The 70,682-nt window shown below is 38.5% G+C and overlaps 1 protein-coding gene and 1 long non-coding RNA gene across 2 annotated transcripts; both read left to right on the forward strand.

Annotated features, from left to right (window-relative positions):
• The first annotated feature begins 8,917 nt into the window (after positions 1–8,917).
• On the forward strand, positions 8,918–59,927 carry LOC148873267 (protein FAR1-RELATED SEQUENCE 8-like). Its single transcript, XM_088966856.1, has 4 exons — positions 8,918–9,172; positions 9,351–9,496; positions 36,190–36,751; positions 58,846–59,927. Exons 3-4 carry the CDS (start codon positions 36,194–36,196, stop codon positions 59,056–59,058), a joined length of 771 nt encoding a protein of 256 aa, XP_088822982.1. The 5' UTR covers positions 8,918–9,172; positions 9,351–9,496; positions 36,190–36,193; the 3' UTR covers positions 59,059–59,927.
• LOC148873268 (uncharacterized) lies at positions 51,138–51,455 on the forward strand. Its single transcript, XR_016105922.1, has 2 exons — positions 51,138–51,217; positions 51,305–51,455. It is a non-coding gene; the product is annotated as an uncharacterized LOC148873268 (long non-coding RNA).
• Positions 59,928–70,682: the final 10,755 nt, after the last annotated feature.

The following is a 70,682-nucleotide window of genomic DNA, read 5'->3' on the forward strand; positions in this document are numbered from 1 at the left end:
ACGCCGTCAGTCAGGAGACATGATGGTGTCTGACGGGTATGGTCTCATCAGATAAGAAGCTTCCTGGGAACACCGCGTCGCTTAACAGTGAGCTGCCCTGTAGCGAGCTCCTGGATGTGTCCCGAGGTGATTCCGCCTGAGGTTGCCTTTGGGGCAATCTTCTTGCCTAAGTATTGGAGCGAGCTGGTTCTCTTAGCTCGCAAGCTGGGATAGGCTTGTTTTGGAGTATTCCTTTTCCACATACCGTGGTCCATGAGCTCGCGTTGTAGCAAACTCATTCCGTGGCGAGTTGTAATGTAGTGAGCTATCTTGCGAGGACCTTAACGAGCTCACTACTCAGTTGTAGCCAAGCTGTCATGCTGAGTTGTTGCTTATGCTGAGTCACGTCCATGTGTCGCCTTCTTAGGAGGTCGGGTCAAATCACCCTCCATCAATAATTTTTTTATAAGTTTGATAGAAAGATTTTAACATGCATTAATTTTATATATTCTTCATATTAAACAAAAATATATTTGAAAAATAAGAATTATTGTTAGTAAGGATAGAAATGGCTAAAATACAAAGAAAAAAAATGAATTAATGTCTTAATTGTAGTCCACTTTCCTGGTTAAATAGGTTAATGGTTGAACCAGTAAGGTCATTTGGTTGCTAACTATTATCATCATCATTGTTTGATATTGCCACGTGCAGTGCACGTATACTTTTACTAGAATCCTTAAAGTTCCAAGTGACAGTACCCGAGTCAGCCAACCATCCTACTACCACCTTGGAGTTTCCTTCCATTATTAAGTTCTGCACTCCAAGTTGATAAGCAATTTGTACCCCCTATGCCGCAGCTAGGAATTTAGCCTTCACAGAGTCTCCTATTCTCACCGGTCCCGAAAAAAAGGCAATGATGTTGTTGTTCTCATCTCTCAATATACCACCAATCCCAGATCGTCTTGGATTACCCTGACTACTTCCGTCAAAGTTCAGCTTAACAAAACCCTTCATCGACGGAATCCAAGTTACTTGAACACTAGGCTTCCTAGAGGAAGTGAGGGCAATTGTAGAATTCTTCATTAAATCCTCAAAAGAATAATCTTCAAAGAGCTTTAAGGATTTCAACCACAAAATAGACCTTGTAACAATATACACTTTGACCTCAAGAATGCTTCTTTCCTTCTCTTGAAAAATTCTAGAAATTCTCTCTTCCCAAATAGTCCAAAGGAGAGTTGTTCTTATACACTTCAACATGATTCTCCTTCTTCTTGTGGTCCACACAAAGGTAGATGGGGAAAACAACAATTTTACCTCAGCTGGCAAGTTCCACCTACACTCAAACAAATCAAATACCCAATTCCAAATGACTGTAGCAAAAGGACAAGAAATCAAGTTTTGCACAAAATACACCAATTAGGGGATAAAAACAATAAATGTCTTTTCTTCTACAAGTTATTCATCGTAATGATTTTACCATAGTAACTTCCCAACAAAACACAATTATTTTTGGGGGAATAGGCCTAGACCAAATTTTCTTAACTAGGAAAGCCCGAGGAGAGGAACTAGAGCAAAGGGAATTAAAGAAAGATGCACAATAAAATGACCCTTTCGAAGTCAAAGTCCAAATCCTCCTATCAGAAATGAGTGGGTCCAAGCAAACAGAACCGAGTAACAATAAGAGTTCATAAGCTGATAAGGATTCCTCATCCCTCAACCCTCTACGGAAGCCACGCTCCCAATTTGTCGACAAAGGGGTATACAGAGACAAAGAAAGGAAGACACTGGTTCTTTTTTATAAAGGTAAATAGAGAAGAGAGAAGGGAATAGATCCTTAAGGGGCAAATTTCCCACCCAAGTGTCTTCCCATAAAAGAACACAAAGCATAGGAACTGTGGGAGGATGCCATGAATAGCCTTCCAAGGTGTTACAAGAATTGTCCGTCTGGATATCCCTGCATCCCAACCATTTTTGAAATAGCCATGGATACTTGCCACCACTTCTTCAAAGTAATATTCTTTAATCGTAATCCTCCTTCCTCCTTTCTTCGATTAACTATCTCCCACCTAATCAAATGATCATTCTTCACTTGCCCCTGCTCCCACAAGAAGCCCCTCATCATCTTTTTTATCCTCTTAGCTTCCCTAGTAGGAATGTTAAAGATAGACAAAAAGTAAATCGACAAATTAGTAAGTGTGGATTTGATCAAAGTCACTTTACCCCCACAGAGATATAATTCTTTTTCCATCTTGACAACTTCTTTCCAAACTTTTCCATAACAGGGATCCAAAAGTGGCTTTCCTTTGGATTAGCTCCTAGAGGAAGACTTAGACAAGTTAAGGGCCACGATGAGGTGGAGCACTCTAAGCAACCTACAATAGCCTCTATTTCTTGAACATCCATATTGACTCCTACCACACAACTTTTTTCAAAGTTGATTTTTAGATTTGAGGCCTTTTGAAAAGAATTAATTAAGTTCTTAAGGTTCTTAACCTTCCTCAAATCGCTTCCTTCACAAAAGATTATAGTATCATCTACAAACTGAAAGTGAGTCATAGGCACACTATTTCTTCCTATTCTCCATCCACTCACTACCTCCCAGTCTACTTTTGAAATCAATCTACTTTACACATCAGCAACAAGAATGAATAAAAAGGGGGAGAGTGGATCACTTTGTCTTAGGCCCCTACATGCTGGGAAAAAGTCCTTAACTACTCCATTGGCAATGATAGAATAATGGCAAGAAGTGAGACAACCCTTAATCCACTTGCACCATCTTTCCCCAAACCCAAACTTAGCACCTCTAAGAGGAAACTCTAGTCCACCAAATTGTAGGCCTTTTCTAGATCTAATTTTTAGACAACCTTTTTTACCTGATCTCTTCATATCCTCCACACATTCATTAGCTATCAAAATCTTATTTACTATTTGTCAGCCTTGTACAAAAGCACCTTGAGCTTGACTAATTAGAGAGGGAAGCACTATTTCAGTCATCGATGATAAGACCTTCGGCAAAATTTTGTAAACACTAGTCACCAAGCTAATTGGTCTAAAGTCCTTAGGATGCTTAGTGATTACCTTCTTGGGAACAAGAGATACAAAAGTAGCATTAACTCCAAGGCTAACAACATAATTATCCTCAAACTCCCAGAAAACCTCAAATAAACCATTTAACTATGCCCTAACAATCTTGATAAAAAGGCCATCATAAATCCATCTGGCATCGGAGCCTTAGATCTATCCATTAAGAAAACTGCTTATCTGATCTCTTCCTTCTCAAAGTTTCTTTCCAACCATCCTCTCTCCCTCTCAGAGATACTTAGTTAGCCTAGACCATCCACTTCCACCCTACAATCAAGAGGTCTTCTCAGAATTGACTTAAAATGATCTACAAAGCATCCAGCTATCTCTTCTTGAGAGGAGATTTCAACTCCATCTATATCAAGTTGTGCTACAAAATTTTACTCCTCCCATTGGCCATTGTATGAAAAAATTTTGTGTTCCCATATCATTTTTTGATCCATTTAAACCTTGATTTATGCCTCCATAAAATATCTTCTCACAATAGAACATCTTCTAATTCATTCTTTAATCTCCATCTCAACTCTCATTCCTGTGCATTCAGTCCTTTGGGATTCCTTCTTGTCTAATTCTTCAATCTGAGCCAACAAGGAAGATTTTAAATCCTCTATCCTCCCAAAATGGTTCCTGTTCCAAGCTTTCAATTTTGTCCTCAAATTTCTTAGTTTTTTTATGAAATCTAACTCCTTTCCACTTCACCCCCTTAGATCTTCACTCCACCAACTCTCAACATTTTTTTTACAAAGTCTGGGTGAGACAACCACATATTTTTAAATCTAAAGGGTCTAGGTCCAAAGTCTAAGGGTTCCTCTCCTAACTGAATAAAGCAGTGATCCAAAGTAACTCTAGGTAACCCTTTAACCATCAATCCCCTCTATTGATTCTCCCAGGCTTCATTAAACAAGAATCTATCTAATTTCGAATTGGTTAGGTTTTCCTAAAACTTGTACCAAGTAAAATTGGCTTTCAAAAGCGGAATCTCCTTCAGCTCACAAGAGTTGATAAAATCATTGAATTTCCTCTTACTAGTCATGATAGATTGATGAGGGTTATTTAACTCAGTTGTGAACCGAATTACATTAAAATCTCCACCTAAGCACCAAGGACCTTTCCATAACCCTTGAATGCTATACAACTCCTTCCACAATTTATTACTCTCTCTGTAATTATTAGGCCCATACACATTGGTTAGAAGTCAAGTAAAATCACCTCCACCATTTTGAATTTCAGAGACACAGAAAAGTTACCTACTAATTTCATTTCCTTTGTTGAACTACAAAATACGATATGGTCGAGGGTGTTGAATAATCTTGAGCTGTAACTTATCCACTATCTCTTGAGAAACAAGATTTTCACTACTCCCACTATCAATAATCAGGTTACACAACTTCCCACCAGTTGTACAACATGTTTCAAGAGCTTCTTGAGGTGCAATCATAGAGTGTCGTATCACTAGAGCCTCACCCTCAATATCCCCATCAAAGTTTCTTCCTCTAAAGCATTAGCTCTAGTAGTTTCAACCAGATGTGTTTGCCCTTCAGTCATTCTCTTAGGACATTCATGTTTGTTGCATTTGAAGTCCCTTGGACTATAGGGTGTGTTTGGTTGATCACACGACCCTTACCAGCTCCAAAACTTCGACCTATTAATGAAGATGTACCTTGGATAGCACTTAGCCTCCACCCTAAGCTCCGACTTAATTGAGCTTCAACCTTTAGAGCTAGCTGATATGCATCATTTATCTTATACAGGCAATGTAGGCTGACTTGATCTTGTATTGGCAACCTCAAACCATTGATATATCTACTAACTTTTTGCTTTTCAGTTTTTGACATACTACTCTGAAGAGTTCATCTATTAAACTCTTTTGTGTACTCCTTCAAACTCTTTTTCTCGTTGCCTTAAATTCTACACCCTTTGGTAAGGAGTTTATTCATAGTCTAATGGTAAGAATTGGGATTTCAGCTTCTCTTTCATTCTTCCCCAAGAACCAACCTTTCTTTTCCCCTTCCTTTCTTTGTCCCTTTGGTAAAGTTTTCCACCAATCTAAGGCTATTCCACGCATCTTGGTTGTTACAAGCTTCACTATTCTTTTTCATTCGTTTCTTTCCAATCAAAATAATTTTCAATACTACCCAACCAGTCTAGAAGCTCTTCAGGTTCCAACTCACCATCAAATTCGAAAATATGAAGTTGAACACCATGACCTTGATTGGATTGTAAAACTTGCACTATAAGGTCTTCCCACCACTGGTTGTTATTCCTTCCATGTTGATCACATTCAAGTTGCTCAATGCCTTCACCTGATTCTTCAATAATAATGTCAGTGAGTTGATCATCAACTTTAGGAGTTTATCTTCTTCTTCCTAGCCCCAAATCATTTGCTACATCACCATCCCTAGTAGCATTTTGAGCTGCAAGTTGAGCAAGATGTTCAATCTGTTCTTGCAGTCCTCTTATAGCCTCTTGGAAAACATCTATAGTAACGTGTTGTGGTCTTCTACCACCCCTACCACGTCCACCCCTTGTAGCCATGATAATATAGAAAACACAAGAAGGAGATGAACTTTGAAGCAAACCCAAGGAAAGAACTTGCTCTGATACCACTTGATGTGGACAAAAAGACAAATTACATGCAGTACCTCAAGTATACAACAATAAGCACAAAAAATATCAAGCTGAAAATAACAAAATAAGTTGGATTTTTTAGGGATTTCAAACATCAACTTGAAGTAAAACTCCTCCTGAAATAGATATGCTATAGTAACAATAGCAGCAAGCTGGCCTCCCATGCGGAAACACAGTGATTAAAGGATTGGAAGGTGCTAAAATGGGTCGACTCCTCAAAACCCAAGCTCCCAATGCTTGAAAACCCTATCTGGGGCTAAGCTACATCTCAAACAAATAGATATGCTATAGTAACAATAGCAGCAACCTGGCCTCCCATGTGGAAACGCAGTGATTAAAGGATTGGAAGGTGCCAAAATGGGTCGACTCCTCAAAACCCAAGCTCCCAATACTTAAAAACCCTATCTGGGGCTAAGCTACATCTCAAACAAGATTGAAATAACCAAAAAGACCCCTACAAAAACAACCCCCTTATCTTTTATAAGACTCACCGGTTTGCTGGACAAGCTAGCTAAAATATTTACACAGAAGCCCCTAGAATGTTTCCCTCTCACAACAACTCCTTAGGAACAAAACTAACTTCAAATGAACACCTAAAAGATAACTTTTGTTACAAAAGACCCAAGAGAACAAAACCCAACAGAAATGCACCCAACTGCCCCTGACAAAAAATCTAACTTATAAAATGATGAAAATACCCCTGGTCCCAAACTGTCAACAAAGATACCCCAAAATAATTATTTGGGATCCCACTACAAAAAACCTTCAAAACATAATACATTCACACATTTTTTTTCTTTTTTTCTTGCCTCATCAAAACTGGAACCTCAAATAGAAAAGTAAAAAAATAGAGTTAAATGGATCCTCCTACACTCAACTCTCTAAACAAAATATAGAGTGAAGCACCAACCTTTCAGCTTGACTATCTCTTACTGTGGAAAAAAAACTATCTCATAGTTTGGAACAAAGCAGAGTACGATTCTCTACACTCAAATCAATGTACTTGGCAAGCCAAATGGATCTTGACAAAAATGATTTAATCAAAGCCAAAATATTTGCAATAACACAATCAAATATTTCCAAAACCCGTTATTTAGCAATCTCAATCATTTTCTAATAAATCCCAATCATCCTATGGATAAAATATTAAAAAGAATATATGCATACTTAAAATCATAGAATAGGGAAAAAAGAGAAATGAGAAGAAGAAGAAGAAGAAGAAGAAGAAGAAGAAGAAGAAGAAGAAGAAGAAGAAATGCAGGGAAACAAGCTAAGTGTGAAGGTTTCTAAAAGAGTTCCATATGAAATAGACTCCTGGTTTTTTTGACACTTTCCTAATAAAAAAGAGAGGGTGGCAAAGTTCTTTAATAAGCACAATTTGGTGAAGAGTTATATTAAGATCCAAATTCTTGAGAAAAGAGATGATGTGGCCTAATGGTAGAGGCTAAAAGCATTCGTGACTTGGCTTAATAGAGGGCTGAGAAGGGAGAAGGAGAGATTTAAGGATAAAGCAATATGGGTGGTTTGGTGCATGGAGAGGCATGGTGATGTGGACCGTCTTGCTACAAACAAATAAATATTTGGTTCATAAATTCTGTAGAGTGCAAGCCCGTAAACTTGGTCAGGGTTAGAGCCCATAGATGTGTTGTTCAAAGCATAGTCATTGGTAGTATTGATATTGCAAAATGAATAGAGAAACTATGCTTTGTAGGGAGTACAAAGTATGATAGTGTTTTTTGAAAATTTGAAAAAAAAAATGAAGGACAAAAGAGTCACAAAATGCTTATTAGAGAAAGAACCACCAAACGCCCAATATGAAACAAATACTTATTTTTTAAAATAAGCACTTAAAAAAGCTCGGTGCCAAATGCAAATAAATATTTATTCGAATAAACACTTGTTTTTAAACACTTATTCAACATGCACTTATTTTTAACATTAAACACTCTTTAAACAATGTTTTGAAAACTAGACCAAACCGACTGGTTGAACCGAGCCCCATCCCTGGCCAGTCTGGATTCACCCCCCAAACTAGTATGTTTAAAAATGTAAATAACTGTTTGCCCAACTGGTTCAACCAAAGAACCGGTCCCTGTTTTTTACATTTTCACTTTCAGTACAAAAACACAAGAAAACTAAAATTGGGCCAGACAAGCCATAAGGTTCAATTGAATCCCAATCCCAGCCAATGCAAAACCCCTCTTCTATTGTTCTTTCTAGTATTCTATGCTCCTTCAAACCTAACCTAAGTCTAGCCACCACCACCAACACCTCCAGCTCCATCGCCGACGCCATTAATAGCCATAACAGATAGTCTCTCCCCTCCTCTTTCTTCTTTTTCTTCTTCTTGCTGGTGAATAATGTTGATTGTGTTCCTCTCCCTAAAACTCCATCGGCTGGTTTCCTCTCCTCCTCCTCCCCCTTCTTCTTCTCGTTGGCAGAGGCAACAATGCTCTCTATTCAATGTCCTCTCCTATCTTTCTTCCCTATTTCATTCTCCTCCTCCCATTGATTTCTCTCTCTCTCTCTCTCTCTATCTAATTTTGAATATGATTTTTGCAACATTTATTCATTGCTGATTACTCTTTCTTTGTAATTTAGTACTTTAGTTTACACAAATTTTTAATATTTATTTTTTAATTATTGAACTTGAAATTAATTAATTACTCAGTTTTGTAAAATTTGATTATAACTTTACTCAAATTGAAATTCTAATTTGATTTTTGCTCCAGGCTTGGAATTTAATCTCTCCTTTAGGCTTTCAGTCCACCAAATTCGGCCAAGATACAAGACAATCCACCTAGTTGTTCAGTCTTGAAGGTTAGCCTAACTGCCTAAGCCCTCTTGAAATCTTGAAATAAAAACTTAAACTTAAACTTAAATAAATTGATTTCATATTTTGAATTTAAGTGATATTGATACTGAAATAGCTGCAAATTGAAATCAATTTTAGTTTATCATGTATATGTATGCATTATAATTTTTGAATTTTATTTTTTATATATATGCTTATTTATTATATTAATATGGTTCGACCTCCGGTTCAACCTCGGTCAGACCTCTGACCCGCGAACCTCAGGCTTTACCGGATCGAAGCCTGGTCCGGTTTTCAGAATACTAAACATGGCCTTTGTAAATATGTGAAAAGGGGGTGTCTTAATAAATAAAAAAAGTACCGTACCGAATGAAATTGTAGGAAAAAAGTGCAGGAAATCTGAACGGTATGGATAGTTTAGTGTTACGTAACACCACCTTCTTTAGTTTTTCCTTGTCTGTGTTAGGTGGGACCCGCCACGGAGATCTTTCAGGGCCCTCAGTCTTCTCTGCCTTGATTTTTCTTGTCGCTCTTCTGGTTTGCTTCTTCTCTCACCTCTCCGTTCTGCCCCAGGCCCAAATATACTTTCAAATTTCAGAAAGAGTGTGAAATCGAAAGCCGAGAGATCTGGGGTTTCGACATTCAGCTTGTGGAGGCAGATTTCTTAAGGTTGGGATTTGATTGATGTTTAGTTTCATTTGTTTTTCTATTGCATCCGTCGTTGTTGTCAGAAATTAGAAACAGAGGTTTAGGGTTTAAAATGGTAGATTTTGTTTTGAGTTTTTAAAATATTGCTCTTGAAAGTTTTGACCTTTTCCTTTAAGTTTTTAAAATTCGATCTTTACAGGCTCGAGTTGCTTGGTTTCCTGCTTTTGTGATCGGGCAACGTCTGGTTCGATAAGTTGCAGTTTATTGGTTTCTGTTATCTTCGAAAGTTTAAGTCAGATTCATTCCAGCAAAAGATAAATCCTTAGACCGTGAAGCTCAACTCTGGTAAAACGCATTTATCTGTTTTTTTTTTCCCTTTCTTGTTTCCTTGTTGTTTCTCTGTATTTAGCGTTTGATTTTGTGCAGGTTGAATTTAAAGATTGCAGCTTGCAATTTGAAATTTCATGCATAATGAAGTACCATATAGTTGTTAGTTTGGGTATTTTGATCAGACACTGTTTTGTGAACTTCAAATGGTTCTTTTTTTTTTTTTATCAATAACTTTGAAAAGATTTCATTAATTAGAAAACTTTAGGATACAACAAGAAGTTGTGAAAGAAATTAGCTTTAGTAAGCTGATCCGGGACAGAATTACAAATGTGCCCAAAACATATTTTTGTTCTTTGAACCCCTTGCTTTGTTAAACTATCTGCCAAACTGTTGGCAGATCTCCTAACCCATCCCACCTGGATTGACATGTTCATTGACATCCATTTAAATCTTAGGAAATCATTCTTCAACTGTCATGTCACCCTTCTCCTTTCTGCAACCATTTTATCACAGTTTTTGAGTCTCCCTTGATGATCAGTCATTCAGTCTATTAATACCCAACTCTTTAGTCTTTTCAACCCCATATGCTGTAGGTAGAAACTCTGTCCTTGCCACATCACCCTCCTCCACAGGACTGGATTACAGGGCAATAATGAGTCCATTTTCATCTCTAATGGCTCCCCAATGCCTGAAGGGCCTGGGTTACCCACACAACTCCCATCAAAGTTCAGCTTCTTCCAACCATTTGTTGGAGGAGACCATGCCTCAAAGAACTGTTGTCTCGTAGATGAGGAGGCAGCAATAAGTCCCCAAACCCTGAAAAAGTCTTTGACCTTAAAAGATGAAAACAACTTCAAGCTTTTTACCCAATGTGCCACCCTCACTGTTATTGTTTCGACTAAATCTTCCTCACATTTTTCTTTTCCTTCAAATATTCTATCATTTTTTTCCTCCTAAATGGTCCAAAGCATTGCTGCTCTACTACATTCCATAGAATCCTATCCCTCATTTTCATTCCACTAATACCATTAGGGCTGAATAAACCTTCCACCTTGTTAGGAGAAGACCACCTGCACCCAAAAAGGGAAGTAAACCAATTCAAAATAAAACTAACAAAAGGGCAAGATATTAGAAGGTGGAAAGCAGTCTCACCACTCAACTTACACAGGACACACCAGTTGGGGGACAAGCACCAATTTGGTCTTTTCCTTTGAAGTACATCAAAGGTATTAATACAACCATGAAATACTTTCCAACAAAAAACACTGATTTTAGGGGGAGTAGAGGGCACCAAATTTCTTTGATTGGGAAAGGAAGAGAATATTGTGTGGCAACCAACGATTGTAGAAGGGATTTACAAGAAAACGACCCGTCAGAATTAGGACCCCAAATCCTAGAATCTGACCCACCTTGTCCCAAGAATACTGAATTCAGCAATCCTCACAGCTTGGACACTACAAGAAGTTTAGACTCTCTAAGGTTCCTATTAAAGCCAAAGTTCCAATTCAACCTTGGAAGGTGAGATGGTTGATTTAGGAAATCTGAAATAGGCTTACCCTTGAGCCTGGACAGATCACAAAGAGAAGGAAATTTCTCACCCAAAGGAGTATCTTCAATCCACACATCCTCCCAAAATATGATTTTACTACCAGAAGACAAGTCGTACCTGATATGATTTAGGAAGGTAGGGAGAACATCATGGATGGCCTTCCAGGGAGCAGCCAAGGTAGCCCTACGAAGACATCTAGCATCCCATCCGTTGCTCGACATGCCATGAATGCTTGCAACCACTTTGTGACATAATTTCTCATTTTCATTTGGAAACCTCCAAAGCCATTTGCAAAGAAAAGCCTGATTCTTTTGATAAAAAAAAAGCAAAGCCTGATTCTTCAGCCTAACATTACCTATTTCCAAACCTCTTTCCACCTTCAACTTCCTCACCTTTTCCCATCTAACCAAATGATCCTTCTTTTTTTCCCCTGGCTCCCAAAGAAAATCCCTCAATTTTCCTCACTATCCCTTGTGGCATCCTAAACACTGACATGTAGTACATTGGAAGATTTGCTAAAGTAGACTTAATTAGAGTTATTCTCCCCCAAGGAGATATAGTTCCTTTTCCACGCTGCCAAGTGTTTATCGATCCTTTCCACCACTAGAGACCAAAAACTAGTAGATCTAGGGTTGTCTCCTAGGGGTAAACCTAAGTATTTCATTGGCCACTCACCTTTCTCACAGCTTAGGGAATCTACCGAAAACCTCATTTCATCCTCTTCAATGTTGGTTTCAACCAATAAGCTCTTTGACCAATTAATCCTCAAATTAGACATCCTCTCATCAAAGAGTTTCACAACCATCTTCAGAATTTTCCATTCCCTCCCTACTTTCTCCATCACAAAAAATAAGAATATCATCTGCAAACTGTAAATGACCAAAACATTATCCTTCCCAACTGACCAACCTTTGAATAGTTGCACACAATTTGGTCTTGAAATCAATTTACTTAGGGCTTCAACAATCAAAGTAAATAGAAAGAGAGAAAGGGGGTCACCCTGCCTGAGCCCACGGAATCCTTCAAAGAAATCGTACTTTGTCCCATTAACTATTACCGAATAGTGACTAGTTTCTAAGCATCCTTTAATCCATTTACACCACAAATTTCCAAAGCCACACCTCCTCATAATATCAATCAAGAAGTTCCAATCCACTAAATCATAGGGTTTTTCCAAATCCAGTTTGATAACCACTCCTTGCCTCTTTAATCTCTTTTGAGCTTCCAAACATTCATTGATAGTTAAAATTTGATCAATAATCAATCTATCATGCACAAAGGCTCCTTGAGCTTGAGAAACAAGTGGGGGGATCACCTTCTTAATCTTTAGACACAACACCTTTGCTATCACCTTGTAAATACTGGTGAGTAGACTTATTGGTCGGAAATCCCCTGGCTGGTTGGCATTGTTCCTCTTTGGGATCAATGCTAAAAAAGTAGAGTTCATTCTTGGACTTATCACCCCTCTTCTATAGAATTCATTGAACACTCTGTTAAGATCTCCTTTAATTATGTCCCAATAGTCTTGATAGAATGCCCTTGTGAAACCATTGGGTCCTAGTGCTTTTGATCTATTCATAGAAAAGATCGCTTCCTTAATCTCTCCCTCTTCAAACATTTTTTCCAGAACTTGGACTTTAGTTCCCCCCAATGTCTCCCAATCAATGCCTTCAATCCTCTATCTCTCAATTAGGGGTCTTTTATTAATTGACCTAAAGTGCTCTGAGAATGCTTTAGGAATCTCACCTTGGTCCGTGATCTCACTTTCCTCCCAATAAAGAAGTAATCATGCACTTCCTTCTCCTTCCATGTGCAATGGCATGGAAAAATTTTGTATTTTCATCACCTTTTTGAAGGGAGATGAGAGATCTACCATATGGATGGCTGAACCCTGCAGGAAGGTTGGGCGAAATTTCAAAATTTCTCTCTCTCTCTCTCTCTTTCCCATTTGGGAATTACATTGCCTATTTTAGAAAACTGCATTTTCAAGGATCAATCTTGAACCAAACCGGACCATATCTGAAACCAAAAGGGAGGAGAAGGATATACCTGATACGGAGTAACAGTAACTTCCAATGAAGGTGTTCACGCCCAAGGAGAAAACAAAAAACTGTTTCCACTGAAGATGACACAGTGTGAGGTGAAGCAGGATCAACAGGACGACTCTTCAGCAAGAACCGAATTCTTCAGCAAGAATGGAGTAGAGGGCTGGTGAGCACGACTTCAAATTGCTTCTTCTACGAAGAAGCAATATCAAGAACAATTCTTGATCACTCCCACAAGTGGAGATCGTACTGGGTAGGGGCGACAAGAACAAGGAAGAACTCTTTAAGTGATAAGGTTAACCCCTTATCTTATTTGTAGTTTAAGATCAGCTTAATCCTAATCAAATTAGGAGTTTCCTGATCCAAATCTTTATTTGGATCTGAACTCTTTAAGTGGATAAGGCTTATCCTCTTATCCTTATCTACTGATCCAAACCCAAATTTGCCCCTATTTAATTAATCTAATTAACCCAGTTCGAATTGGGCTTTAGGCCCATTAAGTTTATGTGCTCACTTAACCTCTTAACCTGTTGCCCAGTTGGCTCTTCTTGTATGGCGTGGGACCCAAACATTGATCTACACATAAGCCACATGGGTTCAACTCAGCCTTTGTTACAAGGCTCGGTCGAATTCACTGTTAGAGACAGTGAACCCTTGAGTCCATCACCATGGGCTTTTAATGGGCCCAACATTTACACTAAATGGTCATTGGGTCCAGCCACCTTATGAAAACCCAAGGACTGTGGGCAGATGCAAGATTAGCCCATCAGGTATTACCCTCAATGGTCTTATACTTGACCTCTCAGTCCATAATGATCAAACACTGCCCGACAAGAGATGACTTCTCCCTCGACTGCAAGGAACAATGTTGCACTCTCTACTCGCGCGGATCCTAGGAATTAAAACCTTTTGCAAACATTTTGAAACTATAATATATATATATATATATATATATATATATATATATATATATATGTTGGCAAACGTGGGGTTATTGGTTCAGATCTGAAAATAGAATTGTATATATTCCTAGGATTGTGGAAGGATTGATTTAGAAAGTTTTTTCTTTCTATTTCTTTCTTTCTACTTTTGTACTTTCTATTTTCTCTTTTTATTTTTTTTATTTTTTCTTCTTTCTATTTTCCTTTCTTTCTATTTTTCTTTCTTTCTATTTATTGCAGCAACTTACTGTATAAATATGCCAATTGGCAATAGAATGAAACATATCAGTATTCTACCATTCCAAAACATGGTATCAGAGCTCTAGGTTTGTCACTTCCTTGGAACAGGACCAAGGTTGGGCGAGCCAAATTTTGATGCTCGGGACGAAAAGGACTCCATGATTATGTCATGGTTGTGGAGTTCAATGACACCCGAGATCAGTGATACTTGTATGTTTCTTCCCTTTGCAAAGGCTATTTGGGATGTTGTCTGACAAACCTATTCCAAAGCCCATGACGCTGCTCGTGTCTATGAGGTCAAAGTGAAGAATGTGGCGGCCAAACAAGGGAGCAGGAGTGTTACAGAGTATGCAAATCTGCTGCAAAATTTATGGCATGAGCTTGATCATTATCGGGTTCTTGAGACAAAGTGCGCAGATGATGCTGTGATCTTGAAGAATTTTATTGAAAGAGATAGGGTGTATGATTTTTTGGTCGGACTGAATGCTGAATTTGATCAGGTCCGAATACAAATTCTTGGCAAAGAAGAAATGCCTCCATTGAATGAAGTCATATAGCCCTTGTCAGAGCTGAGGAAAGCCGCCGTGGAATCATGCTTGAGCCTAAAGATCCCGAAGGCTCAACCATGGTGGCAAGGGGAGGAAGTTACAGTGGTTCAAAGGGTGAGAACAATCACAACTTGGCTCGTGACACAACCACCCGTGACTCTAACGATAACCTCTGGTGCACCTATTGCAAGAAGCCCAGACACACGAAAGATTGGTGCTGGAAACTTCATGGGAAACCTCCCACATTCAGCAAGGAATGGAGAAATCGAGGAGTTCCAAAAGGAGTTCAACAGGCTCATAATGTCTCCACAACCCCGCAGCAAGAACACTCAAGTCAGGGACCATTTAATGATGAAGAAATTGAAAGGCTAAGGTGCTTCCTGAAATCCTTGAAACCAGGAAGTGGTTCTACCTCTCTTGCTCTCTCAGGTGATTCTTTATCTCTAGGATTACATGCCTCGGCTAGTGTTTTTCCATGAATCTTGATTCTGGAGCTACTGATCACATGACACCCTCTTCACTACATTTTCTCACCTATACACCTTGTCCTAGTAATAGAAAAATTTCTGTTGCTGATGGTTCTTTCACCACAGTGGCAGAGATTGGGAATATTCAAATTACTCCATCCCTATTACTTAAAAATGTGCTTCATGTTCCTAAGTTATCCACTAGCCTTTTCTCTATACATAAACTCACCCAGGATGTGAACTGCAATGTTATGTTCTTCCCTTCTTACTGTGTATTTCAGGACTAGGTTTCGGGGAAGAAGATTGGACTTGCTAAGGAAAGAGATGGACTCTACTACCTTGAAGCAACCAGCAAATCATCTCACACTGTTATGCATGTCACACACGAGTCATTCTTATCTACCTCCAATAAAGATTTAATTTGGCGTCATCATTTCCGTTTTGGTCATCCTTCATTTCCTTTTTTAAAAACAATGCTTCCTTCCTGGTTTAAAGGAATTGATGTTGAAACCTTTCATTGTGATGTTTGTGAACTTGCTAAGCACAAAAGGGTTTCTTTCCCAATCAACAATAAAAGATCTTCAACTCCTTTTTATTTGATTCATTCGGATATATGGGGCCCTTCTCAAATTCCCAACATTACTGGTTCCAGATGGTTCGTCACCTTTATTGATGATTGCACTAGGGTCACATGGATTTTTCTTCTTAAGTTTAAATCTAATGTGGGTATGATTCTTCCCAACTTTCATAACATGGTCCAAACTCAGTTTGGTGTGAGAATTAAAATGTTTCGATCTGATAATGCTATAGATTATTTTAATCAGAATTTGTCCTCATTTTTTCAGAAAGAAGGCATTGTGCATGAATCCTCCCGTGTTAACACTCCCCAACAGAATGGGGTAGCTGAGAGAAAAAATGGCCATCTTTTGCAAACCACCCGAGCCTTTCTCTTTCAAAATCAGGTGCCAAAACAATATTGGGGGGAAGCTATCCTTATTGCTGCTTACACCATAAATAGACTACCATCTAAAGTTCTTGACAACTGAAGCCCAATACAAGTCCTTTCTCAATTTTACCCTGATATTCGAGCCTTAAATAATTTCGCACCAAGAATTTTTGGCTGCACTGCCTTTGTTCATGTCCATAATAAGGGAAAATTAGACCCACGAGCAATCAGGTGTGTCTTCTTGGGATATTCCCCAACTTAGAAAGGTTATAAATGTTATCATCCAGCCACCAGAAAATTCTACACCTCCATCGATGTCACATTTGAGGAAGGAAAATCTTTTTTCACTCAACCTTATCTTCAGGGGGAGCCCTCGTTAATGGAAGATAAGGCATCGGATCTATTCTCCCTAGATGTTTTACCCTCCTCACAAACATTCAATCGTCAAGAATCACATCCCTCTGAGTCACATTCCTCTGAGCCCTACATTCCCGAGTCTCAACAAGAGTCAAACAACCCGACCATTGAACCAAATTCGGACACTGTTAACCCCACGAATGATGTGCATGATAATGTGAGATATATGTAGGTTTACTCTAGGAGGAAAAATCCAGATCCTCAACCTGTGCAAGTCCAAGATTCAACTCCTAATCCTAGAACTGAGGGATGCTTAGATCCTGAACCTACACCTTCACAGTCTGAGTATGAGTATGACCTACCTATTGCACTGAGGAAAGGAACCAGAGAATGTACCAAACGCCCATTGTACCCTTTATCCAAATATGTATCATTTCAAAGATTCTCTAAATCCCATAAAAGTTTTCTAGCCAGCCTTAACACCATTCCAATTCCTAATACTCTAGCCAAGGCACTTTCTAATAAGGAGTGGAGAAAAGCCATGAGAGTGGAAATGGAGGCATTAGAAAAAAAAAACAACACATGGGAAGTTGTGGATCTACCAAGAAACAAGAAGACGGTAGGATGTAAATGGGTGTTCACAATTAAATACAAATCTGATGGGTCATTAGAAAGGTACAAAGCATGCCTGGTAGCCAAGGGATATACACAGACTTATGGGGTAGATTATCAGGAGACTTTTGCCCCAGTAGCTAAAACGAATACAGTAAGGGTGTTACTGTCGTTGGCTGCTAACTATAATTGGGATTTGCAACAGTTTGATGTAAAAAATGCGTTTCTCCATGGTGATCTAGAAGAGGAGATATACATGGACATTCCACCAGGTTTTGGAGAAGGCATTAAAGGGAACAACGTTTGTCGGTTGAAGAAAGCACTATATGGTCTCAAACAATCTTCAAGAGCATGGTTTGGAAGGTTTACGAAGGTAATGCTGAGTACAGGTTACAAGCAAAGTCAAGGTGACCACACATTGTTTATCAAACACAGCCTCAGGGGGAGTTACTGCACTATTAGTCTATGTGGATGATATAATCGTTACTGGGAATGATAAAAAGGAGAAGGAAGCATTGAAAAACTGCCTTGCCAGAGAATTTGAGATAAAAGACTTGGGGAGACTAAAGTATTTTCTCGGAATTGAAGTTGCACATTCTAAACAAGGCATCTTTATCTCTCAACAAAAATATGTTGTTGATGTTTTGAGAGAAACAGGAAATATGGCATGTAAACCAGCTTCCACGCCTATAGATCCCAATCATAAACTTGGAGGAGCCCACAAGAATGCAAGTGTAGACAAGGAGATGTTCCAAAGACTAGTTGGAAAACTCATTTATCTTGCACATACACGACCGGATATTGCATATGCTGTAAGTGTAATAAGTCAGTTTATGCATAATCCTAAAGAAGTTCATCTGCAGGTTGCTCATCGAATTTTGCACTATTTGAAAGCCAATCCAGGAAAAGGAATTTTATTCAGAAGAAATGGAGGACTGACTCTTGAAGCATATACAGATGCCGATTATGCTTGATCTCCAGTAGATAGACGGTCCACTTCTGGTTACTGTACCTTCTTAGGAGGAAACTTAGTCACTTGGAGCAGTAAGAAGCAAAATGTAGTGGCTCGGTCAAGTGCAGAGGCAGAATTCAGGGCTATGGCACAAGGAGTGTGTGGATTACTTTGGTTGAGGATAATTTTAGAAGACCTGAAGATTCCACGAGAAGAGCCTATGAAACTATATTGTGACAACAAGTCAGCCATCAATATTGCTCACAATCCTGTTCAACATGACAGGACGAAGCACATCGAAATTGACCAACACTTTATAAAAGAGAAACTGGACAACATGTTGATTTGCACTCCCTATGTGTCTACAAAAGGACAACTGGCCGATGTACTTACTAAAGGGCTCAATAGTACAGACTTTCGGAGAAATATAGCCAAGCTGGGAATGGAGGATCTCTATTCACCAGCTTGAGGGGGAGTGTTGGAAAATGTGGGGTTATTGGTTCAGATCTGAAAATAGAATTGTATATATTTCTAAGATTGTGGAAGGATTGATTTAGAAAGTTTTTTTTTTCTTTCTATTTCTTTCTTTCTATTTTTGTACTTTCTATTTTCTCTCCTTTCTATTTTTTCTTCTTTCTATTTTTCTTTCTTTCTATTTATTGCAGCAACTTACTATATAAATATGCCCATTGGCAATAGAATGAAACATATCAGTATTCTACCATTCCAAAACAATATATGTATGTATATATTTATATAAATATATTTTGCAAAAACAAATTTCAACGGTTGAAATCAACTGCCGGTAGTTTTAGGTTTCCATCAGAGAGAGTGCATCCCTGATCATTCACTTTGTTCGACAAAGGGGCTGATCCTATCACTATGATCACTCACTCAGATGAATTCTTGGACTGTCCCAACATACCCAGGTTTTGACCCCCTCTCTAAGGATCTCACTGATTGGCATATCAAAGACAACCCAATCCGACACCTGGTGTAGTACCATAATCGAGTCTAAGGGTCAGGTGTAACATTCCGGTTTTGCCCACCTATCTCCAAGGTTCAGGGCAATACTAGAGTTTCTGTTCGGTTTAGGGTTTCAAGAAAACTCACACTGCATGTACTTTAGGTCTCGCCTTGGCAGCTGAGACAAGCCGCTCCAACCAACTTGGTGGTACATCAGTGTCAGCCTTGGCAGGATAAATCTCCCTAGATCTATCCAACGGCTGTGAAGATTCTAAACTAACACGAGTCTCATATGTGTCCAGTTTAAGGGTATTACGCAGAAACACACCACAGTAACATGAATCAAATATGTACTTTATTCATTTACAATAAATCTCATAATGTACATCATGCTGATTGGAGCTAAGGGCATACACTGTCTAACACTTCTTTGATTCATCTCTCTCTTGACTTTTGCTTCCAACATATTTCCTCTCTCAACAATGTCTCCCTTAGCTCTTTCTTCAAATACCATCTTAATTCCTTTTCACCTTCACCTAAAGTTCCTTCCTACCTCTTTGCTATCTATTGCCTCAATTTGAGAAATCAAATCTGCTTTCTTCTCCTCCAATCTTCCAAACTTCTCCCTATTCTACTCCTTGATTTCCTTTTTCAACAATTAGAGCTTCTTTAGGAACTTTTGGCCTTCCCACATTAGGGGCATGACCAAGCTATTCCACCAAACTTTAATTTTCTCTTTAAAATCTGAGTGAGTGAGCCACATATTTTCAAATCTGAATGGAGTTGGGTCACCATCACTGATTCTCTCAAACAAATAGATGGGCCAATGGTTTGAGGTGATTCTAGGTAGATTTCTTCCAACTAACCCTGGCTAATGCTCTTCCCAATTGGGTGAAACTAAAAACCTATCAAGCTTGGATAGAATAGGGGTTGTTTGAAGGTTTGACCAAGTATAGCAAGATTGCCCTAGAAGAATATCTCTTAGCTCAAAAGCTTCAATAAAGGAATTGAACTTTCTCATGCTCGGTGTGGTTCTTTGCCTACCCGGTTGTCTCACTCAAAAATCTTACTACATTGAAATCTCCCCCTATACACCAAGGTCCTTCCTAGAGTCCCCTAATATCCCCAAGCTCCTACCACAATTTTTTCCTTTCTCTATATGAGTTTGGCTCATAGACATTTGTCAGAACCCATTCAAATCCGTCCTGCACACCCTTCAACTTAATAGAAACTGAGAATTTGCCCACCAGTTCTTCCAAACATTGCACTGTTTCTTCTCTCCACATTGTTATAATGCCCCCCGATGCACCCCAAGAGGGAGCAAAGCTCCAATTAATATTCCTCTCTCCCCACATGCTCCTTATCCACTGAATTTTGGATTCTTGAATTAGAACAAAATCTGGTCTCCCCTTCCTCAATACCTCTTTGATTACTCCTCTTTTTGTGGCACTTCCTAATCCCTTTACATTCCAACTAATAATCTTCATGATCACATCAAGTACTGACCCCAACCCTCATTTAGCCTATAGGCCCCCTCTCCTTCTCCCTCCCCTGGCATTGAACTCCTTGTCCCCTTCCACATCACCAATGAGTTTTTCAACTTCATTTAGCTTCCTTCTCTCTTGCCCCCTTTTCTTTACTTACTTTGTTTTGAAGTTTATTTTCTTTGATTTTTTTCACTTTCAATCACATTTTATCAGCCAAGTCCACCATTGGGTCCCTTGCACTCTGATCTTCTTCGCTTCTTTTACTCTCTCCCGCCTCCTTTTCTTTCTCCCCCTTAACTAAAACCCTTCCAGCCTCCTCATCACTTGATCCTTCTTGGGATTGAATCCTTTTGGTGATTTCTTTTTCCCCATCTGTACCCAATCCCCTATCAGTCACTACTCCTTTCTTAGTCTTCTACATCCTTTCACCCCTAGCCTCAGACACACCCTCCCCCTCTTTCTCACCAATTGTCTCTCTCTCATCAACTTCACCTTCTAATCCCATACTCGTCTCTCCTTCTGCTGGCTGATTCGTGGGCAAATCATATCCAAGGATGAGAGCTGAAGAGTCTGTAGGACCAATAAAACATATATTAGCATAAAAAACTAAACCAACAGAGTTGTTGAGGATACCAGAAGGCTGAGAAGTAGATACAACAGGAGTTTTAGTAACAAAAGCTTCGGTACCCTTTTCCTTTTGGTGCCTCTCCAAGCCCCCAACTTCAGTTTTAATTAGATGGGAAGGCTTCGAAGGAGTATTTGACTTGGCCATCTCAGTACTTGTACCCCCACCAGAATATCCTCTGTAACCTCCTGGTTCCCCTGTTGAAACACCAACTTGTCATCTTGCTCTTGTCTCTCGCCTGGAATGAGTTCCTTACCCCCTTGGATACCTCTATTCCCCTCCTGACAATTTGAAAGATCCTTCAAGCCACTAATCGGTGTCAGCTGCAAATCACCATCTCTGTTCTTAGTTGAATGAGATATGTCTCCACCTTGTGATCTCCTCTTGTTAGCTACAGCCTCCTTTCCATCAAAAAGGGAGACAATGTGAAAGTCATCGTCACTCTCCACGCTGACCTGAACTGTGTCTCCAAAACTTCTAATGCTAGAATCGTCTTCAGAAGAGAAGCCATTGTCTGAGTCTTCACAGTCGACCCACTGATCATCTTCATCGTCATCCTTTCAATCCACCTTAGTCATATCATAGCGAGGATTAGGCCTGTTACGAATCACCCACTGCATCTGTGAAGGTTTTGTGCCTGTTTGACTGTCTTGGGTCGATGGGAACGACAATAGAGCGTGATTACCATCCCCCATCGCCTTACTAAAGCCCTTGCACGTGCCATTTAAGTCATCATGTGGGTGGGAATTAGATTCTGGTTTGACTCGCCAATTCGGCCCAGGTTCAGCCTGTGGCCCATCCCTTTTGGCCCTGTTTTTTAACACTTCCACAAAAGATGGTTTAGTCTTCAGGCCGACTGACCGGTGAAATTCAAAAACATTTGGATAACCCTTTTTTAATGGCAATTGGAGCCAAGTGGCTTAATGTTTGACGGTCCACCTTCTAAAACATGGCTGACAGAGAGCAACTGGTCTTCCATAGCTTCATGTCCACTTGGCAGCCTTCTGGACACGTCACCATTGTCTCCTTCCTCCTTACCTTTCTCCCACAACAGCATTTCAACTTCCAACACCAACCAGACTCTTTTCCACCACCTGTTGGAGAAGGTCTTGACCGATCTTGGGACCCGCTGTGGATTAGAACCCTTCACTTTGATTTTTACTGCTTGAAGAGAAGACAAATTCACTGCTACAAGCGACCCTCCACAAAGTACTGCCATTTGGGAGAAAATCTCCTGCTTCCATAGATTGAACAGAAGCCCAACCATCTTTATTTGAATAGACTCCACTTCCTCCCTCTCAAACTCGTTGCAGGAAGGGTTCCAGTTCTGCAACAAGGCCCAACCCTCTCGTGTCTGTGACCAAAATCCAAGATGGCTGCCTTCTTCTCAAACAGGAACAAGAAGGAAGGGTTCCAGTTCTGCAACAAGGCCCAACCCTCTCGTGTCTGTGACCAAAATCCAAGATGGCTGCCTTCTTCTCAAACAGGAACAAGAATGCTTGTTCTATCACCAGAAGTGTCTTCATGACATCAACTAAGGCCCCGTTTGGCGCGTCTTTTCACGCGGGCTGTCGGCTTTTTAGAAGCCCGGCAGCCTGCATTTTGGTCTTTTCCCGTTTAGTTGGGAAAAGATCTAGCCGCCGAAAGCCACAGTCCCGAAAAGACGCGGTAAGCCTATTTCAGGCTATTTTCGGGAAGCTCCAAATGGAGTTTTTTGCCTTTTTTTCAACTCATCTTCGTGCGGAAAGACGCACGGACAGATGTGCCTTAACCAAACGGTCTTCAAGCTGTTAAGATGTTGATGCAAAAGCTCACATCGTCTTTTGACTGTCAGAGCTTCTAGAAGATCTTTCAAAAAAGACTTGCCAAATGGCCCCTAAAACTCCTTTCCAGTCTACCACTTCCTCTTCGAATCTTATCACCTTTCTTTTTTCCCAGTCTTCCAAAGTTCCATCTAATACCAATTTTGGACACAACGGCTCCACTTACACCTTTGATCTTTTCTTTCTCCTCCTCTCCAGTCTGTGAGATTGCTAGGCTCTTATCTGCTGTGATTTCTTGTGCTGACGTTTCCGGTACTTGGGTAGGGATGCTTGTTGTTCTTTCCAATCCCCACCTCCTTCGCTCAAAATCATCTAGAGCTCCTGCAACTATAATCCAACCTTGCTTCTTTTTCACTTCTGGTATACAAATCACTTGCTTCTTTCCATTTCCAAATGCCTCAGTTAGCTGAATGAAGGTACCCCTGTTATTACTTTTCTTCTCAACCAAGAATCTTTTCTTACCACAAGCCAACTCTCCTTTCCATCCAGGCTTTGTGATCGCAAGGATTGTACCATCAAGGAAACCTTTGAACCAGCAAATCACCTCCCTCCCCAAAACTACTAAAGCTCTCTTATCTTCTCTGGTTTTCATCGCTGAACCTTCACTGATTTCTTCCAGAAGAAATCTTTTCTTTTCCACAACCATTATCTTCCTCCACTTTGTCGCCGGCAGGAACCTTTCCTTCTTCGTCATGGTCCCAAGTCTCTCAACCATCCAGATTCCAGAAGAAACCAATAGTGTATCAAAATAAACAAACTACTCTAGAACCTTTAAACATACATCTGCTATGTGTGCATGGCGTATCTCAAGCCAGATAGGGTCATGATCCTCCAAAAGAACCTCCTTTTTCTCTGGGGGACCACCTATTTTGCTTGGAACCTATATTATGTGTGTATTACATGTTAATAACATAACAAAAGCTGTGGAAAGACAAAACCTATATTATGTGTGTATTACATGTTAATATGTCAACTTTTCTTAAAAGGAACAGTTTAAATTTTCTTGAAATAGGTGGGTAAGGATGATAGATACAAGAGTATAAGATGCATCAATATTGCATCCTAGTCGGTGAATAACCACAAAATTATAGAAATCCTTAAACCTTTATAATGATGATTAAGGAAAAAGCTATCTTTGCATCTTGTTCCACAGTGTTCCACAGTTGCTGGTAGGAGGAGAGGCTTGCTCTCCACTGCTAACTACTTTACAGTTCCCTTCTTTCCACGCATTTCTGAGTGAAGGGAAGTGGGTATAACATCTAAGCATCTAACCATGCTTACATGGGCTGTTGCCATTCTAACCATGAAGAAGGTCCATTAAACTATTATGTAGGGGTGAGGGTCCCGTTGGGTTCATTTGTAAGGTGTGGTTTTGGCTAGGTTGGGTTGTTTATAGTCATTAGGTCTGCAGTATTTGGTGGTAATGAGGAGGTTGTATGCTAATGTTTTGTGGTGTCTGTGATACTTGTCTTTTATGTTTTGGCCCCTTCTGTTGTAAGATATGGCCTTCCTCTTGTTGCTGGCCTAGTTGGAAATTGGAATGGCCTTACTCTTCTAAGATGTGGCCTTCCTCAGGTGCTTTTGTTATTTTTTCAGTAAGCTCTCTGGCTCCCATGAAAAAGTTAGTTTCCCTGGGTATCACTTACCCCTAGGTGGGTAAGTAGGAAAGTTTATAAAACATAATGGGACAAGTTTGTCCATTCTAACATTAACTTTTTATGGGTAAAAAAGTCATTATATAACTTACCAAGGAACCAAAAGAACACGGGTAAGTGAATTTACCTAGATAAATGTTTCCTGTCTAGGTAAGTGCACTTAGCCAGGTAAGTGGCCTTTTGGAAAATGAATGGGGCCTAAGTGTTTGGAATTTATTTTGTGTAAAAGAAAGAAATTGGAATTCTTATTATTTTTTACTTTAAGTCAATATGGGATTTCGGTCTTACATTCTAATTTTATTTCTGGAGTTTGCAGTCCTAGAGCTATGGTAGTCACTCTATTTCCTTTTTTTTTACGAGTAATAATGAAATTTTATTAATTCAGAAACTGATTTAGATTTATAATCTCGTATAACCCTGGAGGCCTGGCGCCCCCCAAGTGGAGGGTGGACGAAGCTGAATTTTGATGGAAGTAGCTTTGGCAATCCTGGTCCTTCCGGAATTGGTGGAGCGCTTAGAGATGAGAATGTGAATATATGTGGTTTGTATTCAGGACCTATTGATCAAGGTGACTCAGTGAGAGCTGAATTTATGGCTGCTGTTGTTGGAGTGCAAAAAGCAAAGGATATGGGAATTGCAAGGCTGATTGTTGAAGTGGACTAAAAAATAATCATTGGCTGGTTGAAAAAAAGGAGAAGGGGTTCTATGCAATTCAGAAATGATTTCAGAAGATTCAAGATGATATCAAGAAATATGCAAATCCATGTAAGATGGGTTAGGAGGTCTGCTAATGGGTTGGCGGATGGATTAGCTAAGCAAGGAATTCATAGGCAACATTTGTTTTGGGCTCAATGTTAATTGTGTGTGGGGACTTTTGATGTATAGGGTCTTTGCCCTAACAACTTCTTGTTGTACCCTTTTACTCTTTAATCTTAATAAAAAATTCTTGAGTTGCTGATCAAGAAAAAAAATCTTGTACAACAACCCTTGGAATGGCTCAAGCTGCAGCCTCTCCTAACAGATTGCCAAGAAACTAGGAAAAGAGTACAGAAATCACAGCTGAGCCCCAAACAATTCCTCCCTATTTGCCCCTTGTTTGGCTAATACATCAACCAAAGCATTTGCTGATTTCCCCACCCATTGAATAGAAACTGACATATTCCTTGTCAGCCATTTAATCTTCTTAATTTCGTTCTTATAGCACCAAACAACATCCTCAGGGTTCTTCAACCAGCCCATCACCACCTTGGAGCCCTCTTTAATAATTAGTTGTTCTACCCCCAATTGGTTTGCAAATTGCACCCCTTGTACAACAGCTAGTAATTATGCAGAATCTCTGAATCCCAAAGGACCCAACTACAGATGAACAACCTATCCAAGCTCATTTCTCAGGAACCCCCATTTTAGATGGCCCTGGATTGCCCAAACTGCTCCCATTGAAATTCAGCTTCAATGAGCCTTCAGGCAGGGGAAACCACCTTTTACTATCCTATTCTTGATGGAAGAGCACCTCGCTACTACTGACCAATTTCTCCAAAAGTCATTAAATGAGAACTGATGGAAAATTTCCAATGTCTTCAACCAGTGTATTGCCCTATTCAACACACAGTCCTTCAATTCCTAGCTGCTCATTTCCTTCTCTTGAAAGATTCTAGCATTCCTTTCTTCCCATGACATCCAAATCAAGGCTGCTCGAGCACATCTAGACATTAATCTTCTTCTTTTTATAGTTCAACTGAAAGTAGAATGGTCAAAGATCAAGCACACTTTTTCTGGCAAGCTCCAACTACACCCAAACAAAGAGAGTAGCCAAGTATCCAAGCTGCAAGGTGCCAACCAGCTGGTTGGTAAGGTCTCTTGTTGGTCGTAGTGGAGACTTGGGATCGAATCCCACCTGCACAAATCAAAAGAGAGTAGCCAAGCTCATAAGTTTGCAGTGAACGGACAAGATTGGAGTAAATGGTAACAATCCTCCCCATGATCTCTACAGAGGGTACACCAGTTGGGAGAAATGTGAAGAAAGGGTCTTCTCTTCTGTAAGTTATCTAAAGTGTTTACTTTCCCATAGTACACTTCCCAACAAAAAAGCCATAATCTTTGGGGGTACCAGCCTGCACCAAATTTCCTTTGAGGAAAAAAGTTGTAGAATAGAAGACTGAGACATGGACTTAAAGAAAGAGACGCAAGTAAAGGTCCCTTTGGGCCTAGGATCTCACACCCTTTTGTTTGGATTGGAAGGATGCAATCAAAGCTGATTAAGGAGGCAAAGAAAATTAGATAGAGAGTCAATTTCAGCATCCCTTAACCACCCCTTAAGAAACCCAAAATCCCAATTTGGAGCCAAGAGTGTTCTTGAGGGTGAGACAAAATTTGAGACCACCTCTTTTTTATACAATAAAATGGAGAACAACAAGGGGAAAAAGTCCTTTAAAGGGGTATTTTTCTACCCAAATATCCTTTCAAAACCAGATAGAGTTACCTGAACAAACTTCGTACCTGACAAACTTGAGAAACTAAGGAAGAGTTTTGTAGATGGCCTTCCAAGGTGTCACTAGATTAGCCTGCCTTGAAACCTGCGTCCCACCCATTCTTTGAGATGCCATGAATGCTGCCCACCACTTCATGCCAAAACTTCTCGCTCTCCAACGGCCAATGCCATAGCCATTTCCCCAACAATGCTAGATTTTTTTTGAACCACCCTCCCTATCCTCAAACCCCCTACTCTTTGTTTCTACACACAATTTCCCACTTAATCAAATGATCATTTTCCCTTGTCCCGGTTTCCAAGGGAAGTCTCTCATTAACTTCTCTAGCTTACTAGCTTCCCTAGGTGGTATCCTAAAGATAGATAGAAAGTAAGTGGGTAAGTTTGCCAATGTAGCTCTTATTAATGTGATCCTACCACCCAAAGAAATGCACTTCTTTTTCCACGAAGCTATTCTCTTCTCAAACTTTTCTAAATTGGAGTCCAGAACCTACTCTCCCTAGGATTTGCCCCTAACAGAAGCCTTAAATAAGACAAAGGCCAAGATGAGAAGGAACACTCAAGACACTTAGCAATAGCCTCAACCTCCCTATCCTCCAAATTTATTTTCAGACTAGAGATTCTTTCAAAACCTTTGATTAACTCTTCCAAATTTGCTACCTTCTCACTAATATCCCCTTCACAAAATATCATCAAATCATTTGCAAACTGAAGATGGGTGACTGGGATCTGGTTCCTCTCTACTCCCAACCCTGGTGATATTTTCCCCATCGGCCTTAGCCATAAAGTTCTGCTCAAATAATGCCCAAGAATATTTTGAGTAGAATATTGCATCCTATTTTTTGGAGTAGAAGATAATTCACCATTCATCTTGTGCTTATACCATTGAGTAGAATGAAAGGTGTAGTTGAATGAAGGGGTGTCCTCTTTTTCTTTTAATAAATTTTTGATTTACCTTAAAAAAAAAAAGCCTTTGAGCAGAATGGTATTGCTAAGAGGAAGAATGGACACATTCTTGAAGTGGTTAGGAATATGATGCTTAATAGTTCTTGTTCATGTCTTGGGTGATAAAGTTCTTATTTCTATCTATCTTATTAATCACATGCATTCCCGTATTCTTGGTTTTAGGACCCCTTTTCATCTTTTATATCCTTATCTTGATGGTGAGATTTTTCAGTTCTTCTAAGGTCTCTTAATTGCTCTTGTTATGTATATATTCTTGGCTCCCATAGATCTAAACTTAATCTTAAAGAAGTTAAATGTGTATTCTTGCATTTTGCATCTACTCAAAAAGGATATTGCCAATATGATCCTATTACTGGCTAAAATTTGTTTCCATAGGTGTGTCCTTTGCTGAATTCTTTATTTTTCTCATGCTTTTGGTGAGGGAGAGAAGCGGAGAAGGATAGCGTATTTGATCCTTCATTTGTTCCACTTCTCCAATTCCTTGTTTTTCCCAGGATATGCCAGTCCCTTGTAATCCGTTTTTGTCAAGTCTGAGTCTCCATAAGCAGTTCTAGCTCTATCAATGGTGAACAGAGGTTGTTGCACCCTCAAACATACCCTTAATTAGGTCTAGATACGTATTTGGTACTTATTTTTTTTTCCAAAACCCACCATATTATTTTTTAGGAGCTCTATCGTATGCTTCTTCAGATCAATGAATACCATGTGAAGGTCATAGTTATTGTAACTCTGGATATTGCCTTTGCTTTAATTATAGGCACCATGATGCCCTTTCTCAATTCTTTTTTTAATAAGGATTTATTAATGATTAGTAAAGAAAGTTTTTTTTTATTTTTTATTTTTATTTATTTTTTATTTTTATCAATATGATCAATAGAGAAAGTTTCACAGTAGAGACTTCCCAAACAGAGGCATGAGATGTAGCCTCAATTGCAAAAACAGAATTCATTTGAGCCCAAAATAAATGATTCTTATGCACTCCTTGCTTAGCTAAAAAATCTGCTATCCCATTAGTTGATCTCCTTTCCCATTGAACTCTAATTGTCATATTTATAGTCAGCCATTTAAATCTTTTCATAGCTTCCCTATAGGACTAAATTACAGTCTTTGGTTCCTTAAACTACCCAATTATCAAATTTGGATCACCTTCCATTAGCAATCTCTCAGAGTTCAGCTCTCTTGCAATCTGTACCCTGTGTAATGTTGCTCGAAATTCCACATTTACAGAATCCTCCACACCGTCTGCTATCCCATTAGTTAATCTCCTTTCCCATTGAACTCTAATTGTCATATTTATAGTCAGCCATTTAAATCTTTTCATAGCTTCCCTATAGGACCAAATTACAGTCTTTGGTTCCTTAAACTACCCAATTATCAATTTTGGATCACCTTCTATTAGCAATCTCTCAGAGTTCAGCTCTCTAGCAATCTGTACCCTGTGTAATATTGCTCGAAATTCCACATTTACAGAATCCTCCACACCGATAGGACCAGAGAATAAATCAAGAATATGACCTTTTGTGTTCCTAAAGACTCCCCCAATTCCAGATGACCCAGGATTACCTAGCTCATTTCCATCAAATTTTAATTTGATAAAACTTTCTTCAAGGGGCCTGCAAACTGCAATAGGCTTGTCCTTAAAATAATAGAGCTTTTTGCTACCAGTTCCCGATTCCTCCAAATTTCGTCAAAGGAAAAGTGTGAAAATAAGTCCAAATCTTTAGCCCAATGTATAGCTTGTTAACTATGCATTCCCAAACAACAATGTCATTCCTTTCTCTCCTCCCAAATTGTCTAAGCCAATGTAGTCCTGGCACATCACAACAAGACTTTACCTTTCTCTTAGGCCGACTAAAAGGTTGTAGGTCAAATAGACTATCAATCAGCAGAGGCACAGTTCACCTGCATCAAAATAGACCAAAAAGCTTTTTTCAAAAGCCTACCTTAAAAAGGTAGGAGATTAGTAAGTGGTAGCAACTTTCTCCGTTAGCTTTGTAGAGGATGAATCAGTCTGGAGAAATACTAGGTGTAGTTCTTCTATTTCTTCTATTTTCCAAATTATCCTAAGTATTTAGTTTCCCAAGAAAGACTTCCCAGCAAAGCTCCCACCTTGGGAGGGATGGGTTTGGACCAAATTTCATTGCTATGGAAAGACTGAGGGGTAGCTGGGTAGGGACAGAGCACAAAGTAGAGAAAAAAGAAGCATAGGAGAACAAACCCTGAGGGTGAGGAGTCCAAACTTGATTGTCTAGTTTAGAAGGATTTCCAAAAAAAAAAAAAAAAAAAAAAAAAAAAAAAAAAAAGAAAGGAACAAACCTTTGGATGATGTTTATTTTTTTAACACATAGAGGGTGTACATGGAAGGAAAAAAGTCCTTAAAGGCGGGGTTACCAATCCAAATATCTTCCCAAGAAAGAACCTTATCTCTAGTACACACATCATACTTGATAAGGTTTAGAACTTCAAGAAGAATTCCATTTATAACCTTTCAAGGAGAATTCAAAGTAGCCTGCCAGGATACACTAGCATCCCAACCATTACTTGCTCGTCCATGAATACTTCCTACAACCTCATGCTAGAGCCTCTCCCTCTCCAATGGTCATCTCCATGACCATTTACCTAACAAATCTATATTCTTTTCCCCAATATCACCTATGCTCAAAATCCCCTGTTTCTTACTTTGCACACCATTTCCTACCTAACTAGATGATCCTTTCTTCCTTCACTAAGCTCCTGCAAGAAATCCCTAATAATCTTCTCTAACTTCAGCACCTCCTTTTGTGGCCTCCTAAAGATTGAGAGCTAGTAAACTGGCAGATTTGCTGAGGTAGGCTTTATGAAAGTATTTCGACCCCCAAAAGAAACATAGTTTCTCTTCCAAACCGCCAATTTCTTAGCACAATTTTCTGCAACTGGGCTCCAAAACCTTCCTTTCCATGGGTTATTTCCTAGGGGCATACCTAAGTATTTTATTGGCCAACTAGTGGGTAAGACAACCTAAGGAACCCACTACTTTAATCAGCTTCACCTCATCCAAATTTATCCCAGCCACACAACTCTTTTCAAAATTAACCTTAAACTTAGAGAGATGTTCAAACAACTATACCACCCACTTCAGATTCCATGCCTTCTAAGGTCCCCATCCTCACAAAAAATGATTGTATGATCCGCAAACTGCAAATGTGTTACAACAATACCATTTCTATCGATGCTCCAGCCTTGAAAGAGATCCAACCTATTGGCTCTCAAGATAAGTCTATTGAATATATCAGCTACCAAGGTAAACAAGAAGGGAGAGAGGAGATCCCCTTGCCTTAACCCTCGGGTAGCTGGAAAGAAATCCCTGACCACTCCATTGATCCAAATCAAGTAATGACAAATTTTCAGACAACCTTCAATCCAGCTACACCGCCTTTCCCCAAATCCACAATTTCATAAGAATTTCTGATATAAAAGACCAATCAACCATGTCATAGGCTTTCTTCAAGTTCAGCTTACATATAAAGCCTTTCTTTCTCCTTCTCTTGAAATCCTCCACACTCTCATTTGCTATTAAGATTTGAACTTTGAAAGAGCTCGGATATAGAAATAATGGGTGCTTTTGTAACATTTTTCTTTATCTTACTGAAATGTTTAATTATCCATAATGGGTCTACCTCTCCCATTCATTTTTGTATTTCTACTTAAATGCCATTAAGTCGTATTGCCTTCCTTCCATCTTATTTAAAGGCTCTTTTACTTTTGGAAACTCTAATTTTATAAAAGTACTAATTATTTCTAGTTATATCTGATCTCTTTCATGGTTCGCACCCTTTATATGTTCTTCATTTAGTATATATATATATATATATATATATTTATATTTTTTTTAAATAGCCACTTTCTTTTATTGATTTCCTTATCTTTTACCAAGACTCTTTGATCTTCCTCTTTGATGCATCTAACATGATCCATATCTTTATTTTTCGTTCATCTTTTCATGTTTATAAATTCCATTTCCCCTCCCTTTTTTATTGGAAACGGTAACTTCATTAAATGACTTTAAAATAACTTTCCAAATTTAAGTACAGCTGTCAACCCCTAAGTAGGTGTTGAGCCCCAGTTATCTTTCTTACAAAACTGCCCAGAACATACTCTCCCTCACAGTCCCTTGTTTAGCCAACGTGTCAGCTAAACCATTAGCTGATCTCCTTGTCCATTTGAAGCATGCACCGATCTCCCTTGTTGTATTGTGGATTTCCCTTATGGGCTGTCTATAAATCCAGGCTCCCAACTTACCAGATTGCAGCCACTCGATCAACAATTTAGAGTCTCCCTCAATCTTAATTTGGTGTAACCCCAATTGTTTTGCATATCTTACACCTTGAAGCAAGGCCATCACCTCCACTCTCAATGAGTCCCCCATTCCATTTTCTCCCTTTTTGTAACATGTGTAGTGATGCAAAGACATTTTTACCTTTTTTCCTTTAAGTTATGTTGATCCTAATAAAATAATGAGACACTGCCACTCACATCTTTAAGTTATTACCTTTCCATTTCTTCTATGGTTCCAAGACTGTTATCATGGTATCCGAGCTAAGAATCTAATAGATTCATCTTGTTTCCAGTATATTCTCTCTCTTTTATCTCTCGTTTGTGGGTCTGAAAAGGGGAGTCGGATCTGCATCACTTGTGGACTGATCGAAGGTAACAATTCTTTTTTTTGTTTGATAGATCAAAGGTAACAGTTTTCATTTCTTTATTTTTCTTTCGGGTCTGGACGTGAAAATGGTGATGCAGAAGGGCTATTTTTGTAAGGTATCTGCTTTCTCTCATCAGTGGAAGGTGTATACCTAATTTGTTGAGGGTTGGGAGTTGTAGGGGTATCCCTATGTGGTCAATTGTAGGTCAGCTGTGTCTGCATCAATTCTGGGTGATTTATGTGACTAGATCTGTGCACATACTCTAGAAGAACTTGTTTTCTCTTCTCCCACTGGTTGACAAAGTTGAAATTTTGTGCTAGGTGCTAGCTTATGTCTCACGAGATCAGAAAACATTGAAGTGCTCTCAGTTTAAAATCTCATAGACAAACCTGAGATAGTAGTGTAACAAGGCTTGACAGGTCTGTAATATCCTTTCTTAGCCTGATAGCGATTCTTTCAGAGTTATTTGTGCATTTCTAAAGATGTACAGAGATATGGATTCCTGCTTTTTCATTCCCAGAAGATGTTCTACCTCAGTCTTGGGTGTGCTTGTGTGTGGACCAGTGGTTTGTATTGACTGAACTGACCCTTGTAGTGATCATGGTAACTGATGATTCAGCGACTTCTGGTATCATTGGAACACAATTTAATGGTAGTCAGTGCAAATAACATGTTTTTTCCTATCTCTGTCATGCCTGTGGATGGTCTAAACTATCTGGAATGGGCTAAAGGTAAGTTGTTTGTTGGAGGGAGGGAAATGCTTGAGCATCTAATTTGAAGGGTTGTAGAACCCTAGGAAAGTGGTCCTACACATGACAGGTGGGAACAAGAGAACTGTGTGATCATGTGCTGGCTTTTATCCTCAATGCAGCCATCTATTAGGAAGAGCTTTATGTCAGCTGATACCATACCACAAAGTTGATATGGGACGAAGCAAAGGCCACCCATTCAAAACAGAGACACCATACTAGTGGTGTGTATCAGTTACTGGTTAAGTTTTCAGCTTATAAGCAGGGGTACAAAACACTCTCTACCTATTTTTCTGCCCCACTGTCAATTTATTTATTGGGGATGTGAGAATGCAAGGGCCTTGAAGAATCTTGTTTCACAACAGTGGGTTTTTTCTTTCTTTGCAGGCCCCAACTCAATACATGAACCTATTAGAGTTAAAATATTGGGAAGCAAGGAATTACCCAGTCCACAGGAGGTGTATGCATTGGTTCACTTCAGTCTAAGGTGAGTACGAGGAATGTGATGAATCCTCCTGAGGGGGAACCAGTTGCCCTTGTGGCTAGAGGTGTGAGTACGAAGGTAGAGCAGACGGAGAAGACTGAAGAAGATAAAAAGGAAGTTATGGTGTACTTATTGTGTGGGATCGGGACATGCTAAGGAGAGCTATTGGGACTTAGTAGGGAAGCCTATGAAGTACTGAAAGAAGCTGGGGAAGAAGGTTAGCTCAGCCAATGTTGCAGCTATCGCATCTGTTCATGATGATCAACTCACTACTATGTCTACTTAGAGTCAATCAACTGGTTTCATACCTAGGGATGATGTTCTTTGTTCCATGTGTGATCAACTGTAGTAGTATAGTAGGGCTCTTTTTTTTTTTTTTTGATAAATGATTGAAATAGTATAGTACGACTCTTCATCAGTTGGATCATGGATGGAACCAGCAATTCATGGTTTTCGAACAAGCAAACCCCCTTCCCCCTATTTTGAACACACCAATTTTTAATATTTTAGCCTAGGAGATATGGTTTGCTGATGTAAGCATGGAATGGCAATTGTATGGTGTGTCTCACACATCATTAAAGCTCCAATCATTATTTTTTACTCAATAATGTCCATATGATTGGAAGTAATGAAAATACATGTAAACATGAGTCAACAATTTTTTTTTGAAGATAAATAAAAAGAAATTCATTAATCTTAAAAAAAGGAGTACAATGAGGTGATGGGAGATCACCATACAAAAGTAAAAGAAACTTTCAACTCAACAGGTTACAATACAACAAAAATAAAAACATTATCCCCTCCAGTCCAACTCCACGGATGACCAAAAATCTGCCTCAAATATTCTCTAGAAGCCTCTATGAATTCTGGAAGAATCAAAATTCAATCCAGTATTCTTTTGCCAATGAGGGTGGAGGTGGTTCTCTCAGGGCAGAGGTCTTTAGCTGTTTTGGAAGGGGTAAGAAGAGCAAAAGAACTAAATATACAAAATCTAATCAATGAAGGTGACTCCAAGGTAGTTATCGGCTGGCTGGATAAATAAGAGAATAGACTTTGGGAATACACAAATGAAAGAAAAGGAATTCAAGTAGTTGTCAAGGGGTATGGTCATAAGGCTTCAGTGGGTTAAAAGGAGTCTAACTCCTTTGCTGATGCCTTAGCTAAACACGGGGTGGGAAGGGTTCATTCATTGTAGGCATGCCTGTAAATCTTTGACTGTATCTTAACTATCCTTGGGGAGGGCTAAGAGAGTTAATCCTTCTCTTGGATGCCGTATTTTTTATTTTATTTTATTTTAATTAATGAAATTCTGGTTATTGGTAAAAAGAAAAGATTCTTCTATTCCTCTCCTTCCAAATTTCTGAACAAAATTGCAAGAGGCACACAGGGCCACACTATTTTAGCTTTCTTACTTCCAACTAGAACTGGCCAGCAACCAAATATTACTTCTAGGATTCCATCTGTACATTGGACTAGTAGATGTATGACACTTTTCTGATTCCTCTGCAGCTCCACACAAATAGCACCTGATAACTAACTGCACTAACTGTAATCCTCTTCTTTCAAGTGATCTTGAGTTAAAATGCTCACATAGTGTAGTTCAAAAAATGAACCACAAATAGAACAACATCTTTTGTATTGTCTGGCTCAGAAGAATGCATTATCATTTTCTAAAAAAGAAATTGGTACTTGTTTTAGAACTATGAACCTGACACCCTGATAATATATGAGTTGATTTTTTTTTTTTGATGAATAATATCTGAGTTGATTTTTAGTCCAGTTAATCTCTTAGGCATGCCTCATTCAATGGTGGGTTCTCTTGAAACTTGAGGCAGTTGGTATGTTATTGGTGCCCCATATCAGTAAACCGGTCCTCAAGATTTTGCCAATACTAACTCTGTTAATGATTAGAAAATTTTGAAAAATTTAGACTTCTGAATTCTACCCTCCATCGATAAAAAACCCAAGTACTGTAATTCCAGTAACCATTAGCTCCAAGCATCTTTTTTTCTTTCAGAGATAGACCTGTTTAATGTGAATGTTGCTTCTGCAATCTGCATTTAGTTATTTTTCATTGTTTGAATCAATCAAGACGATGTATGAAGAATGGCTTCTGTAATTATATGCAGGAGTATGATGGAGAGCATCTTTGGTCAAGGACTTGATTCAGAAGAAAGCAATAGGGATTTGCAAGTTGAAGCCTTCAACGAACATCAAACAACAGATGGTGACCTCTCAAAAAATGTTGATTTATGTATAGGTGGCAATGACAAGTTTCAAGAACAATCAGTTGAAACAATACCTGCCAATGCAGATGCCTTAGAACCATATGTTGGTATGGAGTTTAAATCAAGAGATGAGGCTAGGGAATTTTATGTTGCCTATGGAAGGCGGACAGGTTTCACTGTTCGCATTCATCATAATCGGCGTTCACGACTAAATAATGCTGTCATTGGTCAAGATTTTGTTTGCTCAAAAGAGGGCTTTCGTGCAAAGAAATATGTATACAGAAAAGATAGAATTCTTCCTCCACCACCTGTAACTAGGGAAGGATGTAATGCAATGTTAAGGCTAGCTCTAAGAGATGGAGTGAAGTGGGTTGTTACCAAATTTGTAAAGGAGCATAGTCACAAGTTAATGAGTCCTAGTAAAGTTCCATGGCGGCGATCAGAAAGGATTTTAATCAGTGAGGTATGTTTAAGGTCAATAATCTTTTAGCGTGTTACATTGCATCAATTATTAGGTACTTGCAACAATAATAGTAATAATGTAATGCTGATGATGATTATATCTTTTATTTCATTATCATTGTTAACATTTATTATTCTCGGGGTTATTCTTATTGTTGTTGTTATCTTGTGCAATAAGTTTCTCTAGGGAGGGATTTTTGTGCCTGCATGAAATTGGGTTGTTACTAGAGAAATAAGAGGAAGAGAAAGGAGAGAGAGACATGATTGAGGGAGAGGTCTCTTCCATGTACAAACTCCAAGAGTTGTAGAAAACTTGAAACTGGTAGTGAATCTCTTTGAGAGGGTCTCCAACTTTAGGATTAATTGGAATAAAAGTGTTTTATTTGAAGTTAATGTGCATGAAGATTTGTTGGGAGATATGGCAAATATTTTAGGCTGAGAGAAAGGCAATTGGTTGATCAAGTACCTAGAGCTTCCACTTGGTGACAACCCCTAAATCTTTGAATTTTTGGAACCCAGTGGTGGAAAGGTTTGGGAAGAGGAAGAAATTAAAAAAAAAAAAAGTTTTGAGAAGAGGCTTTCTGGCTGGAAGTGGATAACTCTGATCAAGTCTACTTTAGTGAACCAACCTGTCTATTTTATGTCAGTTTTTAGGATGCCCCAAGTTATCGTGAGAAAGTTGGAAAAGATCATGAGAGATTTTTTGTGGGAGCCCGGGGAAGTAATGAAAGATCACTTGATTAGGTGGGAAGAAGGTGTCGAAGTTGAAGGTAGGAGGGTTGAGGATTGGGAATATTAGATTGAAAAATTGGGCTTTATTGAGTAAATGGCTTTGGAAGTTCCCGAGGGAGAGTGATGGACTTTGGTACAAAGTGATAGTAAGCATCCATGGGTTGTCAAACAATGGATGGGATGTTGGTTATCTCCATAGAGCTTCCTTGGAAAGCCATCCATGACTGTCTTCCTGCCTTCCTCAATCACATCAGGTATGACTTGGTCTCGGGTCAAAAGCTTAGGTTTTGGGAAGACGTCTGGGTTCGGGAAACCCCCTTATTGGAGGTCTTCCCTTCTCTTATGCAATTTCCAACTTTAAAGGCAGGCCGGTGGCTGCCTTACGTTACTCCTCTCCCTCTCCTTCCCCTTTTTTTCCCAATAAAGGAAATCTGGTGTCCTCCCATTCCCCCTAGAGTGGGTGCCTTATGTTGGGAAGTGTTTTATGGTTGCATTAATACTTGTGATAAGCTTCAAAGAAAAAGGCCAAACTGGTGCTTGTCCCCCAATTTGTGCAGCTTGTGCAAGGTTAATGGTGAGATTGCCTTTCATCTTTTAATCTCCAGTCCATTTGTTGGCTTTATTTGGGAGTGGTTTGCCTCACTTTTTGGTTGCAAGTGGCTCTCTCTTGTTAGCTTGGAAGGGCTGTTTTCCCCTTCTGTTTGCAGGTGTGCTACTAAAAGAGGTAGATTGATGTGGAAATGTACAAGGGCGGCAGTTGTTTGGACAATCTGGAGGAAAGAAACTCTAGATTTTTTGGGGAAAAGGAGATAACTAAGGAAGCATTGATTGAGGCCATAACCCTTCAAGTGGCTCATTGGGTTCAGACCTTGAGCTTGTTCTCAGATTTTCAGATTGATGATTTCTTCAGGGATTGGGGGATTATAATTGTTTCATCTTCTAGAAGAAAAGTTGAAACAGTGGTCTGGTCTCTGCCACCTTGTGCTGGTTGAAATTGAACTTTGATGGGAGCAGTGTGGGCAATCTAGGCCCTGCAAGAATTGGAGGAGCTATTAGGGATGAGGAAGGTAACATCAGTGCCTTGTTCTCGGGTCCAGCTGGGCATAATGATGTGGCATCAATAGAATTCTTAGCTGCTGTATTTGAGCTTGAGAAAGCTAAGGAATTGGGCCTGGAAAGGCTAATTATTGAAGGTGATTCCAAAACAGTAGTGGACTGGTTAAGGAAAGGGGAAGGAGTCTCTTGGCACCTAAGGAATGGGCCGAATCATAGTTGTCAAGGCGACGCCTGGAGGCTTGCTTCGCCCAGTCGCCAAGTAGTTTTGTACACTATGCTATAAAATACTTTTATATTTTTAATTTTTGACATTATAATTATAAAACATGCATTATTAAACTAGAATACTCATTTATACTAATTTCTTTTTATTATTTTCTTATTTGTTAGGGTTTAATCAACACAAACATTGCTAACTGTTGTATTAACCCATGGTTCAAAGTATCGATACACCTTTATGTATTGGCAGAGGTGTATTCGTACTTATAACGATACTCCCCTTATTTTTTTATTTCTTTGGTTTTCAATTTCATTTTTAAATATATATATTATTTTAAAAAATGGGTTCTCGAAAACACCTGTAAACATGTGTATTGGGGCACCAAAGATATAATACAATACACCTGATACGGGGCATATCGTATCGAAGTTTTGATCCTTGATTGAATCCTCAAAGATTTTAGAACCTGAACAATAAGCAAGGGAAGAACTTAAAATTTTGTTTGATCAACACATTTTCTTCTTATAGTTTTTCTTCTTCCACCTTTTCTTTTCTTCTTTTCCTATAACAAAAGTAGAGGTTCAGCCCCTATATTTTATGAATTTTCTTTCCTTTGTTCCTTTTCTTTCATAAAATGTTGGTTTTCTATACTTGAAACATGAAATTTATACTTCTCTTATGAAAATTATGGATAATTATTAAGGAAAGATGGCTATGGAACCTAGGGAACTACCCTAGGATATCGCCTAGCCTCGCCTTGGTGCCTTAAAAACTATGGGCCGAGTAAAAAGGTGTTGAAATAAAGATATGTAAAAGAAAAGAAAATTTCTTGAGGTGTTGAAATAAAGATATGTAAAAGAAAAGAATATTTCTTGAAGAAGAAGAGAAGAAAGGAGAAAAAGGAAGAGAAGAGATTTGAGAGAGAAAAGAGAGCAACAATGCTGGCTGCCCTCTTCACTATTATTTATAGTCTAAAATAATAAAGAGTACAAAGACCAATATGCCCTTATAGGGCGGCTAACACATAAAACGCATAAAACAATTAAAATAACTGCTTAAGAAGGACCCAACAAGAGTGTTGTGGTCCCCACTTCCTATCTAAGTAATAAATAATCAAACAATTTGGGAAGAAAGAAACGCTAGAATTTTCCAAGATAAAGAGAGCTCCTTTACAAAAGTGAAGGAATGTATCTTAACCAGGACTATCCATTGGTTGAAATCCTTGGCTTCTTTAGCTCTTTTTCATTTGATGACATTTGGAGAAATTGGGCCACAGTTGCACACACTTCGGTTAGAAAAACCAGAGCCACTACAGTTTGGGTAACTCCCCCAGAAGGTTTTTTTAAATTGAATTTTAACTGAAGCAGCCAGGGTAACCCAGGACCGTTTGGCATTGGAGGAGTATTGAGGAATGAAAATGGCAACATCATATCTTTATTCTCAGGCCCGATAGCGATAGGGGACTCTACAAGAGCTGAGATATTGGCTGCAGTACAGGGAATTCAGATTGCTAATCAACTAGGAGTGGGGAACCTATTGATTGAAGGGGATTCTAAGGTGATTGTGGGCTGGCTGTCAAATCTAGACTTAGTTGTTTGGAGTTATAGGGATCTTATAAAAAAAGTTAAATGTTTAACAAGGCACATAACATGTAGATATCAGTGGGTGGGTAGGGAGGCAAATGCTTTGGCTGATCATCTTGCTAAATAGGGGTCTATTAGGGACCATTTATTCTGGGCAGCATTATAATTTTATTTCTGCTCTCTTGCAACAGTTAAGGAAGGCTGCATCTTGTGCCTCTCCAAGGGATTCTTGTAAAATCTTATTCCTTTTGTTTAATGAAATCATTTTCAATTATCAAAAAAAAAAAAAAAACTACCACTATAGGCTACACAATTTGTCTAAAACCTCAACACCCCCCTCAAGTTGGGAGTAAATGTCACACATTCCCAACTTGCGTAGATTGTATTCAAGCTTATTCTTTGCAACCCCTTTGGTGAAGACATCAGCCAATTGTAGTTCAGAGGAGACATAAGGCAAGCAAACTTCTCCAGTTGTCACCCTTTCTCTTATGAAGTGCCTATCAACCTCAATGTGTTTAGTCTTGTCATGCTGAATTGGATTGTGGGCAATATTGATTGCAACTTGGTTGTCAAAATATAACATTATGGGGTCCTCAGCTTTTATTCCAATCTCACTCAGTAGAGATCTCACCCAAAGTAGTTTTGAAACACCATGAGCCATAGATCTATATTCAACCTCTACACTTGATCTAGCCACAACTGTTTGTTTTTTATTCTTCCATGAGAACAAATTTTCTCCCACAAAGGTGCACACCGCTGATGTAGATCTCATGTCATCTAAGCAAGCTTTCCAATCTTCATCTGTGTAGGACTCTAACTTTAAAATTTCATGGTTTGAGAAAAGAATCCCTCTGCCAAGATGCTTCTTCAGGTATGCAAGTATCATCTCAATGGCTTCCTAGTGCTGAACTTGAGGAGCATGCATATACTGACTCACAACACTAATAACATAGGAGATGTCTGGATGTGTTATACATAAATATAGTAGTTGGCCTACCATCCTTTGATATCTTCCTGTATCCTTAACCAACTCACCATCCAAAGCATTAATTCTATGATTTGTATCAATAGGAGTATCAGCTGGTTTAGTTCCTAGCTTCCTAGTCTCCTGTAGTAAATCCAACACATACTTCCTCTGAGAGATGAAAATCTCATACTTGGATCTTGCAACCTCAATTATCATTTCCTATAACAACTATATCATCTAATATACAATCAATATTGACAAGAGTGTTTCTCTCTTTTTTACAAAAAGAGTATGGTCGGATTGAGTCTGTGTACCCAAAATGGATAAGTGCTCCTTTGAACCTGTCAAACCATGCCCTAGGTAATTGTTTCAAACCATATAGTGATTTCTTCAGCCTGTGAACTTTTCCCTTACCAACATTCTCATAAAAACTAACTGGAATGTTCATATATACCTCCTCTTGCAGATCACCATTAAGGAAAGCATTTTAACATCAAGCTGGAATAGAGGCCATGAATAGATAGTTGCTAGGGACAAGAGAATCTGAACTGAGCTCATCTTAGCAACTGGTGCAAAAGTCTCAAGGTAATCAATACCATAGATCTGTGTATACCCTTTTGTAACCAACCTTGCTTTGTACCTCTCTATGCTGCCATCAACCCTATACTTCACAATGAACACCTATCTACATCCGATTGTCTCTTTGTCTGTAGGAATATCAACTATTTACCATGTTCGGTTTTTAACTAAGGTTCCCATTTCTTCTTGCATAGCTAGTTTCCACTTAGGTTTGGAGAGAGCCTCATTGACATTCCTGGGTATAGACACAGGATCCAAGGAAGAAAGGAAAGCATGGTAGGAGGGTGATAAGGCACTGTAGGAGAGATGGTGTGAAATGCAATGGGCTGTACACTTTCTCTTCTCTTTGCGGAGTGCAATGGGAAGGTCAAGATTAGAGCGATCAATTGCCACAACAGTGTTAGGTATAGCAACATCATTACCAGGGGAAATAACAGGCTTAGGCTCAAGGCAAATACTTGGAACTGTATCAGCTGAAGCTGGGATCTCAAGTGGACTGATGGAGAGTGGTGCAAGTTCTTCTATCTGAGCACGTTTGGAGTCAACCCTCTTTTGGTGACGCCGATAGACTTGTGAAGCTGGTCGTAGTGGATCAGGCAGTGGGACTGTAGTTGCTGATGGTGGAATAAGTGGGTCAGACCAAGGAACAAATGACACCAGGAGAGGGACATGTTGTGAGTTCTCCTCCCCAAAACACTCCCCTCGAGGAGAACCACCCAAGAAAAAGAAAGTAGACTCAAGAAAGGTAATATCCATAGTAACAAACCTACTCCCCGACATTGGATCACAACAACAATATCCCTTTTGGTTTTGAGCATACCCAAGAAAACACATTTCTTGGCCTTAGGATCCAATTTCTTGCGATGAGGACCAAGAATGTAAACATAGGAGAAACAAAAATTCTCAAAGATTTACAAAATATCTCCCCATCTAGAAAAAGCAAGCTGATAAGTGTCTTAAACCACAAAATGTGTGAAGGAACACGATTAATCAGATACCTGATTGGGAGAACTGCATCCCCCCAAAAATGAATAGGAGTTGAGGCACACACCATAAGGCTCCTTGCCACCTCCACAATATGTCTATTCTTCCTCTTTGCTACCCCATTTTGTTGCAGTGTGTATGCACAACTACTCTGATGAATCACACCATGCTCCAAAAAGTATGAGGACAAGTCCTTCTCAAAGTATTCTCTAGCATTATTTGATCTGAAGACTTTAGTCCTCACTCCAAATTGTGTGAGAACCATCTGGTAGAACTGTCGCACCAAGATGGGTACGTCATCACGTGATCTCATCAGATATATCCAAGAATACTGTGTATGATCATCCACAAACAAGAGAAAATAACGGTAACCACCCATGGAAAAAATGTGGAAAGGACCCCATACATCAGTATGAACAATATTAAAAGCAAATGAACTTTTTTTATTAATTGGTTTAAAAGTTCCTACAATGCTTTCCCAATTGATAGCTTTCAAATTCCAAATTAGACAACTGAACAGACTCAAACAACTTTGGAAACAAAAGCCTCAACGAAATGAAAGAAAGATGACCCAAATGATTATGCTAGAGCATAATCTGACTCACCGACTTTGATCCACTACTATCCAATACTACTAACATGATGGCTTTGATGTCTCGGAATATCATCCAGAAAGTAGACTCCATTCACCTCACGACTACTCCTAATCGTCCTCTTTGATTCCAGATCCTACAAAACACAATTACCAAGAAGAAAGGTCACTTAGCAGTTCAAATTTTTTATCAGAGAGTTTACTGAAAGAAGATTAGTGTAAAGTTTAGGGACATGTAAGATAGAGGATAAAGAAATGTCATTAGTCACTCTAACTGTCCCTTTCCCAACAATGGGAATATGGGAACCATATGCTATGGAGACTTTATTTCTACCAGAAAACAACTAGTAAGAACTAAAGAGGGTAGATATATTAGTCATGTGCTTAGATGCCCCTAAGCCTATAACCCAGGGAGGTACCTCCTTATCTAAGGTGGATACATGATTTGCAATTGCATATGAACTACCTGCATGAGCAAAGGAAGTAGTATAATTGGCTCCTGCGCTGTTCAGCCCATCTGAAGAACTAGAACTGGCTAAATCCTTCTTACTCATAAGCTGTCCATACTTTTTCAATTCAATCCTCACTGCTACTGTTGCAATGGACTCCAAATCAGCCTGGGAGAGGGGTCCTGAAGGGTCTCCTGTAATTGCCACATTTGCATTTCCCTTCTTGTTCTTGACCCGAGCTGGTACAAGATGAGGGTAAAACTTCCAACAGGTGTCTCTGGTATGTTTAGTCGTCTTGCAACAGTCATACACCAAGTCCTTCTTGTCCTCCTTCCTAGCCTCGCTACTCCCCTTGTCTCCATTTGGCTTAGATTTAACTGTACTAACCATAGCTGACTGATCAATCCCAGGCTGTCTCAACATGACATTCCTCCTGCTCTCCTCCCCAGAGACAAAGGCATAAGCTTGAGAAAGAGTCACACTTTCTCTAGAAAGGAGATGTTGCCTGGCAATGATGAATTCAAGGTTCAACCTAGCCAAGAATTCAAAAACCCTATTCTTTTCTACCAACCCTTGATAGGTTGTTGCATCTTTCATACTCTCCCAAACCACAGTTTCTAAGTGGTCAATCTCCTGCCAAAGAGAAAGTATGGAGAAATAGGTGGCAAGAGGTCTATCTCCCTGTTTTGTACTAATCACCTGATTCCTTAACTGATAGGCTCTAACTACATTTTGTTTCTGGGAAATGGGAATATGTGTTAGTCACTCCATCCCAAATCTCCTTTGCAGTATTAGCCCATAAAAAAATTTACCAATGTGAGGTAACATAGAGTTACACAACCAAGTCATCACCATGTAATTCTCCTATACCCACCAGGAGGGATTTGTATTAGGTTTTTTCTCCGCCCCACTGATGTACCCCAGTTTCCCATGAGCACCAATGGCCATCTTGGCTGATTGTGCCCATTCTAGATAATTTATACCATCAAACTTCACTGTAGTAATGATTCTAGACTCAAAAATATCACTACTACCTCCAACACACAGTCCCATGTTACTAGTGGACTTATGCTCGGTACTCCAACTGTTCATTTTACTTCAAACAGTTCAAAAGCATAAAGTAATTAGGTAGAGAGCCTTCAATATCAAATTGATATCACACACAAAGGTAATAGACCTTTCCAAAAGAAGAAAACCCTATCTGGAGAGAAATCTCTCTCCTTCCACTGTCTCCCACTGGAGAGAAAAGTGAATCAGCCACTCCAGACAGTTCAGAAAATTCCAGAAACCTAACCACCCCTATAGAATACCTAGAGGACAATACTTGAGTGCCCAAGATCAGGTCAAAATTGAAAAGTCTAACTTGACTAGGACTCTTCCCTGCATTCCAGTTCTTCCTGATTTTGATGCCAAAACATAGATCACCCTCTTGATGACTAGATCACACCCAAAAAAAAATCCAAGAACTGGGCAATCTGAAGTAAATCGATCAGCCCCTTATCTCATCTCATGCAATCAGCTGATCTAGGATTGCATGGAAAAAACTTCAAGAAACCCTAGCCGAGCTCTGATACCAAGTAGAAAGGTGCTGAAATAAAGATATGTAAAAGAAAAGAATATTTCTTGAAGAAGAGAAGAAAGGAGAAAAGGAAGAGAAGAGATTTGAGAGAGCAAAGAGAGCAATAATGCTGGCCGCCCTCTTCACTATTATTTATAGTCTAAAATAATAGAGTACAAAGACCAATATGCCCTTATAAGGCGGCTAACACATAAAACAATTAAAATAACTGCTCAAAAAGGACCCAACAAGAGTGCTGTGGTCCCCACCTCCTATCTAAACAATAAATAATAAAAAACTACCACTATGGACTACACAATTTGTCTAAAACCTCAACAGGCCGGATGGCTTTAGGAGATTCAGAAGGCTCTCCATGGATATATGTTGATTCAAATTAACTGGTTTAGAAGATCTCGGCCAACAGTTTGGCTAAACAACGGGTACAAAGACAGTCTATGTTTTGGGCCTATACGTAATATTTGGGGGTTTGGACATCTGGTTTCCTCTTTGTTTCCTTCACAACTTCTGGTTGTACTGCTTTTTTTTTTTTTTTTTTAATTTTAATGAAGTCAATTTCTGAGCTATTGATAAAAAAAACTGTATTTGCTACTCAAGCTACCTAATAAAGTAATGAATAAAACAAAAAAGCACAAGATATCTTTTAGCATATTCTTGGAACATTTTCTTCTATTGTCTTCCATTTTGGTTCCAAGAGTTCAAGACCATTGGCCTTACGTGAGGTGATTGGTGCTGAAGGGAAGGCCTAAGGTCTAAGAGAAATGGTTGGGTCTTTACAAGTAGGCTAGGCTTGGGATTCTAGGTTGGGTTCATTTTATTTAGAAGTGACAAATAATATTTGTTAAGTAGTGAGGTTTAGAAGGATGAAGTAGTGAGATTAGTGAAAAAGAAGATAAAAGCAGAATAGGAACCTGGGTAATCAAAGACTGACCATCTTATTAATGGGCAAACTTTGACTAAAGCCAAAAAGGAAGGTGGACTAGGAGTGGGTAAGGTGATAGATAGAAATGTGGCTCTCCTTTGGAAGTGGTTCTGGAGATTCCACTTGGAACAAAACAACTTGTCACATGCTGTCATTAGTGGCATTTACAGTAGAGCTGGTAATGGTTGGGATGCTAGGGAGGCCTCCAGAGTCTTTTTTTTTTTTTTTAAGTACGTAGAAATTTTCATTATTCAAAACAAAAACAAAGTACTGTCCTGATAAGGTATTGAGGCAACACCCACTCATGCAACACACTTTAGACTATTCAGATTACAATACATCAACAGAAAAAGCTATCAATGTCACAGTTCTGTAATCCTAGCACCTCCCAAAATCTCTCCCCTAGATCTTCCTTTTAATCTGAGCGAATTCTGGATGCACTAACAGCCAATCTGAAGAAGCTTTGCCAATGGCCGCCACTAGACTTCTTAAGTTCCAATACTTATCTCCAAAATGCCTCCTATTCTTTTCCTTCCAAATGCACCAGAAAACCACAAAAGGTATACAACTCCAAAGCACTTTAACCTTCTTACTTCCTCTAGTCTTTGGCCACATAGAAAAAACCTGTGAAGGAGAGCCAGGTTGAAGATATCTTACCCCAAACAAGGCTGAGAACAAAATGAAGGTTTTCACCTTACACAGAATGAACAAATGACTCATAGATTCCTCTTGCTCTTTGCATAAATAGCAAATACTAGCTAGGTTGAATCCTCTACTCTTAAGGTGATCTGCAGTTAGCACACTATCCATAACAATTAGCCAAGCTAGAGCTTCCACCCTTGGGGGGGACTGGATTGCCCCATATACCAGCAACCTGATTGAACTCCAATTGGTTCCTGCACTATGCTGAATAGAAAGATTTAACTGAACATTTACCATTGGAGCACTCCTTCCACCATACCATAACTCATCTCTCATGCGTTCTGAAACCTTCACCCTCTCCAAGTTTTCCATCATGTTATTACATTCTTCCATCTCTCCATCAAGTAAAGGTCCCCTAAACCATGGACACCAGACAATCTGTTCCCCATGTCTCTCATAACATTGACTAATAGTGATTCATGTTCAAAGAGTCTGTACAACCTCAGGCACACCTCCATCAGCTTACTCACCCATGTTCCCCATGTCTTTCATAACATTGACTAATAGTGATTCATGTTTAAAGAGTCTGTACAACCTCGGGCACACCTCCATCAGCTTACCCACCCCACTCCATTCGTCTTCCCAAAATCTATCTTCTCCCCATCTCCAAAGGAAAACCTAGTAAAAATTTTAAACTCTTGGTTATACTTCATAATACCCTTCCACAGAAACATCATAAGATGCTCTAACCTCCCTCAATTCCCAACCAAACCTTACCACCCATACTTCCCCACCGCCATCCTCCTCCACAACAAGTGACTCTCCTTCTCCAACCCTGTTGGTGTGAAAATTTAAAGAAATTTTCATGCAACATAGTTGTCTCAATTGAGTGATTGAGTTTTTTATTATTTTGGGTATTAATAAAATAATTGTTTCCACAAGAAAGTAGAGAACACCTTTTGATTCTGACTTAGAGAAATGAATGTATAGAACAAAAGAAAAAAGAATAATAAAGTACTTCAAAAGAACTTTTCATTTGCATTTCTGTTACATATTTGAAGTATACAAGAATGAGAAAGAAAAAGAAAAGAAAAAAAATCGAGAAACTCCACAACAATACATTTCTTTCTTTCTTTTCTTTTTGATACAAAGAAGATTTCCTTCTCACTTCTTTCTTCAAAATAAACTGTAGTCAATCAGACAAATTTCTGAATGTAGACAGCCTTAATCATCTGGATTTTATATATAAGAAGGGAACCGTAGTCAGTCGACTTGAATATTTGATTGTAGATGGTTTTTAACTTTTTATCCCTCTGTTCTTCATTTTCATTTGAAGGGAATCATAATCAGTCCTTGGGAATTAGACTGTAGATAGTTTAATCCCAAACCTGTCTTGATAGAGGGACCATAATCAACTAAGTAAAATCACCTGGTCGTCGATGGTTTCTTTCTCTCTATTTCCTTCCCTAAAAGTAAAAACAAAAGAGAGAGGAAGAAGAATACATAGCAGAAGACATATATAGGAAGTATTTACAGAGAAGACTTTGCTTTAGTTACCTGTATTAGTGAGATTTCTTTTTCTTCCCTGTCTTCCCTTGAGAATTTCTCTTTTCTTCCCTGTCTCAGTGATTGAAGCAAACAGGCTGTTGTTCTAGGAAGGAAAAAGTAAGGACTGACAAACTCTGAAGATCGGAGAAGTAAATAGATCAACAGTCTTCTTGGTTGGTGAGGCTGCTCTCTGGCTCAAAGGATTTGCCAATGGGGTAAGCTTTTCTATAAAACATAATAGGTGTAAAAGCTCTATGGAGGTGCCAAGAAGAAGATACCAGGCGGAACTAAGGGCTGGAAGATGGTAGCAGAAAAATTGCAGCTCTTTCTCCTGTTAAAAGAAAAAAGTGAAGGGAAAAATTTAAACTCTGTTGTCAAAGGCCAAACTTTAAGCTTTGGAAAAGAAGCGACAGAGGATGGAGTGCACAAAGGAAAAACAGAGAGTCAGGTGGCGAAGAAATGCAGAAAGAAAGTAACCATGAGAAGCTCTGATAAAATCCAAAAAATAATGATGGGGACAATGAAAGGGTTTTAGGAACAAAGGTACATTATTACAGCTGGTAGGAAGATTACAGAATGGAACAACATTTTGGCATCTGTTGTGAACAATCTGAAAATCAAACATAAGGTAACATTGATACCTTTTGATGATATGAAAACCCTTCTGGATGTGGGAGCAGAGAGGGTGGAATTTCTACAATTGAGACAGAGGTAGGCATGGTTCTAGTACAGGAATGGAAAAAGTCATGTAACAGTAAGGAGATTCGTGACAGAGTTCACCCTGAAATTATTGGGGCTTCCCTTTCATCTATGGAAGGAGACAATCTTTGATAGCACCATTGGTGCGACTAGCAGTGTGTTCATTGGCTTTAATATTTCTGACGTGTATGCAGCAAGACTTAGAGTGGAAGGGATTAACCAGAAGATGCACCACGATCTTTCGATATTACTCCAACAAACTGTGGTGTAGAGTGTGGCTGGCGGTGGAAGTGGAAGTGTCACTATGGAGAGGGCTCACCAAGGTTGAAGATGGTGTTGAGGTGGGGGGAGTTGGCCATGAGGAAGGCAAACAGTTGAACCTTGGGGAAGGAAAAGCCTTGGAAATAGAAACTGGGAGAAAAAGCAGAGAAAAAGCATTTGTGCCAAAGGGGTTAAAAAGGGCTTTTGTCAGACCCCACTTGGGAAGTTAATAAATTAACATCCCAAGTTCATTCAGGTCATGTCACCTGCTCCAGTCAAGGCTGAACAGGGTCATGTCAGTTCACGTGATGGTGTTAATATTGGCGAGGGAGAAGGCTTGGTTGAGTCGGTTGAAACCTATGATTAGAGAAAAGGACTGGGGGCTATTTAGTAATAATCCTATGATTAGAGAAAAGGGCTCATGTGACTAAAAGTGATCACGTGAGGGACATTGGGAGAGGGGTGATGATTGGATCCATGTTCTTGGTCTATCATCATCTTCTTCTGTAAGAGGAGGATTTGGGGACTCTCACTGATGGGATTGAGATGGAGGGCTTCAGGAAGCTGAGGTAGATAGGACAGTGAGGCTTCTTGTGGAGGGGGTTGGCGAGTGGGATTATCCTACTGGAAGTTATTTACAACCTAATGGTATTGAAAATGGAACAGGACCTGGTTTGACTGCCACAGATGGAAGGGTGGAAGCGGTGGAGAGAGTGGAAGGGAAGGATAATATAGAAGCAGAGAGGGATTTAAGGAAGAATATAAGTGGTGTTGATGAGGATAGTTCGAGGGAGAAGATTGATAAGGATGGGTTGGAGATTAAAGGTACTGTCAAGAAATCGGGTTGAAAGGCTGGAGATTAAGGTTTATGGGGAAATCCGGTTCCTCCAAGAGTTGAGGGCTTTGCTTGGCTGGTTTCCACAGTCAGCATTCTCACACAAAATCACATCAAGAGAAAAGAAAAGGTTTCCAATTAGCTAGTAAGTGTGTTCTTTGTCAGCCAAAGAAAGAGGATGCTTTTCATCTATGTTATGGATGTAAATTATCATATTTTGTATGGGGTTTTTTTCTTCCAACTCTTCAATGAATCCATGTGGACTCCAAGGTTGCCAAGAGAAATTTTTTGCTTGCTGGCTTACAGTACAAGGAAGTAAAAAATCTAAATTCGTCTGGAGCTGTATTCCCTTCAATGTTTGTTGGGAATTATGGAAAGAAAGGAAAAGAAAGGATCTTCGAAGGAAAATCTTGCAATAGGATGAAGATATGTTAGGGGATTGGTTCAGAGCTAATGGATTTGGCACTAATTCTACCAGAATTTATAGGTATCTCAAGAGATTCTTTTGAATTGAAGTTTTGGGCAACACTTAATTGGAATGGAACTTTGGTCATTCTTTTTTGTAATGATGTAAAAGTTGGAGTTAGATGTTTCTTTTGTTGTATTTCTCAATGTACTGTTTCTTTATGCATAGAAAATCACCTATTCTAGAATGCATAACAATCTTTCTGAGATAAGTAATGAGAAATGATATTTATCACTAGTTAATGTCATTATGAACACAATCCTTTGATTATATGGTGTTTCAGTGGATCTAATTACATAGGATAACCTTTTCTGCTAAAAGTATTTTGCTTCAGAATAGTGCCTCTGAGGTGTTTGGTGAGTGTGAATTTCTTACCTGCAGTTTTATTTCTTTCTACTTTAAGTTCTAGGATTGCTACTAATCGAGAATCGCTTTATACTCAGATTGTATTAAGCTTCACATCTTTGCTGGAACCACCAAGCTAAAATAAAGTTCATACTTTAGAAAATTCCCTCCTTGGCTGCGTTTGGTAGGAGTGCAAATGCTGAATTGAAGCAAATTTGGATTCCGATTCAGTTTTGTGGGCATTTGGTAGGAATATGTTTTTGTACTGAAAATAAAAGTAAATTTGTTTTTTTTGACGTTTTTGCATTCAAAGTTGGAGCAACGTATGCTTCCAAAAAATGGAAGAAATATGTGGGTGGATTTTAACCCTTAGTTCTGTTCAGCTGATGAAATTAGTATAAGGAGTTCCTTAGAGCCTTTTTCTCTATCTATTATTCACTTGAACTTCCTTTTCTTATTATGAGGGATGCCAGTCCACTGACATTCAATTAAAATAGCCAAGAGAACATGTACTGTCAACTTTAGCTATAGGTGCAAATGTCTTATCATAACCTACACAATATTCATACTTGTAGCACTAGGCAACTGGCCTCGCTTTATATTGATCAAAAGTGTAATTATGATTTTGGTTTTATAGAAAATTGAAGTATTGGGACTAGGAACAATGTCCCAAGTGTTGGTGTGAACCAAAGCTTGTATCTCTGAACAGTATTTTTTTTATCAATATTGCATCTCTGCACAATGTCGTCAGACTTGCATGGGATTAAGCTAGACCATCAGAGCTAGAACCAATAGCCAAAACAGTTTTTAGGCTGCTGGGTTTTTAGAAATACTGGCGTGATCAAGCCTACCTTATACATGTCTTAAAACCAGCTATAACCTACAATATTTATTGGTTTAAGCTTAACTTGATGTAAAATAATAAAAAACAATGTGTCTATTTGTTTTTGTTTTTTTTTTAACTCTCTTTCTTGTATTTTTTGAGTGAATTGAATGGTTGAACTGGTGGTTGGACCCTGTGACCTGTGACCTTGTGACCAAATCAATTTTATGTCTAGTCCAAGTCTGACAATGCTTTCTCTACATATACTGCCTCCTAACACAAATGGAGTTACTGTAAGTGGTAGGAAATCTCAATTGACTGAAGAGATGTAAACAAAAAAGAATGTCAAAAGAAACCATAACAATTTGGTGGATGTGAAATACGAGTTGTTCTATGAAGTGGGATAGATAATACATCAGTAGATGAGGAAGAATGTCAGAAGGAACAAACATTTATTGACTGGGATGCCAGAGGAGAAAAGGAGGTTGCTTCTGGTTATTCTATTTGCTTTTTTCCTTTTAGAGTAGGTGATGGGAGATGATTAATCAAGTGAATAACAGTGACTAGTAATTCCTGTAGGAAGGTAAACTACCCTCAAAATGTTCCTTCTTTTTTTTGATAAGTTCAAAATGTTCCTTCGTTGTAGCTATACCTTTTTGTTGTGTAGATGGACAAGAATGTGGTGACAAAATCCCAAAATTCTCTAAATACTATCGAAATACATTATCCAAACTCTCTCTCTCTAAATCAGAATGAAGGATTTTTGTTTCTGTAGAGAATTGCATTTCCATCATGGCTTGGAAAGTAAAGAAACATTTCAGAATTATTTATTAGGAAATATATCTAGGTACATCTAGTAAAATCATTGACAAACAATACAAAGTTTCTAAACCCAAACATTATTATCTATCAACTAAAACATAGTATTAGAACCAAGGTTAGAATGTTGATGTCGATTGAAATATCAGTCACCCAGATATAAGAAACATGTCAAAAATGCCAAACATTCCATGGAAATATTGTAAAAATTATAGATATGGTGGAAATGTTGTGCATGCAAAACATTGAATGGTATTTTATGTAATGATAAAAGATGCATAGGTAGGCCCTTTTAAATTATTATCTTATTCCAAATCATCAAAACTACATGATAGAGTGAGTTCAAGCAAAATTTAAACCAATAGAAAGTGCAAATGGTTCTAATAGGTCAACCAAATAACTTATTTTACAATATAAACGAAGATTTAACTTCACATTTGAAAAGAATGGAGAAGGAATAAACAACCATGAAGTATGTTTCCTATTTTCTAAATTCCAAAGCAAAATGTTTGTCAACTCCTCCCTACCACCTTTCCTATGTTTATGTGCTGGTCTTGTATTGAACAACTGTTATGAAAAAAAAAAAAGAAGCTAGCAACATTTGCATCATTGTCAAGTTGGTTAACAAATATCAAATTAACAGTCAACTTAGGAAGAAATAAATTACATAATCAAAAAGGAAAAGCCAAAGTGGAAAGAGTTAAATTGTCATGCAAATGGCATCTCAACTTTCCCTTAAAAAGGCCATCGCCCAATGTTGGTCCCGGCTATCTAGTATCTTGGGTGGGATAGACTGGATGTTGATTGAGCTTTTCTCTTTTATATTGTTTTTTTTTCACAAGGTGGCCACTCTCAGAATTGAGCCTACATTCTCATGCTTCTCAGCACAAGGTTTTACCATTATATCTCAGTTTTCCCCTATAGGCAATAAAATTTACCATTTAGGAAAAGGATTAGAAATACTACCAAATGATGCTTTGGTCTTGTGGTTGGATGCACCAGAACCAATAACCTAGAACTTGTTAACAGGAAAAAGCGAGTAATATCATGAACCGGCTCTCTCAGTCTCTACGTTGTGTGGCACTCCACTCGTCCCATAGGTTGCATCAGCTTGCTTGCCTAGTATACTGCCTTTGCTAGGGTGACGTGAAGACACACACCCTTTGTGTAGCCCTTAGTACCCAAGGGCACACAAAGAACCAAACTCAAAAGATCAAGGGAAGCAATGGTGTTCTCATTAAAACTTTCCTTACAAAGCTTACAATACTTGGGTGACTCCATGGACTCTTGGACACTTGAATGCTTGGGTTTGTGGTGCTTGTGTGCAAATGAGGGAGGAGTCCCCTATTTATAGTGTAGAGATCATTAGTGTGGTCCTGTGTGGTCCCCACCTGTTTAATGTTTAGTTTCAGCCGACATTTTTCTGTTGGTAGTTATTTATTTCTTTTATTTATTTAAACAGTAGAAGGGTAATTCAGGTTTTTCCCCTATCTTTTAATTGTTAATATAAATAGCAGTGGGGCGACAGTCAAACTGATCACCCACATTCTTTGATTTCTCCTCTTCGTTTTCTCCTTCTCTTCTTCTCTCCTTCTTCCTCTCTAATTCTCAGATCTCTTTCTTGATTCTGCGCATTATATCTAGGGCTGATTACAGTCCTACTTGACAACCTGGTATCGGAGCCAACCTAGGGCTTCTCATGTCAGTCTAATCAGGCCGACTACATGAGAACTTCCTAGGGTTGGAAGTTTTCAGCAAAACAAGACCATTGGATGATTCTTGGAGGTTGCTGGCAGTGTGCGGCCACTACTCAAGGGACTGTAGAGCCTTGGAGAGTGTCCAGCAGTCAGGAAGAATCAGAAGAAGGGAAGATTCTTCAAGATTAGGGTTCAGACTTGTTTTTGAAGGTGGCAGCCAGACTTTTCTGAAGTAAGTTGTTTTCTTTTGAGATCGATCTATAAAAAGAACCTTTTTTTGGTTATTCTAAGAGGTGCGGCTGAGAGATCTCCCTGTTCTCCCGAGTCCTTGGGGTTTTTTCTTGACTTACGACTAGTTCTAGGATTAAAACCCTAATTTTTTTTACTGTCGTCAATTCTAGGGCAGCAGTTGAATCAGTTACAGCTTTCCAGACCAAGTGATTTAGTTTTCTGGGAAACAACAGAGCTGTCCTAATATTACTGGGTGGTTGCCAAACCTACTTCACCCTTCTAGGTCGGCTGTTAACAAATTCTGGGTTCAATTACCTTGTCTCAGTGCTAAAAGGGGTGTTTTTTGACCATTACCTCGACAAGAATGGAGTTTAAGAGCCAAGGGGGTGGTGTTTTGGGGGCTGGAGGTTCTGGTAACATGTCCGAGAACACATTTCAGGTTATTACAACTGTCAAGTTTGACGGATCAAATTACTTGGAATGGGCCCAATCAGCCATGATGGCCATTGAGGGTAGAGAAAAACTAAACATTAAACAGGTGGGGACCACACTAATAATCTCTACATATAGGACTTTTAACTACCCTAAGGGGATGCAATCTAGGTCGTCCATTCATTACCTCCTTATTCTAACTGTCAGATAGCACCTCCACCACACATTTCCACCTCTCATGACCACCACACATCCCATCTTTGGTTGAAGCTTCTAGAGACTCTTCTAGAATACTCTAGAATTCCCTAGAGCCTGTCTAGACCCTTCCAGACACCTCTAGGCCCACCAGGCTGCTCCAGATGAACTCCATAACCACCACTAAACCTCTTAGCCAAAGGTTCCTTTGCCTATAAAAGCTTTGGGGGTGTGACAGTGAGCTGACTTTCCGAATGTGTCTATGCCTAAAAAGGCAGAATTGATTGTAAAAAATACCAATATTCAGGGAACAGGACCGGGCACGGAACTAGAGAAGGGAGAGGTTCACGAGTCAGAGGTTTGAATAGGGTTGAACTGTGATGGCATATATATGTATGTATGTATGTATATATACTATAGGTCATATAAATACTATATATAATATATTTTACAACTTCTAATATATTTAGATATGGTGGATGGATGGCCATATAAATACTATATATAATATATTTCACAACTTTTAACATTCTATTCAAGTATTTACATTTTCTTTAAAACATGTGCATAATAAAGTAATATGTACAGTAAATAGTCATTGATTATCATAAATAATGAGGTGGATTAGTGGTAATTAAGCAATATATGAAAATAAGAGGTCATGGGTTCAAGTCTTGTTATTTCAATTATTTAAGGACCCAGGCGGTTTCATGAAACCGGGACTAGTTCACTGGTTTTCTGGTTAAACCAACTGGTCAGCCAGTTTTCACTGGCTTTTTAGCAAATACAGTTATTGGGGTGTGAATGAACTGTACAAGGTCCCAGGTCACAGTTCAACTGGTCCAACTGGCCGGTCCGGTCTGGTTTCCTAAACACTGGAAAATACAGTACTCTGGACAACCATAAAAAAAATAAAATAAAATAAAAGATACGTTACTCTGGACCATTTGACACATCTCAGAAATAAAGGTCAGGATGATCTCCTGAAGAAGTAGATGTATTAGTTGATGGGCTTTCAAATGTTGCCTGATATGTTTTTAACCAAATTTCTTGGGCGGTAAAATCGCTTACTTAGCTAATATATTGTTAACAATAGAACCATGTTTTCCCCCTTGCAGAGGGATACTTGGTGTCCAAATTCCTTGCATTCATGACACTACACAGAAAAGTTCTGTTGATGTATTCTTGTTGGTGGCCAAGAGTACACTTTGTTGCCATTCTTCCCTTCCAGAGTAGCCTGAGTTATAATAAAAAATCTCCTCCCTGAGTAGTTCACTGAGGATAGTGTCTATTTTTGGTGGTGTGCCTTGGTTCAACATGCTATGCCTGACAACTTTGTAATCAGGATGCAATTTTGCACTTTCCTTTCTTGAATTTTTTTCAGTTTGTATACAATAGTTTTATTTTACACACTGCTAGCCATTTGATTCTCAACCTAAATTCAAGAAATTATACATCCTTTGAGCTTAGCTGTATGAGAAGATATTCATCTCTAAGTGGGGCTTTTTAGCAAGTTAGATTGCTGGTATACTCTCAAGATATTTTCACATATCCTTGGAAGTCTGAAACCCCTCATGGTTATACCACTACTGGGATCAACAAACTTAAAATCCAAGAGATGTTAGCAATTTTATCCCTTCATTGTTGCATCAATTTGGAAGCAGATTCATCCAGTCTGGTTTCTCCCAGTCCTTTGCCTTCAACAAAATAGCAAAAATGGAAATTCCAAATGGCAAAGTTTGAACCATTGAATCTGATAAATAATGTTACATACTTGCGCTAGGCTATATATAGGAAAATTATTTTTCCAGATGAACAACTGCTATGAAGTAACCAGATGATATGTCTTAACAGCAACGCTTATGGTATCCCAAATATAGATATCTGATCACCCATATAGTATTCTGCCCTTAGTTCTGTTGTGTAATTCAAAACAAAAAAGAAATAACAGTTCAATAGTAAGTGGTCGAGGGTGGGCCTTGGTGCAACAGTTGGGTTGCTCCATTGTGACCTGGGTGACCAGGGTTCAAATCTTGGAAACAGCCTCTGCAGGAACCTCGTGCACTGGGCTGCCTTGGTTCAATAGGAAGAGGTCACAAATGTACAGGGTTTCTAACTGAATGCCTCCATCCCCAAAAGAGTAATATCATATTTAGGGCCATAATATTTACATTACAAGTAGGACCTTTGAGCTATGATACCCAGATACCTAGTGTTGGGCACAATGCATACCCGATATTACACCAGATACTTCTAGGTATATTCTATAGAATACACTTCTAGAATATGTAAAATGGTATTTTTATAACAATTCATACTATAAAAAATGTGTATATGTTAGTCTTCAGAAATGACACTTAGCTATAAAAACTAGAAAATGGAATTGACTCCAGTTCTGAAGTGAGAGATTATGATATAGAAGTCTGGATGATTGGGTGGAGAGGTCTGGAAAGCTTTCTATAGAGAAGATTGAAGAGAAAAATGTTGAGGTTGGCAAAAATCTTGGCATGTTTTTTTGGGGAGGAGAGGACTTTACTAGGAAAGCCTTTGAGGAGTTTGAGAGGAGGGAAGAAGGTTTGGAGAAAGTGAAAAGTGGGGAGGGAGGAGAGATGTGGGATGTGGATATTGACAGAGGGGAGGAAATATTTGAAGGGGAGGATTAGGAGTTGGTTGCATGAGTCTTGTGTAGTCTCGAAGCTTGTGGAGGTGTCCGAAATTGGTGCTTTTGGTTCTTTGTTTTTGTTGTTTGTCTTTAGTCTTGTGTTATTGGTTGTAAGTCAGTATTAGCGTCTTGTTATTCTCTTTTTCTTTAAATGAATTTCTATTTATCTTTCAAAAAAAAAACTAGATATGAAAGCATGCTACAATCATATTATTATTATATAGGATACCCATGGTTCAAAATATTGATACACCCAATATGCATGAACATGCGTATCCGGTGTTTCAAGTGATTGAATACCTTTTTTGTTTTTCCTCATTTTCACAGGTGTCCGAAATCTGTGCATTTCCCTAGCATTTCCATATTTTTCGTCCGTATCCACCGTATCCGTATCCGTATCCGTGTTGTCTGATATGATACCTGATAACGATACTTTCATCCTTGCATAAACAATCTAACCATTCTAGCAGCAAAGGATATAAATTCCTAATTCAGTGTTAGTAGATCCATGAAACCTTCCTCTTGTTATGTTAGATTTTTTTCAATTGGATTGTCGTATGTCACAGCTATCCTGTAAACACATAATATAAATTTCCCTTAGACACATTATATGCACATATGAACATACAAGTATGTAAGAGGTCTTTTGAAAACTGCCAAACCTGGTCTAGATTGGTTTAGCTGTCTGATGGTGAATCATACCTCATGAAAGCACTTGTATTTTTTCCCCTTTGTTGCAGCAGCCTAATTTTGTTTTGCCATTTTTTTTCTGTGATACAGGATGAAAAAGATAAGAAAATTCGAGAATTGTCCCTTGAGTTATACAATGAAAAACGGCGATGCCAACGGCGTTGTGCAGCATATCAGGAACAGCTAAACATGATCTTGAAAGATGTAGAAGACCACACTCAACATCTATCAAAAAGAGTTCAAGATATAGTTCAGAGCATAAAAGAACTTGAAGATGAGACTGAGAGTTCACAGTGCAGATGAGATGAGAGTGAGTGCTGTTTGTACTGGCTTCTTTTTACGTTCAAAGGCCAACTACATCCATTTCCACTTTCCTAGGATAATTAAGTTAACTAATTTTGATAGGGTTTATCTCAGGGTCTGTAAACCACTGAATTGACTATACTAGGGAAATATGTAGGTGGTAATTACCTCCTATGGATGACAGCACTGCATCAACTGTAGTTGGTAATTACTATCTGTGGTCATCTGCTTTTAGCAGAAGATTTATTAATAGTGGAATGGAGTAACGGGATTCATGTGGGAAACTCCAATAACATGGACAAAGATCAGATGATGATGATGATACAGAAGCACCTATAAGAATGGAAAGGATGTAGTGGTGTCGTAGCTGCCATATTTTCTTGCTATGGCAACGGAAATTGGCTGGGCCAAAAAAGGTTACTCAATCTGATGGGATAACTGTGAACACTCTCTTTAACTCGATCTGATAAGGGAACTGTGAAAACTATTCTGTGAATGATGATGCTGTGACTCACATGTACAGGCCTTGCATCTTAGTTGGGACTCTTGCCGTTTGTAGAACACCAAATAAGAGGGGACAGAAGAATGGATATTGGACACATTCAGAAATAACGTGGTTACTGATCTATTGATATATGGCCTATAATCAGTCTTTTCTTTTTAATTTTAGGGTAACTTACAGACATCTACCTTATACTTGGGGGGTGGTGACACTTAGGCTCTTGAACTTTGTTTTGTGACAAAGACCCCCTAAACTTCTGGGTTCCAACACCTTGCCCTGCCATTGATATGCTGTCAGTTAACTTTATTGAACCCCACATTTTGCCCTTTTGACTTAATTTTTCTAAAAATTCGTATTTTTCTCTCAACTTTCTTCCAGCAGCGTTCATCTTGAGAAGGTTTTGAGAATATTTCATCAATGCCTTTGAGAATGATTTGTCCTTAGGAGTGGATTCGAGCCGAGCTGAATATCTAGGTATTTGAGCCTCGGTTCACCAACAAAGTATGAGGCTCGAACTCGATTCGAGCTAGAGACTTGAACTTGAGTTTGGCTCGGCTTGGCTCAGGCTTGATTGTGAGCCAAATGTTTTAAAAAAATAAAAATATATACATATAAAAAAATGATTTTTTATTTGATATGTAAAAAATTAAGAAATATAAAAACTAGTTAGTATGTCAAAATATTGGTACCATAAAAGCAAATTTTAAGAGTTTTTTTTTTTTATACATAAAGCAATCTTAAGAGTTAGTATAGGGATTTGCTTTGGAAATGTGTGGCTATGGTGGATAACTTAAGATACACATGAATGAATCTTATTTCAAAGAAAAAAAACTCACAAAAATCTCAAAATACATCAATACCAATGATTTTAAGGCTCAAATGGATATGCATACAGTATAAAATGAAAGAAATACGTTTTTAGTGGTTCACAATCACATTATAAGAATCACCATATTGGGCATATATGTTTTGTAGAAAGTTTAAATTATTGGTATAGCAAAGGGTATTGGTAAAGTTGGGAGTGGATACATATCACGATATGCTTTGGATAGGTAAATATGGTGGAAAGATGGTATGCATATAAACTGAAACATAAAGAAAATTCTCACTAGTCGCAAATGCATTAATGGAACTAAATCTATTGTTAAAATAATTATAAATTAGGTATGATCACACAAGCAACACATACTTTAATAGTTATAGAAGGACATAACAATAAACACAGTAAGGAGTCCAAGATGCATACTATATGGCTTTTTACATTATATGTATGATGTGTAAGGATAGTGGCTATATAACTTCCTAAAAAGCAATATTGTAAGTTATGTTTATTTTGTGAACAACAGTTTTATTTACGCAAATAATTTATATATTATTATTATAAATCAAATTATTAATTGATAATTTATATAATCTTAATTTAAAAATATATCAAATCCATTAAGATTTATAATACATATCATATGCAATTGATAAATTTTAATTATTAAAATAGTTATTTTATTTGTTTTTTTTTCAATATTAATAGTGTTAAAAATAATGTCTTCATAGAGTTAGCCCTATTGAAATAAAAGAGGCACTAAATAAGATGAAGGAAAAGACATTATGACCTAATGGGATTTCAATCCAAGTGTGAAAAGGTAGGGAGAAATAGGTTTGTTATGGTTAACTAAGTTATTTAATAAGATAGTGAAAGAAGAAAAAATGCTTGATGATTGAAGAAATAGTAATATGGTGCTTATACTTAAGAACAAAATTGTAATAACTATTAAAAAATTAAACCCATTACATGAGACACACTGTGAAACTTTTGGGGAGAATAATTGAACAAAGATTACAATTTGAAACCAGTGTATTAGAGAACCAATTTAGCTTCATGTTAGGTAGGTCAACCATGGAAGTCATATTTCTTTTGAGACGATTAATAGAAAAGTTCAAAGAAAAAAATGAAGACCTTCATATAGTATTCATTGATTTAGAAAAAGGTTATGATAGAGTTCCTAGAGAGATAATATGGTGGGTTTTGAAAAAGAAAGAGATTTAAAATAAGTATATAAACCTAATTACATAAATGCATGGGGAAACAACAATCAATATTTAGAACACTACTGGTAGAGGCTTCATATTTTACATTTATGATGAGTCTTCACCAAGATTCATTACTCGGCCCTTATCTTTTTACACTAATTATAGATGAATTAACTAACATATTTAGGAGGAAGTTCCATGATGCATGTTTGCTAATGACATTTTTTTTATTGATGAAACTTGTGAAATCCCTATTCGATTCTAGGTTAAAGTAGAAAAGAAGAAGAGGAGAAAGAAGAAGAAGAAGAAGAGAAAGAAGAAGAAGGGTTCGGCCAAATTAGGAAAATCAATCCACCTCTAGCCGACCCACTTGTATTTATCTCCAATAACATAGTTACAAGAAAAACCATATTGTCCCTCATAAGTGATGGGACACATAACTTAAACTTAAATAAAATAGATCTTTCACTCTTAAATAGATAAACCCAAATGACCAAAATACCCCTGATTTGTGTATTCTAACACTCCCCCTCAAGCTGGAGAGTATATGTCATATAGTTCCAGCTTGTCACAAATATAGTCTACTCTGCTCCGAGAGAATCCCTTTGTAAAGAGATCTGCCCACTGATTTCCTGAGCTCACATGAAATGTGGTTATCACTCCACTTTTCACTCTCTCACAAAGTGATAATTGACCTCAATATGTTTGGTTCTCTCATGGAAGACTAGGTTGGAAGAGATGTGAACAACAACTTGGTTATCACAGAATAATCTCATGAGTTTGTCAACCGAGAACCCCATCTCTTGTAGCAAGTTCTTTAACCATAGTAGTTCACATGTGGTATGAGTCATTAGCTCTGTACTCAACTTCTGCACTACTACTTGCCACCACTGTTTGTTTCTTGCTCTTCCAAGTTACAAGATTGCCACCAAGGAAGGTACAATACCCTGTAGTCGATCTCCTGTCTGATATAGAACCAGCCCAATCAGCATTTGTATACCCTACTATTTCAATAGCCCCTTCACTTCGGTATAGCAAACCACGACCTAGAGCACCCTTCAAGTACATAACAATCCTTAGAATTGCTTTCCAATAAGGAATCCGAGGATGTTGCATAAACTGACTCACCATACTCACAGCAAATGATATATCTGGTCAGGTAATAGTCAGATAATTCAACTTTCCCACCAACCTCCTGTATCTTTCAAGATCATCAAACTCTTCACCTGTATCAACACTCAACCTGACATTAAGTTCCATAGGAGTCTCTGTTGGTTTAGCACCTAACAGTCTTATTTCTTCAAGTATGTCAAGAACATATTTTATTTGACATAAGTTAATTCCATGCCTTGACCTTGCAATTTCTATTCCCATGAAGTATTTCAGCTTACTCAAATCTTTCGTAATGAAGTGGTCCTGTAGGAATTTCTTCAACCTGTCAATCCTGTTATTGTCACTCCCAGTTATGACAATATCATCCACATACACCACTAGCAAGATTTTCCCATCTTTTGAGTCATGGTTGAACACAGAATGGTTTACTTGACACTGTTTCATCCCAAATTCTTTCACTACTTCACTGAACCTCCCAAACCATGTGCGTGGAGATTGTTTCAGTCCACAAATAGTTTTTTTGAGTGTACAAACCTTACCATCCTCCTCTTGAGCAACAAACCCTAGCGGTTGCTCCATATACACTTCCTCAATGAGATCACCATGTAGAAAATCATTTTTTATGTCCAATTGCACAAGAGGCCAATCATACATAGCAGCTAATGAAATTAGCACCCGAACTGAACCAATTTTAGCCACAGGAGAAAATGTCTCCATATATTCCACACCATACAGCTGAGAATAACCCTTGGCCACTAACCTAGTCTTCAATCGCTCTACACTGTCATTTGGAAGATACTTCACTATGTAGACCCACTTACACCCAACAACATGCTTACTAGGAGGAAGAGCAGTAAGTTCCCACATGTGATTGTGTTGTAAAGCAAAGAGTTCCTCTTCCATGGCTTGCCGCCACCCTAGGGAGGTAAGGGCTTCTTAGACAATCTTGGGAATGAAAACAGATGATAGGAATGAAATAAAATTGCGATGAGAATCAGAAAGGTGAGCAGCTGAAACATAGTGTGAAATAGGATGAGAAGTACAAGTGTGTTTACCTTTCCGCAGGGCAATATGAAGATCAAGGTCTAAGGGAGAAGAAGCAATGGTAGGATCTGTCGACGGGGGCTGAATTAGAAGAGGGGACGGTGCTTTTTTGTGAGTATACACGTGTTTGATTGGTGGCCTCTTAGTAGTAACTGGCATGGGAGATGAATCTGGAACTAGAATGGGAACCACGGGAAGGGGATCCGCAACAGGGACAGGAAGAGGAACTACGGAAGGAAAAGAAATCACAATATCCGAGAAAAAAGGAACTGATTCAAAGAAGGTGACATCAGAACACACAAATGACTTATGGAAGTTAGGGTTATAACACTTATACCCTTTCTGAGTCCTTGAGTAGCCAAGGAATATACATTTAGTAGCTCGTGCATCTAACTTGTCTAAACCAGGCCCCAAGTTTTGAACAAAACAAACACATCTAAAGACTCTTGGGATGAGAGGAAATGGAGACAAGGTGGGAAACAACACCGAGAAGGGGGATTGACTTCCAAGGATGGACATGGGCATCCGATTGATGAGAAAACAAGATGTGAGGACAACATCGCTCCAAAAATGCTTTGAGACATTCATATTAAGCATCAAAGACCGAGTAGTTTCAAGGAGATGTCGATTTTTCTGTTCAGCTACACCGTTCTATTGTTGGTTGTAGGCACAAGACGTTTGATGAATTATCCCATGGTGCTCTAAGTATTGTTGAAATGGTATTGAGGTGTACTCTTTGGCATTATCAGAGCGAATAATTTTAATATGAACACCAAATTGGGTACGTATTTCAGCATAAAATTTTTGAAAAATAGAAAACACTTCACTATGATCTTTCATAATATAAATCCATGTCATCCTTGAAAAGTCATCAACAAAAATTACAAAATACTTATAACCATTGTATGACATCACTTTAATCGGACCCCATACATCAAAATGAACTTAAGAAAAAGGACTCGAGACACGACTATCAACTCTTGGACTAAAAGAGACTCTATGATGTTTCCCAAGCTGACATGACTCACAATTCAAAGATGAAAGATGACTCAAGGAATGAACCATCAACTTCAGAGCCTTGGGAGAACGATGACCAAGTTTGCAGTGCCATTGAAGAGGAGTAAGAGAAGACTGAAAAGCTACTAGAGGGCCACCACCATCAAGGTAATACAATTGACCTGTCTCATGCCCTCCACCAATCTTCATCCCCGTCTTGAGATCTTGAAACACACAAGAAGAGGGATAAAAGGTTATGGAACAATTTAGTGACTTGGTTAATCTAATAACAGACATAAGGTTAAAGGGAGACTTGGGAACATATAAAACAGATGATAAAGACAAAGATGAGAGATCAACATCACCAATACCACAGATGGGAGATGTAGAACCATTAGCAAGGGTAACTGTTTGAGATGTGGAGGACCGAGAAAGAGAAGAAAATACATCAGGAGTCCCAAACATATGGTCCAAGGCTCCGGAGTCAATGATCCAGGGTGAAGGCTTGGAAGCCAAGCAAGTCATACTTGAATGGGCAAGGGTAGTTGTGTTCTGCTGAGATGTCTGAAGGAACTGCTCATATACTGCACGGGGTACACTCACCATCTCCTTCCCAAAAGCACCAGTAGATGTGGAGGGAATCAGGTCAGTTTGCTGACTTTCAGTAATTGTACCACTACCCTTAGTCACAGCATTGTCAACCCAAGTGTTGGGTGGACCATGTAAGTCATAGCAGAAATTAACCGTGTGCCCTTTTAATCCATAGTGTGTACACTTCCTAGGGGCATTACTTATTCCTTTACCACAACCTCCCCCTGAGTCTTGACCTCCACTCCGACCACCAACATAGTTAAACATGGGACCACCACGGTTACTTGGAAGTCCACGACCACCACCACCACCTCTATTTCCACGGCCTCCCCCTCTAGTCACCACAAAACCAGATCTGTCTGAGAGAGAAGAATGCTCTATAGACTCAATAGATGTCCTCCTGAGATGGGTAAAAACTTCTTCAAGTGAGGGAAGAGTAGACCCCCCCCCCCCAGTATTTGTGCACGGACAAGTTCATATTCAGCCTTCAAACTCACCAGAAACCTTGTCACATCAAGTTGCTCACGATGTTGTTGCTGAATCTAAACATCCTGTGTCAAAGGATGATACACATTGAGCTCATTTCAAATATTCCTTAGACTTGCATAGTATTCCTCCAAACTTTGATTGCCTTGCTTCAGATTAAAGTACTCTTGGTACAACTAATACACCCTAGTTGTATTGTCTTGTCCGGAGTACAATTTCTTAGCATGATCCTAGATTTCTTTAGTTGTATCTAGGAACATAAAGTTCACACTAATTTTTTGTTCCATGCTATTCCATAACCATGTCATTATTTGTGCATTTTTCTATTCCCAGTCACTAAACCCCGGAGAATTAGAGGAGTGTTTCTCCTCTCTCACATGTTTTACCTTTTTTCTTGGCCTTTAAAAACACCTCCACAGATTTTGCCCACAACACATAATTCTCACCATTCAACTTAATAGATGTCATTTGAAAATTTAGGTAATCTAGATAAATCATAACGCCTGTTTTATTGTCATTCCCATCTCCAATCGATTCCATCTTAACTAATTATCCTTCAAATATTCAACACAACTTCACGCACTTCCACAAAACTTATCTCACTCTCAGCACCACCAACTTCTTCAAATACACATTGCACATCAAATACAAAAACTGAAATCACTTAGTCATTAAATCAAACGCTTGTACTGCACACTGCAGAACCATTGACACACCAAATACAAGGGCTGAAGTCACTCAGCGATTAAACCAAACACAAAAATCAGTATAAGCACCACTACACGACACGGGGTTTTGCTTTCAACTATTCAGAATCACCCACAGACCATTCAACACAATACAACTGCCACCACACCACTGCTGTCGTGAACTTCAGCAGTCGAAAAACTCCACTTTCAGCACACATATGAGGTAAAAATAGAGAAGAACAAGGCTGATATGCATACTAATCACTTCAAACATATTTTGAACCAAAACACAGCATTTATAGTCCACTATTTGGGCAAAAAATAGAACTGCTCATACCTGTCCACAAACAACCCTCTTCGTATCACAGAATAGAGGGCATCTAGTACACAACCTCAACGACCACCACCACCACAGTAACTGGAGGCATAATCACCTCCAAAACCACAAAACGACCACTCCTTTTTGGCCTCTTGTCGAGCTTCCACTCAAGCTAGAAGAAAATCGAAGAAAGCTGAAATAGTTGGCAGCGAACCCAAGAAGAAGACAAACAGTGAGGAAAGAAAAAAAAAAAGGGAAAAAATAACTAGGTTTTATTGCTCTGGTACCATGTGAAATCCCTATTCGATTCTAGGTTAAAATAGAGAAGAAGAGGAGAAAGAAGAAGAAGAGAAAGAAGAGGAAGAGAAGAAGAAGGGTTCGACCAGATTAGGAAAATCAGTCCACCTCTAGGCGGCCCACTTGTATTTATCTCCAATAAAATAGTTGCAAGAAAGACCATATTGTCCCTCATAAGTGATGGGGCACATAACTTAAACTTAAATAAAATAGACCTTTCACTCTCAAATAGATAAACCCAAATGACCAAAATACCCTTGATTTGTGTATTCTAACACTAATTATAGATGAATTAACTAAGATATTTAGGAGGAAGTTCCATGATGCATGTTTGCCAATGACATTTTTTTATTGATAAAACTAATGAATAATATTTTTTTGATAAAACTAATGAAGGATTAAATGAAAAATTAAGCTTCTGGACAAATGCCCTAAAATGAGAGATTTTAATTATGACGTATAAATTTATTATTAACAGGAGCACGAATGAGAATACGCTTTGGATTAGAGGCTAAAAGATAATTCAATGTGACCATTTCCAATGCCTTGGTCTAATAGTTCATATTAAGGGAAATAATGAGGAGGGTGTCACCTAAAGAATTAGAGCAGAATGGGAAACATGGAGAAACACATATGAACTTTTATATGATAGGCAAATGCCACTTAATTTAAAAAGAAATCCTATAAAATAGTTGCAAGGCCACCTATGCTACACCAAGCAGAGTGATGGGCATTTAAGAAATTGTGTCCAATAAATTAATGTGGTAAAAATGCAAATGCTAAGATGGATGGGTGGAAAAACTAGAAAGGATAGGATAAAAAATGAAGTCATCAGTAAAAACCTAGGAGTAGTTTTAATAGGTGATAAAATTAGAGAAAGTAACAATTTAACAATGATATGATTTTAAATAGAAGACCATAAAAAAAAAAACACCAGTTATAAAAAGTGGTTTATTATAAATTGAAAGGGTTAGAAGGACTAGGGATAGGCAAAAAGGACATGAATAGAATTATTAAGAAATGATTTAAACAGTAACAATTTAACAATGATATGATTTTAAATAGTCTGCGGAAGCCTACATGCCCTGCCTCCCTGGCCTATGACTGCCCAGCCCACTGCCCTTGTCCATCGCTCTTCCCTAGTCTGCGGCAGGGCATCGCAATGCCACATGCCCTGCCTCCCTGGCCTACCTGTGGCCTCCTCTGATCCTAGTGAAGCCCTCAGCCCACCATGGCCATAGCCCACCTCATCACTTGGTCCTCAGTCGAACCCACCTCGGCCAGTTTGACTCTTTTCATAGCCACAATAGACTCAACCTTGGCCCCACATTGGTCCTGACCTAAGCCCTTGCCACGGTCAACACCCAATCCACACACCTCACTTCACCCCGCCTGCACGGCTCACCTTGTCTTTGTTGGTCTTAGCCTGTCTCGTCCAAGCCCAGGCCAGTTCACCTCGTTCAACCCAACCTGTGACCACATGTCGTGGTCGCCTGGTGCCCCACCTAAACCACTGTGCGCACCCTGTCAACTACTTTGCACTATACATATTCGTATTTGAATTCCTTCCGAACCGAGTCTAGTTTTTGTTTTTTTTTTCTTCAACAAACATTGGTATTACCACATAGTTGCACAATTCCCCATTTGGTGACATTCGATAACTTGTATTTTCTTTCCACCAAATTATTTGGTGCTGTAAAATTATATCCTTGTACTACTATAATGCCTATTATATTGTCTAAACAGCCAGGTGTACTAATCCCCGAATCAGTCATATACGCTTTTCTAAAATGCCTATTATATTGCCTCATGCTCTTGATCTCAAATTATGAAATTCTATTTGTAGGGTCTAAAATTATAATTTTGTTACGTAGTCGATGTGCATGTTTGCCTACTAGGAGAAGCATGTTTCTCTATGATTCTTAGACTTCTCATAGAAAATTCAGAGGCTACCTAGTCTAAAATTCAGGGACCCCTTGTCATTCGATGAATAGCATAGCGGTTGTTGGAACTACTTAAGCCTGATCTTTATTATCTCTCAAAATTGTCCGTTAGATTGAGTTGCTTTCTAAACATCAATTGGGATATACGTGATTGCCCTAATACATGGGATGCTTTTTTATGAATGAGATTTTTTCTAGTCAAATACCATTACAACTCGAAATTAATTAAGAATCTTTCCTTGTGGTTTTCTGGGTTTCGGTAGGTTAAAAAAGCTAAAAGATAAGAGGACATGCATGGAAAACGCCAAATTTCGGGAAGTTTAAAATGAAGTTTTGTTTTTGTTTTTGTTTTTTTTTTTTTTTTTTATGCATGATAAATAGCTTTTAGTTGCGTTTTTAAAAGCCCAGTAGACTGAACCATTTGACAAACGGTCTTTGTTTTCAAAGACAAGACCCCAAAAGCTTAATATGTCTTTTGGCCATTTGAACTGCTAAAAATTCTTTCTAAAATAATTTCCAAACGACACCTAAACCTATACAATTGCATCTACGTAGAGTGCGCTACTCGTGTGATTATTCATACCTCTGCTAATTGACTACATTTCTGAAATGTTCTAACTCATCCTTGGAACTCTTAATATATATGCCTAATTAATCAACACTGTTTATTATGATTCATTCAAGCAACACTTTCTCCAAACTTAATTAGTTTCAGAATTATGATTTTGACATTCTTTCAACATTCTAATATAAGAATTGGTTTTCAGCATCATTTCCAAAAGACATGTATAATGATTATATCGCCCATTTTATGGTCATCTATATACTGGTTTTATATTCAAACATTATTTCATTCTCACAATTTATCTCATTTTAGAATGATTTTCAAAAAATATACAAATTCAGTTTTGCTTTAACATAAACACCACTAGTTAATCCTAGCAATTCATTATGCTTCTTATCAAATAAATGTTCCACAAAAAGTATTTAAAATTTGCCTTTTGCATTTATTTCATTTCAGACTAATTCCTAAAACATATGTAATTTCAGATCTATTCCCAACATTAGCTTCAAAAGCCTTCCTATTTTACTGTACAGCCATTATCCACTAGTGCCTTCAAAATGTTCATTGATTTTCCGCTTTCATTTGTGTCCATTACAACTCGCAAATAAGGCTCAGTTTGGAAGGAGAATAAATACAAACACAAATATGTAGAGTGCAAAATCTTATATTTTGTATGACATTTGTATTTGTACTTCAGTTTGGAAGGGGTACAAATATAAATACGTAGAGTGCAAAACCTTGTATTTTGTATCCATTTGCTTAGTTTGGAAGGAGTACAAATACAAATATGTAGAGTGTAAAGCCTTCCATTTTGTATTATTTTGTATGTATTGTATATATTTGCATTGTATGTAGAGTTTACTCTTTCCAAATTGAGCCTAAATACATAGCATTCTTGAACATATGGCTATCCTTTTATAGACTGTATATATGTTTGGTATGGCTTCCATTTATTAAATAAATGTATGTACTTGATTTGTCTTCAAAACCAAGAAAATGTGGTTGATAAACGTTTTTCTAGGATTTGTTGAGAATTAAACACCACTAAGCA

The sequence above is a fragment of the Nelumbo lutea genome, chromosome 1 (assembly GCF_056320005.1).
Source record: "Nelumbo lutea isolate HS-2025 chromosome 1, American lotus-T2T, whole genome shotgun sequence".
NCBI lineage: Eukaryota > Viridiplantae > Streptophyta > Magnoliopsida > Proteales > Nelumbonaceae > Nelumbo > Nelumbo lutea.

Bases quoted from the DNA above. Each gene is read 5' to 3' on its own strand.
- LOC148873267 (XM_088966856.1), top strand. From the start codon at position 36,194: ATGATGGAGAGCATCTTTGGTCAAGGACTTGATTCAGAAGAAAGCAAT. The intron at 36,752-58,845 runs GTATGTTTAAGG...TCTGTGATACAG, and splicing joins AAAGGATTTTAATCAGTGAG to GATGAAAAAGATAAGAAAAT.